Raw genomic sequence first — 72,089 nt, 5'->3', positions numbered from 1 at the left:
AAGCTGAATACAGCTTTAATTCACTTATATGTGCTTTCCCTGTTGTGGAAAACAACTTTTTTGAAAACACTAACTTTGTTGAAAGCAGTCACTTGGAACTTTGTGAAAACTGTATGTTGCACAGTTCTGAAAACTAAGATGTATACAGCTTTTATTCACTTCTATGTGTTTTCCCTGGGCTGGAAAATATCTTTTTTGAAAGCACTAACTTGGAACTCTGTGAAAGCAGTATGTTACACAGTTCTGAAAACTATGTTGAATGCAGCTTACATTCGCTTCCATGTGTTTTCTCTGGGCTGAAAAACAACTTTTTTGAAAGCGCTAACTTGGAAATCTGCTAAAGTGTTATGTTACACCGTTCTGAAAAGTAAGATGAATACAGCTTTCTTTCACTTCGATGTGTTATCCTGGGCTGAAAAACTACTTTTTTGAAAGCACTAACTTGGAAATCTGCATAAGCAGTGTGATTTGCAGTTATGAAAATTAAGTTGAATACAGCTTTCATTCACTTCTATGTGTTTTCCGTGTGCTGAAAACAACTTTTTTGAAAGCACAAACTTTGAACTCTGCAAAGACAGTGATTTTCACAATTATGAAAATTAAGTTGAATACAGGTTTCATTCACTTCTATGTGATTTTCCTGGGCTGAAAATCAACTTTATTGAAAGCAGTCACTTGAAAATCTTTAAAAGTAGTATGTTACACAGTTCTGACAACTAAGTTTAATACAGATTTCTTTCACTGCTATGTGTTTTCCCAGGGCTGAAAAAAATCTTTTTGAAAGCAGTCCCTTTTAATTCTGTGAAAGCAGTATGTTACACAGTTCTGAACCCTAAGTTGAATACAGCATTCATTCACTTCTATGTGCTTTCCCTGGGTTGAAAAACAACTTTCTTGAAAGCACTAACTTGGAACTCTTCGAAAGCAGTGTGTTGCACAGTTCGGAAATCTAAGTTGAATACAGCTATCAATCACTTCTATGTGTTTTCCCTGGGCAGGAAAAAAGCTTTTTTGAAAGCTCTAACTTAGAAATCTGTGAAAGTAGTATGTTACACAGTTCTGAAATCTAAGTTGAATACAGCTTTAATTCACTTCTATGTGCTTTCCCTGGGCTGAAAAACAACTTTTTTGAAAGCACTCTCTTGGAATTCTGCGAGCACACGGTGTTTCACGGTTATGAAAATGAAGTTGAATACAGCTTTCATTCATTTCTAGGTGTTTTCCCTGGGCTGAAAAACAAGTTTGTTGAAAGCAGTCACTTGGAACACAGTGAAAGCGGCATGTTTCACAGTTCTGAAAGCTTATTTGAATACCACTTTCATTCTTTTCTATGTGTTTTCCAAGGGCTTAATAACAACTTTTTTAAGCTGTCACTTGGAGCTCTGTGAAAGTAGTATGTTACACAGTTCTGAAAACTAAGTTGAATACAGCTTTCATTTACTTTTCTGTGTTTTCCCTGGGATGAAAAACAATTTTTTGAAAGATGTCACTTTGAACTCTGTGAAACAGTATGTTGCAGAGTTCTGGAAACTAAGCTGAATACAGCTTTAATTCACTTCTATGTGCTTTACCTGGGGTGGAAAACAACTTTTTTGAAAGCACAAGCTTTGTTGAAAGCAGTCACTTGGAACTCTGTGAAAACTGTATGTTACAGAGTTCTGAAAACTAAGATGTATACAGCTTTCGTTCACTTCTATATGTTTTCTCTTGGCTGAAAAATATCTTTTTTTGAAAGCACTAACTTGGAACTCTGTGAAAGCAGTATGTTACACAATTCTGAAAACTATGTTGAATGCAGCTTACATTCGCTTCTATGTTTTCTCTGGGCTGAAAAACAACTTTTTTGAAAGCGCTAACTTGGAAATCTGTGAAAGCAGTATGTTACACCATTCTGAAAACTAAGTAGAATACAGCTTTCTTTCAGTTTGGTATGTTTTCCTGGGCTGCAAAACTACTTTTTTGAAAGCAAGAACTTGGAATTCTGTGTAAGCAGTGTGTTTCACAGTTCTGAAAATTAATTTGAATACAGCTTTCATTCAGTTCTGTGTGTTTTCCCTATGCTGAAAAGTACTTTTTTGAAAGCAATAACGTTGAACTCTGCGAAGTCTGTGGGTTTCACAATTATGAAAATTAATTTGAATACAGGTTTCATTCACTTCTATGTGTTTTTCCTGGGCTGAAAATCAACTTTATTGAATGCAGTCACTTGGAACTCTTCAAAAGCGGTATGTTACACAGTTCTGAAAACTAAGTTGAATGAAGCATTTATTCACTTCTATGTGTTTTTTCCTGGGCTGAAAATCACCTTTTTTGAAAGAAGTCACTTGGAAAACTGTGAAATTATTATGTTACACAGTTCTGAAAACTAAGTTGAATACACCTTGCATTCACTTCTATGTGTTTTCCCTGGGCTGAAAAACACCTTTTTTGAACAAGGAACTCTTCAAAAGCAGTATATTACACAGCTTTGAAAACTAAGCTGAATATGGGTTTCTTTCACTTCTATTCTTTTCCCTGGCTGGAAAACAACTTTTCTGAGAGCAGTCACTTGGAACTCGGCGAAAGCAGTATGTTGCAGAGTTCTGTAAGCTAAGTTGAATACTGCTCTCATTCATTTCTCTGCATTTTCCCCAGGTTGAAAAAAAATTTTTCTTAGCACTCTATTGGAACCCTGCGAAAAAGGCATGTTACAAAGTTCTGCAAACTAACTTGAATACACTTTTCATCCACTTCTATGTGTTTTCCCTGGCCTGAATAACAACTTTTTTGAAAGATGTCAGTCAGAACTCTGTGAAAACAGTATGTTACACAGTCCTGAAAACTAATTAGAATACAGCTTATTTCACCTCTATGTGTTTACCCTGGGCTGAAAAACAACTTTTTTGAAAGCAGTCACTTGGAACTCGGTGAAAGCAGTATGCCACACAGTTCTGAAAACTATGTTGATTTCATCTTTCATTCACATCTATGTGTTTTCCCTGGGATGAAAAACAACTTTTTTGAAAGCACTTACTCAGAACTCTGTGAAAGCAGTATGTTACACTGTTCTGAAAACTAAGTTGAATACAGCTTTCATTCTCTTCTATGTGTTTTCCCTGGGCTGAAAAACAACTTTTCTTTAAGAACTAACTTGGAACTCTGCAAAAGCAGTATGTAACACAGTTCTGAAAACTAAGTTGAATACAGCTTGTATTCACTTCTATGTCTTTTCCCTGGGCTGGAAAACATCATTTTTGAAAGCACTAACTTGGAACTCTGCAAAATCATTATGTTACACAGTTCTGAAAACTAAGTTGAAGATGCTTTCCTTCACTTCTATGTGTTTTCCATTGGCTGAAAAACAACTTTTTTAAAGCACCAACTTCGGACTCTGGAAAAGCAGCCTGTTACACACTTCTGAATACTAAGTTGAAAACAGCTTTCATTCACTTCTGTGTGTTTTCCCTGGGCTGAAAAACAACTTTTTTGAAAGCACTAACTTGCCAATCTGCGAAAGCCACATGTTACACAGTTCTGAAAACTAAGTTGAATACAGCTTTCATTCACGGTTTTCTGTTTTACCTGGGCTGAAGTCCACTTTTTTAAATGCTGTCACTTGGAACTCTGCAAAAGTTGTATGTAACACAGTTCTGAAAACCAAGTTGAATTCAGCTTTCATTCACTTTTAAGGGTTTTCCCTGGGGTGAAAAACAACCCTTTTACAGCACTAACTTTGAATTCTGTGAAAGCAGTATGTAACACAGTTCTGAAATCTAAGTTGAATACAGCTTTCATTCACTTCTATATGTTTTCCCTGGGCTGAAAAACAACTTTTTTGAAAGCACTAACTTGGAGCTCTGCGAAAGCAGCATGTTACACAGTTCTGAAAACTAAGTTGAATACAGCTTTCATTCACTTCTATGTGTTTTCCCTGGGCTGAAAAACATCTTTTTTGAAAGCAATTTCTTGGAACTCTGTGAAAGCAGTATGTTACCCAGTTCTGAAAACTAAATTGAATACTGCTTTCATTCACTTCTCTGTGTGAATCTTGGGCTCAAAAACCACTTTTTTTAAAGCACTACCTTGGAACTCTGTGAAAGCAGTTTGTTACTCAGTTCTGAAAACTGTGTTGAATACAGCTTTCATTTACTTCTGTGTGTTTTCCCTGGGTTGTAAAACATCTTTTTGCAAAGCTGTTACTTGAAACTCTGGGAAAGCACTTTGTTACACAGTTCTGAATACTAAGTTGAATACAGCTTTCATTAACTTTGAAGTCTTTTCCCTGGTTGGAAAAACAACTTTTTTGAAGGCACTAACTTGGAACTCTGTGAAAGCAGTATGTTACACTGTTCTGAAAACTAAGTTGAATACAGATTTCATTCACTTGTATGTGTTTTCCCTGGGCTGAAAAACAACTTTTTTGAAAGCACTAACTTGGAACTCTGTGAAAGCAGTATGTTACACAGTTCTGAAAACTAAGTTGAATACAGCTTTCATTCTCATCTATGTGTTTTCCCTGGGCTGAAAAATATCTTTTTTAAGGCACTAACTTGGAACTCTGTGAAAGTAGCATGTCACACATTTCTGAAAACTAAGTTGATTACAGGTTTCATTCACTTCTATGTGTTTCCCCTGGGCTAAGGGACAACTTTTTGAAAGCAATAACTTGGAGCTCTGCAAAAGAAATATGTTTCACATTTCTGAAAACTAAGTTGAATAAAGTTTTCATTCACTTCTATGGGTTTTCACTGGGCTGAAAAACAACTTTATGAAAGCCCTAACTTGGAGCTCTGGGAAGGCAGTATGTTACAGTAATGAAAACTAAGTTGAATAGAGCTTTCATTCACTTCTTTGTATTTTCCCTGGGCTGAAAAACAACATTTTAGAAAGTTGTCACCTGGAACTCTGCGAAACCAGTATGTAACACAGTTCAGAAAACAAAGTTGTATTCAGCTTTCATTCACTTCTATGTGTTTTCGGTGGGCTGAAAAACAAGTTTTTTGAAAACACTATCTTGAATCTTTCAAACGCTGTATGTTACACAGTTCTGAAATCTAAGGTGAATACAGGTTTCATTCATTTCTATGTGTTGTCACTTGGATGAAAACAGCTTTTCTGAAAGCTTTGTCACTTGGAACTCTTTGAAAACATTATGGTACACAGTTCTGAAAACTAGATAAATGCAGGTTTCATTCAGGTCTTTGTGTTTCACTGGGGCTGAAATGCAAATTTTTTGAAAGCAGTAACTTGAAACTTTGTGAAGAGTATGTTGCATGGTTCTGAAAACTAAGTTGAATACATTTATTCACTTCTATATGTTTTCCCTGGGCTGAAAAACAACTTTTTTGAAAGCACTGTCTTGGAGCTCTGCAGAAGCACTATTTTACACAGCTCGGAAATCTAAGTTTAGTACAGCTTTCATTCACTACTATGTGTTTTCCCTGGGCTGAAAATCAAATTTTTTGAAAGCAGTCACTTGGAACTCTGTGAAAGTAGCATGTTACACAGTTCGGAAAACTTAGTTGAATACAGCTTTCATTGACTTCTATGTGTTTTCCCTTGGTTGAATAGCAGCGCTTTTGAAAACACTAACTTTGAACTCTGTGAAAGCAGTATGATACACAGTTCTGAAAACTAAGTTGAATACAGCTTTCTTTCACTTCTCTGTGTTTTCCCTTGGCTGAAAATCAACTTTTTTGAAAGCACTAACTTGGAACTCTACCATAGCTGTATGTTACCCAGTTCTGAAAACTATGTTCAGTACAGCTTTCACTCCATTCTATGTGTTTTCCCTGGGGTTAAAAACAATTTTTTTGAAAGCATTAAGCTGGAATTCTGTGAAACCAGTATGTTACACAGTTCTGAAAACTATGTTGAATACAGCTTTCATTCACTTCTGTGTGTTTTCCCTTGGCTGAAAAACAACTTTTTTGAAAGAACTAAGCTGGAATTTGCAAAAGCAGAATGTTACACAGTTCTGAAAACTAAGTTCTCTACAGCTTTCAATCTCTTCTTTCTTTTTACCTTTGGCTGAAAAACATCCTTTTTAAAGCACTAACCTGGAAGTCTGCAAAAGCATCATGATACACAGTTCTGAAAACTAAGTTGGATACAGCTTTCATTCACTTCTATGTGTTTCCCCCGAGCTGAAGAAAACCTTTTTTGAAAGCACTAACTTTGAGATCTGCGAAAGCATTATGTTACACAGCTCGGAAAACTAAGAAGAATTCAGCTTTCATTCACTTCTATGTGTTTTACCTAGGGTGAAAAACAACATTTTTGAAGGCACTCTATTTTAACTCTGCGAAAGCAGTATGTTATAGAGTTCTGAAAATTAAGTTGAATACAGTTTCATTGACTTATATGTGTTTTACCTGGGCTGAAAAACAATGTTTTGAAAGCAGTCACTTCGAACTATGCAAAAGCATTTTGTTGCACCTTTCTGAAAACTAAGAGGAATATAGCTTTCCTTCACTTCTATATGTTTTCCCTCAGCTGCAAAACAGCTTTTTTAAAGCACCAACTTGGGACTCTGCAAAAGCAGCATGTTACACAGTTCTGAAAACTAAGTTGAATACAGCTTTCATTCACTTCTCTGTGTTTTCCCTTGGCTGAAAATCAACTTTTTTGAAAGTACTAACTTTGAACACTGCCATATCAGTATTTTACCCAGTTCTGAAAACTAAGTTGAATACAGCTTTCATTCACTTCCATGTGTTTTGCCTGGGCTGAAAAACAACTTTTTTGAAAGCACTATGCTTCAATTCTGCGAAAGCAGTATGTTACACTGTTCTGAAAACTAAGTTGTCTACAGCTGTCATTCACTTCTATGTTTTTACCCTGGGCTGAAAATCATCCTTTCTAAAGCACTAACTTGGAAGCCTGCGAAAGGAGCATCTTACACAGTTCTGAAAACTAAGTTGAATACAGCTTTCATTCACTTCTATGTGTTTTCCCTGGGCTGAAGAAAATCTTTTTTCATATCACTAACTTGGAGATCTGTGAAAGTACTATGTTACACAGCTCGGAATACTAAGTAGAGTACAGCTTTCATTCACTTATATCTATTTTCTCTGGGCTGAGAAACAACTTATTTCAATGTACTAACTTGGAATTCGGCAAAAGCAATATGTTATACAGTTCTGAAAACTAAGTTGAATACAGATTTCATTTTCTTCTATATCTTTTCCCTGGGCTGAAAAATTAGTTTTCTCAAAGAATTCATTTGGAACTCTGTGAAAGCAGTATGTTACACAGTTCTGAAAACTAAGTTGAATACAGCTTTCCTTCACTTCTATGTGTTTTCACTCGGCTGGAAAACAACTTTTTTAAAGCACCAACTTGGGACTCTGCAAAAGCATCATGTTACACAGTTCTTAAAACTAAGTTGCATACAGATTTCATTCACATCTATGTGTTTTCACTGGTCTGAAAAGCAATGTTTTTTAAAGCTGTCACCTGGAACTCTGCAAAACTATGAAACTTAGTTCAGAAAATAAAGTTTTCTTTCATTCAGTTCTATGTGTTTTCCGTGTGCTGAAAAACAAATTTTTTCAAAACACAAACTTGGAACTCTGCAAAAGCAGTATGTTACACAGTTCTGAAAAGTAAGTTGAATACAGCTTTCATTCACTTCTATGTGTTTTCCGTGGGTGGAAAAAAAATGTCATCCTTTTTAAGACACTAACTTGGAACTCTGTGAAAGCAGTATGTTTTACAGTTCAGAAAACTAAGTTGAATACAGATTTCATTCACTTCTTTGTGTTTTCCCTTGGCTTAAAAACTACTTTTTTGAAAGCAGTCACTTGGAACTCTGCGAAAGCAGTATGTTACACCGTTCAGAAAACTAAGTTGAATGCAGCTTTCATTCACTTCTATGTGTATTCTCTCAGCTGTGATACAACTCTTTTAAAGCACCAACCTGTGACTCTGCAAAAGCAGCATTTTACACAGTTCTGAAAACTAAGTTGAATACAGTTTTCACTCACTTCTATCTGTTTTCCCTGGACTGAAAAACAACTTTTTTGAAATCACTTACTTGGAACTCTGTGAAAGCAGTGTGTTACAGAGTTCTGAACACTAAGTTGAATACAGCTTTCATTCACTTCTATGTGTTTTCCCTGAACTGAAAAACACCTTTTTGGAAAGCTGTTACTTGGAACTCTGTGAAAGCAGTATTTTACCCAGTTTTGAAAACTAAGTTGAATACAGCTTTCTTTCACTTTTATGTGTTTTCCCTGGGCTCAAAAAAGTTTTTTTTAAAATCAGTGGCTTGGAATTCTGCAAAAGCAGTGTGTTATGCTGTTCTGAATACAAAGTTTAATACAGCCTTCATTCACTTTTATGTGTTTTCCCTGGGATGAAAAACAACACTTTTAAAACACTAACTTGGAACTCTGCGAAAGGAGCATGTTACACAGTTCTGAAAACTAAGTTGAATAGAGCTTTCATTCACTTCTATGTGTTTTCCATGGGCTGAAGAACAACTTTTTTGAAAGCACTAACTTGAAGCTCTGCGAAAGGAGTATGTTACACAGTTCTGAAAACTAAGTTGAATACACCATTCATTTACTACTATGTGTTTTCCCTGGGCTGAAAGACAACTTTTTTGAAAGCACTAACATGGAAATCTGTGAAAGCCGTATGTTACACAGTTGTGAAAACTAAGTTGAATACAGCATTCATTCACTTCTATGGGTTTTCCCTGGGCTGAAAAACAACTTTTTTGAAGGCAGTAAATTGGAACACTGCAAAAGCAGTATTTTACACAGTTTTGAAGTCTAAGTTGAATACAGCTTTCATTCACTTCTGCATGTTTTCCATGGTCTGAAAAACATCTATTTTCAAAGCACAAACTTGGAACTCTTTGAAAGCTGTATGTTACACAGTTCCGTAAAGTAAATTGAATACAGGTTTCATTCACCTCTGTTTGTTATTCTTGGGCTGAAAATCCACTTTCTTGGAAGCACTAGCTTGGAACTCTGTGAAAGCAGTATGTTACTATGTTCTGAAAACTAAGTTGAATACAGCATTCATTCACTTCTATGTGTTTTCCCTGGGCTGAAGAAAAACTTTTTAGAAAGCTGTTACTTGGAATTCTATGAAAGCAGTATGTTACACAGTTCTGAAAACTAAGTTGAATACACCTTTCATTCACTTCTATGTGTTTTTCCTGGGCTGAAAAGCAACTTTTTTGAAAGCAGTACATTGGAACTATGTGAATGCAGTTTGTCACCCAATTCTGAAATGTAAGTTGAATACAGCTTTCATTCAATTCTATATGTATTCCCTTGGCAGAAAAACAACTTGTTGGAAAGCTATTGCTCAGAACTCTGAGAAAGTTGTATGTTACACAGTTCTGAAAACGAAGTTGAATACAACTTTCATTCACTTCTATGTGTTTTCCCAGGGATGAAAAACACCTTCTTTGGAACCACTATATTGGAACTCTGCGAAAGCAGTATGTTACACAATTGTGAGAACTAATTTCAATACAGCTTTCATTCACTTCTATGTGATTTCCCTGGGATGAAAAACATGTTTTTTGAAAGAACTAACTTGGAACTCTGCAAAACAGTCTGTTACACAGTTCTGAAAACTAAGTTGAAAACTGCTTTTATTCACCTCAATGTGTTTTCCTTGGGCTGAAAAACATCTTTTTTGAAAGCACTAACTTGGAACTCTGTGGAAGCTATATGTTACACACTTCTGAAAACTATGTTGAATACAGCTTTCTTTCATTTCTGTGTGTTTTTCCTGGGCTGAAAAAGAACTTTTTGGAAAGCTGTTACTTGGTACTCTGAGAAAGCAATACATTACACAGTTTTGAAAACCAAGTTGAACACGGATAAGATTCACCTCTATGTGTTTTCCCTGGGCTGTAAAACAACTTTTTGTAACCACTAACATGGAACTCTGTGAAGGCCGTATGTTTCACTGTTATGAAAACTAAGTTGAATACAGCTTTCATTCACTCCTATGTATTTTCCCTGGTCTGAAAAACAGCTTTTTTGAAAGCACTACCTTGGACTTCTGCGAAAGCAGTATGTAACACAGTTGAGAAAACTAAGTTGAATACAGCTTTCATTAACTGCTATATGTTTTCCCTGGCCTAAAAAAAATTTTTTTTGAAAGCACTAACTTGGAATTCTGTGAAAGGAGAACATTTCACAGTTCTGAAAACAAAGATGTATACACTTTTCAATCACTTCTATGTGTTTTCCCTTGGCTGAAAAACAACTTTTTGGAAAGCTATTACTCAGAATTCTTGGAAAGCTGTATGTTACACAGCTCTGAAAAAGAATTTGAATACAGGTTTCATTCACTTCTATGTGTTTTCCCTGGCCTGAAATACAAGTTTTTTGTAAAGCACTGACTTGGAACTCAGTGAAAGCAGTATGTTGCACACTTCTGAAACTAAGTTGAATACAGCTTTCATTCACCTCTACGTGTTTACACTGAGCTGAAAAGCAACTCTTTTGAAAGCACTAACTTGGAACTCTATAAAGCAGTATGTTACACAGTTCTGAAAACTAAGTTGCATAGAGATTTCATTCACTTCTAAGTGTTTTTCCTGGGCTGAAAATCCGTTTTTTTGAAAGCACTAACTTGGAACTCTGCGAAAGCAATATACTACTCAGTTTGAATTTGATTACAGCTTTCATTCACTTCTACGTGTTTACCCTGAGCTGAAAAGCAACTTTTTTGATAGCACTAACTTGGAATCTATGAAAGCAATATGTTACACAGTGCTGAAAACTAAGTTGACTACAGCTTTCATTCACTTCTATGTGTTTTCCCTGGGCTAAAAAACAACTTTTTTGAAAGCAGTATCTTGTAAAGCTGCAAAAACTTTATGTGACACAGTTCTGAAAACGAAGTTGAATACAGCTTTTGTTCACCACATTGTGTTTTCCCAGGGTTGAAAAACAACTTTTTTGAAAGCACTAACTTGGAACTCTGTGAAAGAAGTATGTTACACAGTTCTGAGCACTAAGTTGAATGCAGCTTTCTTTCACTTCTAGGTGTTTTCCCTGGTCTAAAAAATGACTTTTTTGAAAGCAGTAGCTTGGAGTTCTGTGAAAGCAGTATGTTACTCAGTTCTGAAAATTAAGTTGTACACACCTCACATTCACTTCTATGTGTTTTCCCTGGACTGAAAAACAACTTTTTGGAAAGCTATTACTCGGAGCTCTGTGGAAGGAATATGTCACACAGTTCTGAAAATGAAGTTGAATACAGCTTTCAATCACTTCGAAGTGTTTTTCCCTGGGTAGAAAACTAAGTATTTTGAAGCCAGTAACTTGGAAATTGGTGAAAGAATTATGTTACACAGTTCTGCAAACTAAGATGAATGCAGCTTTCATTCACTTCTATGTGTCTCCTGGGGGATGAAATACAACTTTTTTGAATGCTCTATTTTGGAATACTGCGGAAACAGCATTTTACACAGTTCTGAAAACGAAGATGTGTACAGCTTTCATTCACGTCTATGTGTTTTCCCTGGGGTGGGAAACAACTTTTTGGTAAGCTATTACTTGGAACTCTGTGATGGCAGTATGTTACACAGTTCTGAAAATGAATTTGAATACAGCTTTCATTCACTACTATGTGTTTTCCCGGGGCTGAAAAACAACTATTTTCAAAGCAGTATCTTGAATTCTGCGACAGCATTATGTTACACAGTTCAGAAAACAAAGTTGAATATAGCTTTCATTCACCTAATTGTGTTTACTCTGGGTTGAAACACAACCTTTTTGAAAGCATTAACATGGAACTCTGTGAAAGCATTATGTTACACAGTGCTGAATACTAAGTTGAATACAGCTTTCATTCACTTCTATGTGCTTTCCCTGGGCTGAAAAAGAGCTTTCTGGAAAGGTATAACACGGAATTCTGCAAAAGCAGTATGTTACACAGTTCTGAAAACTTAGATGAATACAGCTTTCATTCCCTTCTATGTGTTTTCCCTGGGCGGAAAACACCTTTTTTTGAAAGCCGTAACTCTGTACTCTGCGAAAGCAGTATGTTACACAGTTCTGAAAAATAAGTTGAGTACAGTTTTCATTCACTTCTATCTGTTTTCCCTGCACTGAAAAACAACTTTATTGAAAGCGCTAACTTGGAACTGTGTGAAAGCACTATGTTACACAGCTCTGAAAACTAAGTTGAATGCAGCTTCCATTCACTTCTAGGTGTTTTCTCTGGGCTGAAAAACAACATTTTTGAAAGCATTACCTTGGAATTCTGTGAAAGCCGTATGTTACTCAGTTCTGAAAAATAAGTTGTATACACATTTCATTCACTTCTATGTGTTTTCCCTGGGCTGAACAACAACTTTTTGGAAAGCTATTGCTCAGAGCTCTGTGAAAGCAGTACTTTACACTGTTCTGAAAACAAAGTTGAATACAGCTTTCAATCACTTCTAAGTGTTTTCCCTGGGTTGAAATACAACTTATATGAAACCACTAACTTGGAACTCTGCCAAAGAAGTATGTTACAGAGTTCTGAAAACTAAGATGAATACAGCTTTCATTCACTTCTATGTGTTTTCCCTGGGCTGAAAAACAAATTTTTTGAAAGCACTAACTTGAAACTCTGTGGAAACATTGTTTCACACAGTTCTGAAAACTAAGCTGAATACAGCTTGCATTCACTTCTATGTGTTTTTGCTCAGCTGAAAAACAACTTTTTGGAAAGCTATTATGTGGAACTCTGCAAAAGCAGTATGTTACACAGTTCTGAAAAGTAAGTTGAATACAGCTTTCATTCACTTCTAGGTGTTTTTCCTGGGCTAAAAAATAACTTTTTTGAAAGCAGTAACTTGGAGTCCTGTGAAAGCAGTATGTTACTCAATTCTGAAAATTAAGTTGTATACACCTTTCATTCACTTCTATGTGTTTTCCCTGGGCTGAAAAACAACTTTTTGGAAAGCTATTACTCGGAGCTCTGTGGAAGGAGTATGTCACACAGTTCTGAAAATGAAGTTGAATACAGCTTTCAATCACTTCAAAGTGTTTTCCCTGGGTAGAAAAATAACTATTTTTAAGCCAGTAACTTGGAATTTTGTGAAAGAAGTATGTTATACAGTTCTGAAAACTAAGTTGTATTCAGCTTTTATTCACTTCTATGTATCTCCCCTGGGGTGAAAAACAACTTTTTTGAATGCACTAACTTGGAACTCTGTGGAAACAGCGTTTTACACAGTTCTGAAAACGAAGTTGTGTACAGCTTTCATTCACGTCTATGTGTTTTCCCTGGGGTGGAAAAAACTTTTTGTTAAGCTATTACTTGGAACTCTGTGAAGGCATTATGTTACACAATTCTGAAAATGAATTTCAATACAGCTTTCATTAACTACTATGTGTTTTCCCGAGGCTGAAAAACAACTTCTTAGAAAGCACTGTCTTGGAACTCTGCGACAGCATTATGTTACACAGTTCTGAATACTATGTTGAATACAGCTTTCATTCACCTCATTGTGTTTACGCTGGGCTGAAAAACAACGTTTTTGAAAGCACTAACTCAGAACTCTGAGAAAGCATTTTGTTACACAGTGCTGAAAACTAAGTTGAATACAGCTTTCATTCTCTTCTATGTGTTTTCCCTGAGTCTGAAAAAGAACTTTTTGCAATGCTGTTACTCGGAACTCTGGGAAAGCAGTATGTTACAGATTTCTGAAAACTAAGTTGAATACAGCTTTCAGTCACTTCTATCTGTTTTCCCTGGGCTGAAAAACAACTTTATTGAAAGTACTGACTTGGAAATCAGAGAAAGCAGTATGTAACACATTTCTGCAAACTAAGTTGAATACAGCTTAGATTCACTTCTATGTGTGTTCCTTGGTCTGAAAAACCACTTTTTTTAAAGCACTAAGTTCGAACCCTGTGAAAGCAGTACATTTCAAAGTTCTGAAAATGACGATGAATACAGCTTTCATTCTCTTCTATGCGTTTTCCCTGGACTGAAAAACAACTTTTTTGAAAGCACTACATTGGAAATCTGTGAAGGAAGTATTATACACAGCTATGAAAACTAAGTTGAATACAGCTTTCATTCACTTCTATGTGTGTTCCCTGGGCTGAAAAACAACATTTTTGAAAGCAGTAACATTGACATCTGCGAAAGGATCATGTTACACAGTTCTGAAAACTAAGTTGAATACAGCTTTCATTCACCTCAAAGTGTTTTCCTTGGGATGAAAAGCAACTTTTTTGAAAGCACTAACTTGAAACTCTGTGAATGCAGTATGTTATGCAGTTCAGAAATCTAATTTGAATATAGCTTTCTTTCAGTTCTATGTTTTTTCCCTGGGATGAAAAACAACTTTTTAGAAAGCTGTTACTTGGAACTCTGTGAAAGCAGTAAGTTATGCAGTTCTGAAAACTAAGTGGAAAACAGGTTTCATTCACTTCTATCTGTTTTCCCTGTGCTGAAAAACAATTCTATTGAAAGCACTAACTTGGAGCTCTGTGGAAGCACTACATTACACAGTTCTGAAAACTAAGTTGAATACAGCTTTCTTTCACTTCTATGTGTTTTCCCTGAGGTGCAAAACAACTTTTTTTTGAAAACACTGAGTTGGAACTCTCTGGAAACAGTATTTTACACAGCTCTGAAAACTGGGTTGAATACAGCTTTCATTAATTTCTATGTGTTTCCCTGGGCTGAAAAACACCTTTTTTGACAGCACTAACTTGGAACTCTGCAAAATCCGTATGTTACACACTTATGAAAACTAAGATGAATACAGCTTTCATTCATTACTATGTGTATTTCATGGGCTGAAAAACTGCTTTTTTGAAAGAACTACCTTGGAAAGCTGTGAAAGCAGTATGCTACTCACTTCTGAAAACTAAGTTGAATACAGCTTTCATATACTTCTACGTATTTTCCCTGGGCTGTAAAGCAACCTTTCTGAAAGCACTAACTTTGAACTCTGCGAAAGCAGTATGTTACGCAGTTCTGAAAACTAAGTTGAATACACCTTTCATTCACGTCTAAGTGTTTTTCCTGGGCTGAAAAGCAACTTTTATGAAAGCACTACATTGGAAATATGTGAATGCAGCTTGTTACCCAATTCTGAAATGTAAGTTGAACACAGCTTTCATTCAATTCTATATGTTTTCCTTGGGTGGAAAAACAACTTGTTGGAAAGCTATTGCTCAGAACTCTGAGAAATTTGTATGTTACACAGTTCTGAAAACGAAGTTCAATACAGCTTGCATTCACTTCTATGTGATTTCCCTGGGATGAAAAACATGTTTTTTGAAAGTACTAACTTGGAACTCTGCAAAACACTCTGTTACACAGTTCTGAAAACTAAGTTGAAAAATGCTTTTATTCACGTCAATGTGTTTTCCTTGGGCTGAAAAACATCTGTTTTGAAAGCACTAACATGGAACTCTGTGGAAGCTGTATGTTACACACTTTTGAAAACTATGTTGAATACAGCTTTCTTTCACTTCTGTGTGATTTCCCTGTGCTGAAAAAGAACTTTTTGGAAAGCTGTTACTTGGAACTCTGAGAAAGCAATACATTACACAGTTTTCAAAACTAACTTGAATACGGCTAAGATTCACCTCTATGTGTTTTCTCTGGGCTGGAAAACAACTTTTTTGAAAGCACTATGTTGGAACTCTGTGAAGGCTGTATGTTTCACTGTTATGAAAACTAAGTTAAATACAGCTTTCATTCACTTCTATGTATTTTCCCTCGTCTGAAAAACAACTTTTTGGAAAGCACTAACTTAACTTGGAAGTCTGTGAAAGCAGTATGTAACACAGTTAAGAAAACTAAGTTGAATACAGCTTTCATTAACTGCTATATGTTTTACCTGGCCTGAAAAAAAACTTTTTTGAAAGCACTAACTTGGAATTCTGTGAAAGGAGAACATTACACAGTTCTGAAAACAAAGATGTATACATCTTTCAATCACTTCTGTGAGTTTTCCCTTGGCTGAAAAACAACTTTTTGGAGAGATATTACTCAGAACTCTTGGAAAGCTGTATGTTACACAGTTCTGAAAACGAATTTGAATACAGCTTTCCTTTACTTCTATGTGTTTTCCCTGGTCTGAAATACAAGTTTTTTGTAAAGCACTGACTTGGAACTCAGCAAAAGCAGTATGTTGCACACTTCTGAAAACTAAGTTGAATACAGCTTTCATTCACCTCTACGTGTTTACCCTGAGCTGAAAAGCAACTCTTTTGAAAGCACTAACTTGGAACTCTGCAAAAGCAGTATGTTACCCAGTTCTGACAACTAAGTTGCACACAGATTTCATTCACTTCTATGTGTTTTTCCTGGGCTGAAAAACCTTTTTACTGAAAGCACTAACTTGGAACTCTGTGAAAGCAGTATGCTACTCAGTTCGAATTTGATTACAGCTTACATTCACTTCTATGTGCTTTCCCTGGGCTGAAATATAACTTTTTTGTAAAGCACTGTTTTGGAACTCAGTGAAAGCAGTATGTTACACACTTCTGAAAACTAAGTTGAATTCAGCTTTCATTAACCTGTACGTGTTTACCCTGGGCTGAAAAGCAACTCTTTTGAAAGCACTAACTTGGAACACTGCAAAAGCCGTATGTTACTCAGTTCTGAAAAATAAGTTGTATATACCTTTCAATCACTTCTATGTGTTTTCCCTAGGCAGAACAACAACTTTTTGAAGAGCTATTACTCGGAGCTCTGTGAAAGCAGTATGTTACACTGTTCTGAAAACTAAGTTGAATACAGCTTTCATTCACTTCTATGTGTTTTCCCTGGGCTGAAAAACAACTTTATGAAAACAGTAACTTGGAAATCTGCGAAAGCATTATGTTACACAGTTCTGAAAACTAATTTGAATACTGCTTACATTCATCTCAATGTGTTTTCCCTGGGGTGCAAAACAACTTTGTTGAAAGCACTAACTTGAAAGTCTGCAAAAGCATTATGTTACACACTTCTGAAAACTAAGTTGAATGCAGCTACATTCACTTCTATGTGCTTTCCCTGGGTTGAAAAAGAACTTTTTGGAAAGCGGTAACACAGAACTCTGCGAAAGCAGTATTTTACACAGTTCTGAAAAGTAAGTTGAATACCGCTTTCATTCCCTTCTATGTGTTTTCCCTGGGTTGAAAAACAACTTTTTTGAAAGCAGTAACTCTACACTCTGCGAAAGCAGTATGTTACACATTTCTGAAAACTAAGATGAGTACAGCTTTCATTCACTTATATCTGTTTTCCCTGGGCTGAAAAGCAACTTTATTGAAAGCACTAACTTGGAAATCTGTGAAAGCAGTATGTTACACAGTTCTGCAAACTAAGTTGAATACAGCTTAGATTCACTTCTATGTACTTTCCCTGGGCTGAAAAATAACTTTTTCAAAAGAGTTAACTTGGAAATCCTTGAGAGCACTATTTTACACAGTTCTGAAAATTAAGTTCAATACAGCTTTCATTCAATTCTAAGTGTTTTGCCTGGCCTGAAGAACCACTTTTTTGAAAGCACTACCTTTGAGCTGTGTGAAAGCATTATGTTACTGGGTTCTGAATAGTATGTGGTATACACCTCTCATTCACTTCTATGTGTTTTCCCTGGGCTGAAAAACAACTTTTTGGAAAGCTATTATCTGAGGTCTGTGAAAGCAGTATGTTACACTGTTCTGAAAACTAAGATTAGTACAACATTCATTCACTTCTAGGTGTTTTCCCTGGGCTGATGAAAAACTTTTTTGAAAGCACTATTTTGGAACTCTGTGAAAGCAGTATGTTACTCAGTTATGAAAATTAAGTTGCATACACCTTTCATTCGCTTCAATGTGTTTTCCCTGGGCTGAAAAACTACTTTTTGGAAAGGTATTACTCGGAGCTTTCCAAAAGCAATATGTTACACGGTTCTGAAAACGAAGTTGAATACAGGTTTTATTCACTTCTAAGTGTTTCCCTGGGTTGAAAAACAACTTTTTTGAAGCTATTGTCTTGGAAATCTGTGAAAGAAGTATGTTACACTGTTATGAAAACTAAGTTGAAAACAGCTTTCATGCACTTCTTTGTGTTTTCCCTGGACAGAAAACAACTTTTTTGAAAGCACTAACTTGGAACTCTACGAAAGCAATATATTACACAGTGCTTAAAATTAAGTTGAATACAGCTTTCATTCACTTCTTTGTGTTTTCCCTGGGCTGAAAAACAACTTTTCTGAAAGCAGCAACTTGTACCGCTGTGAAAGTTTTATGTGGCACAGTTCTGAAGACGAAGTTGAATACAGCTTTCATTCACCACAATGTGTTTTCCCTGGGCTGAAAAACAACTTTTTTGAAAGCAATAAATTGGTACTCTGCAAAAGCAGTATGTTACACAGTTCTGAGAACTAAGTTGAATACAGCTTTCTTTCCCTTCTAGATGTTTTCCCTGGTCTAAAAAATGACTTTTTTGAAAGCAGTAACTTGGAGTTCTGTGAAAGCAGTATGTTACTCAGTTCTGAAAATTAAGTTGTATACACCTTTCATTCACTTCTATGTGTTTTCCCTGGGCTGAAAAACAACTTTTTGGAAAGCTATTACTGGAGCTCTGCAGAAGGATTATGTCATACAGTGCTGAAAATGAAGTTGAATACAGCTTTCCATCACTTCTAAGTGTTTTCCCTGGGTAGAAAAATAAGTATTTTGAAGCCAGTGGTTTGGAAATCTGTGAAAGAAGTATGTTATACAGTTCTGAAAACTAAGTTGAATGCAGCTTTCATTCACTTCTATGTGTCTCGCCTGTGGTGAAAAACAACTTTTTTGAATGCACTATCTTGGAACTCGGCAGAAACAGCATTTTACACAGTTCTGAAAACGAAGATGTGTACAGCTTTCATTCACGTCTATGTGTTTTCCCTGGGGTGGGAAACAACTTTTTGGTAAGCTATTACTTGGAACTCTGCGATGGCAGTATGTTACACAGTTCTGAAAATGAATTTGAATACAGCGTTCATTCACTACTATGTGTTTTCCTGGGCTGAAAAACAAGTTTTTCCAAAGCACTATCTTGAATTCTGTGACAGCATTATATTACACAGTTCTGATAACTAAGTTGAATACACCTTTCAATCACTTCTATGTGCTTTCCCTGGCTTGAAAAAGAACTTTTTGGAAAGGTATAATGCGGAACTCTGCCAAAGCAGTATGTTACACAGTTCTGAAAACTAAGTTGAATACAGCTTTCATTCACATCTATGTGTTTTCCCTGGGGTGGAAAACAACTTTTTGGTAAGCTATTACTTGGAACTCTGTGAAGGCATTATGTTACACAATTCTGAAGATGAATTTCAATACAGCTTTCATTCACTACTATGTGTTTTCCCGGGGCTGAAAAACAACTTTTTTTCAAAGAACTATCTTGGAAATCTGCGACAGCTTTATGTTACACAGTTCCAAAAACTAAGTTGAATACAGCTTTCATTCACCTCATTGTGTTTACACTGGGCTGAAAAACAACCTTTTTGAAAGCACTAGGTTGGAACTCTGCAAAAGCATTTTGTTACACAGTGCTGAAAACTAACTTGAATGCAGCTTTCATTCTCTTCTATGTGTTTTCCCTGAGTCTGAAAAAGAACTTTTGGTAATGCTGTTACTCGGAACTCTGGGAAAGCAGTAAGTCACACATTTCTGAAAACTAAGTTGAATACTGCTTTCGTTCACTTCTGTCTGTTTTCCTTGGGCTGAAAAACAACTTTATTGAAGTACTGACTTGGAAATCTGAGAAAAAATGATGTAACACATTTCTGCAAACTAAGTTGAATGCAGCTTAGATTCACTTCTATGTGTGTTCCTTGGTCTGAAAAACCACTTTTTTTAAAGCACTAACTTCGAAATCTGTGAAAGCAGTACGTTACACAGTTCTGAAAATGACGATGAATACAGCTTTCATTCTCTTCTATGTGTTTTCCCTGGACTGAAAAAAAACTTTTTTGATACCAGTAATATGGACATCTGTGGAAGGATTATATTACACAGTTTTGAAAACTAAGTTGAATACAGCTTTCATTCACCTCAATTTGTTTTCCCTGGGCTGAAAACAACTTTTTTGAAAGCACTAACTTTAAACTCTGTGAAAGCAGTATGTTATGCAGTTCAGAAATATAAGTTGAATACAGCTTACTTTCAGATGTATGTGTTTTCCCTGGGATGAAAAACAACTTTTTAGAAAGCTGTTACTCGGAACTCTGTGAAAGTAGTATGTTATGCAGTTCTGAAAACTAAGTGGAATACAGGTTTCATTCACTTCTATCTGTTTTCCCTGTGCTGAAAAACAACTTTATTGAAAGAAGTAACTTGGAACTCTGTGAAAACACTATGTTACACAGTTCTGAAAACTAAGTTGAATACAGCTTCCATTCACTTCTAGAAGTTTTCCCTGGGCTGAAAAACAACATTTTTGAAAGTACTACCTTGGAATTCTGTGAAAGCCGTATGTTACTCAGTTCTGAAAAGTAAGTTGTATATACCTTCCATTCACTTCTGTGTTTTCCCTGGGTGAACAAAAACTTTTTGGACAACTATTCCTCAGAGCTCTGTGAAAGCAGTATGTTATACTGTTCTGAGAACAAAGTTGAATACATCTTTCCATCACTTCTAAGTGTTTTCCCTGAGATGGAAAACAACTTTTCTGAAAGCACTAACTTGGAGCTTTGCGAAAACAGTGTTTTGCACACTTCTGAAAATTAAGTTGAATACAGCTTTCATTCACTTCCATGTGTTTTCGCTCAGCTGAAAAACAACTTTTCAGAATGCTATTATTTGGAACTCTGCAAAAGCACTATGTTACATGGTTCTGAAAACGAAGATGAATAGAGCTTTCATTCACTTCTATGTGTTTTCTGTGGGCTGAAAAACAACTTTTTTGAAAGCACTACCTTGAAACTCTGCGAAAGCAGTATGTTACACCATTCTGAAAACTAAGTTGAATACAGCTTTCATTCACTTCTAAGTGTTTTCCCTGAGCTGAAAAACAACTTAAAAAGCATTATCTTGGATATCTGCAAAATCATTATGTTACACAGCTTGGAAAACTAAGTTGAATACCGCTTTCATTCACCTCAATGTGTTTTCCCTAGGGTGGAAAAAAACTTTTTTGAAAACACAAACTTGTAAATCTGTGAAAGGTGTATGTTACACAGTTCTGAATACTAAGTTGAATACAGCTTTCATTCACTTCTATGTGCTTTCCCTACGCTGAAAAAGAACTTTTTCAAAAGGTATAACATGGAATTCTGCAAAAGCAGTATGTTACACAGTTCTGAAAACAAACATGAATACAGGCTTCATTCCCTTCTATGTGTTTTCCCTGGGCTGAAAACACCTTTTTTGAAAGCAGTAACTCTTTACTCTGTGAAATCAGTATGTTACACAGTTCTGAAAACTAAGTTGTGTACAGATTTCATTCACTTCTATCTGTTTTCCCTGGGCTGAAAAACAACTTTGGGAGCAGTCACTTGGAACTCCGTGAAAGCAGTATGTAACACAGTTCTGAAAACTAAGTTGAATACAGCTTTCATTCACTTCAATGTGTTTTCCCTGGGCTGAAAAACAACTTTTTTGAAAGCACTAACTTGGAACTCTGCGAAAGCAGTAGGTTACACCGTTCTGAAAGCTAAGATGAATACAGCTTTCATTTGCTTCAAAGTATTTTCCCTGCACTGAAAAACAACTTTTTTCAAACCACTAAAGTGGAAATCTGTGAAAACCGTTTGTTACACTGTTCTGTATACTAAGTTAAATACAGCTTTCATTCACTTCTATGTGATTTCCCTGTGCTGAAAAACAATTTTTTGAAAGCAGTCTCTTGGAATTCTGCGAAAGCAGTATGTCACACAGTTCTGAAAACTCAGTGGAATTCAGCTTTCATTCACTTCTCTGTGTTTTCCCTGTGCTGAAAAACAACTTTTTTGAAAGCAGTCACGTGGAAGTCTGTGAAAACAGTATGTTACACAGTCCTGAAAATTAAGTTGGATACAGCTTTCATTCACTTCAATGTGTTTTCCCTGGACTGAGAAACAACTTTCTGAAAGCACTAACATGGAATTCTGTGAAACAGTATGCTGCACAGTTCTGAAAGCTAAGCTTAATACAGCTTTCATTCACTTCTATGTGTTTCCCTCAGCTGAAAAACATGTTTTTAGAAAGCACTAACTTGGAACTCTGTGATAACAGTATTTCACACAGTTCTGAATACTAAGTTGAATAGAGCATTCACTCCCTTTATGTGGTTTCCCTGTGCTGAAAAAACAACTGTTTTGAAAGCACTAACTTGGAACTCTGTGAAAGCCATATGTTACAGCGTTCTGAAAACTAAGTTGAATACACCTTTCATTCACTTCAATGTGTTTTCCCTGGAATGGAAGTAAACTTTTTGAAAGCATTAACATGGAATTCTGCGAAAGCAGTATGTTGCGCATTTCTGAAAACAAAGCTGAATACAGCTTTCATTCCCTTCTCTGTGTTTCCCTGAGCTGAAAAAGTTTTTTGAAAACTGTCACTTGGAACTCTGCAAAAGCAGTATGTTACACAGTTCTGAAAAGTAAGTTGAATACAACATTCATTCACTTCTGTGTGTTCTCCCTGGGCTGGAAATCAACTTTTTGGCACACACTTTCTTGGAGATCTGTGAAAGCAGTATGTTACACAGTTTTGAAAACTATGTTGAATACGGTGTTCATTCACTTCAAAGTGTTTCCCTGGGCTGAAAAATATAATTTGAAAACACTAACTTGGAACTCTGCGATTGCAGTATGTCACACAATTCTGAAAACTAAGTGGAACACAGCATTCATTCCCCTTATGTGTTTTCCCTGTGCTGAGAAACAACTTTTTGAAAGCAGTCAATTGGAACTTTGCCAAAGCAGTATGCTACGTAGCTCTGAAAATCAGTTTCAATACAGCTTTCATTCACTTCAATGTGTTTTTCCTGGACTGAAAAACAGCTTTTTGAATAGCACTAACATGGAACTCTGTGAAAGCAGTATGTTGCACACTTCTGAAAACTAAGCTGAATACACCTTTCATTGACTTTTATCTGATTCCCTGCTCTGAAAAACAACATTTTAGAAAGCAGTCACTTGGAACTCTGCCAAAGCACTGTGTTGCACAGTTCTGAAAACTAAGTTGAATACAGCATTCATTAAATTTATGTGTTTTCCCTGTGCTGAAAAACAACTTTTTGAAGGCAGTGACTTGGAACTCTGTGAAAGCACTATGTTACACAATTCTGAAAACTAAGTTGAATACAGCTTTCATTGACTTCTGTTTTTCCTTGGCTGAAAATCAGCTTTTTTGAAGGCACAAATTTGCAACACTGTGAAAGCAGTATGTTACATGTTTCTGAAAACTAAGCTGAATGCAGCTCTCATTTAGTTCTTTGTGTTTCTACTGGGCTGAAAAACATCATTTTGAAAGCAGTCACTTGGAACCCTGCAAAAGCAGTACATTACAGAATTCTGAAAACTAAGTTGAATACAGCTTTCATTCACTTGTATGTGATTTCCCTGGGCTGAAAAACAACTTTTTGAAAGCAGACACTTGGACATCTGTGAAAGCAGTATGTTCCGCAGTTCTGAAAACTAAGTTGAATATAGCTTTCATTCAGGTCTTTGTGTTTTCCTGGTGCTGAAAAACAGCTTTTCTGAAAGCACTAACTTGGAACTCTGAGAAAGCAGTAAGTTACACAATTCTGAAAACTAAGATGAATACAGCTTTCATTCACTTCTGTGTTTTCCCCGGGCTGAAAAACAACTTTTTTGAATGCTGTCACTTGGAACTCTGCAAAAGCACTATGATGCTCAGTTTTGAAAACTAAGTTTAATACAGCTTTCATTAAATTCTATGTACCTTTCTGGGCTGAAAAACACCTTTTTTAAAGCAGTCACTTGTATCTCTGTGAAAGCAGTATGTTACACAGTTCTGAAAACTAAGTTGAATACAGCTTTCATTCACGTATATGAGTTTTCCCTGGGCTAAAAAACAACCTTTTTGAAAGCAGTCCCTTGGAAATCTTCAAAAGCTGTATGTTACACAGTTCTGAAAACTAAGTTGTCTACATCATTCATTCGATACTATGTGTTTTCCCTGGGCTGAAAAACAACTTTTTTGCAAGCAGTCATGTGGAACTCCATGAAAATTGTATCTTGCACTGTCCTGAAAACTAAATTGGATACAGCTTTCATTGACTTCAAAGTGTTTTCCCTGAGCTCAAAAACAACTTTTTTCAAAGCAGTCACTTGGTACTCTGCGAAAGCAGTATGTTACACAGTTCTGAAAACTAAGTAGAATACAGCTTTCATTCACTTCAATGTGTTTTCCCTGGGCTGAAAAACAACTTTTTTGAAAGCACTAACTTGGAAATCTGCAAAAGCCATTTGTTACACAGTTATGAAAACTAAGTTGAATACAGCTTTCATTGACTTTGATGTGTTTTCCCTGTACTGAAAAACAACTTTTTGAAAGCACTAACATGGAATTCTGTTAAAGCCTTATGTTGCACAGCTCTGAAAACTAAGCTGAATAAAGCTTCCATTCACTTCTATGTGTTAACCTGGGCTGAAAAATTTTTTTGAAAGCGTTCACTTGGAACTCTGCAAAGGCTGTTTGTTACACAGTTCTGAAAACTAGGTTGAATACATCTTTCATTCACTTCATTGTGTTTTCCGTAGGCTGAAAGACACCTTTTTTGAAAGTAGTCACTTGGAACTCTGCAAAAGCTGTATGTTTCACACTACTGAAATCTAAGTTGAATACAACATTCATTCACTTCTGTGTGTTCTCCCTGGGCTGGAAATCAACTTTTTGGCATGCACTTTCTTGGACATCTGCGAAAGCAGCATGTTACACAGTTTTGAAAACTAAGTTGAATACAGCTTTCATTGATTGCAATGTGTTTTCCCTGGACTGAAAAACAACTTTTTGAAAGCACTAATGTGGAATTCTGTTAAAGCATTATGTTGCACAGGTCTGAAAACTAAGCTGAATAAAGCTTCCATTCACTTCTATGTGTTAACCTCGGCTGAAAAATTTTTTTGAAAGCGTTCACTTGGAACTCTTCAAAGGCCGTATGTTACACAGTTCTGAAAACTAGGTTGAATACATCTTTCATTCACTTCATTGTGTTTTCCGTAGGCTGAAAGACACCTTTTTTGAAAGTAGTCACTTGGAACTCTGCAAAAGCTGTATGTTTCACACTACTGAAATCTAAGTTGAATACAACATTCATTCACTTCTGTGTGTTCTCCCTGGGCTGGAAATCAACTTTTTGGCACGCACTTTCTTGGAGATCTGCGAAAGCAGCATGTTACACAGTTTTGAAAACTAAGTTGAATATGGCGTTCATTCACTTCAAAACATTTCCCTGGGCTGAAAAATATAATTTGAAAACACTAACTTGGAACTCTGTGATTGCAGTATGTCACACAGTTCTGAAAACTAAGTGGAATACAGCATTCACTCCCCTTATGTGTTTTCCCTGTGCTGAAAAACAACTTTTTGAAAGCATTCAATTGGAACTTTGCCAAAGCAGTATGCTACGCAGCTCTGAAAATTAGTTTCAATACAGCTTTCATTCACTTCAATGTGTTTTCCCTGGACTGAAAAACAGCTTTTTTGAAAACACTAGCATGGAACTCTGTGAAAGCAGTATGTTGAACAGTTCTGACAACTAAGCTGAACACAGCTTTCATTGACTTGCATGTGTTTTCCCTGAGCTGAAAAACAACTGTTTAGAAAGCAGTCACTTGGAACTCTGCAAAAGCAGTGTGCTACACAGTTCTGAAAACTAAGTTAAATACAGCATTCATTCAATTTATTTGTTTTCCCTGTGCTGAAAAACAAATTTTTGAAGGCAGTGACTTGGAACTCTGTGAAAGCAGTATGTTACACACTTCTGAAAACTAATTTGAATACAGCTTTCATTCACTTTTATCTGTTTCCCTTGGCTAAATATCAGCTTTTTTGAAAGCATAAAGTTGGAACTCTGCAAAAGCAGTATGTTACACAATTCTGAAAACTAATTTGAATACAGCTTTCATTCACTTCTATGTATTTTCCCTGGGCTGAAAAACAACTTTGGGTGCAGTCACTTGGAACTCTGTGAAAGCAGTATGTTACAGAGTTCTGAAAACTAAGTTGAATACAACTTTCATTCTCTTCTATGTGTTTTCCCTGGGGTGAAAAACAACATTTTGAAAACAGTCACCTGGAACTCTGTAAATGCCATATGTTACACAGTTCTGAAACCTAAGTTGAATACAGCTTTCATTCACTTTAACGTGTTTTCTCTGGGCTGAAAAACAACTTTTTTGAAAGCACTCACTTGGAATTCTGCAAAAGCAATATGTTACACAGTTCTGAAAACTAAGTGTAACTCAGCTTTGATTCTCATCTGTGTTCTCCCAGCACTGAAAATCAACTTTTTTGAAAGCAGTAACTTGGAGCTCTGCAAAAGCAGTATGTTACACAGTTCTGAAAACTAAGTTGAATACAGATTTCCTACACTTCCATGTGTTTTCCCTGCCCTGAAAGTCAACTTTTTTGAAAGGACTAACTTGGAGCTCTGTGAAAGCAGTATGTTACACAGTCCTGAAAACTAAGTTGAATACAGCTTTGATTCATTTCTAAGTGTTTCCCTGGGCTGAAAATCAACTTTTTGAAAGCAGTCACTTGGAACCCTGCAAAACCAGTATGTTACACAGTTCTGAAAGCTAAGTTGAACACAGCTCTCATTCACTACTATGTGTTTTCCCTGGGTGGAAAAACATCATTTTTGATAGCAATCACTTGGAACTCTGCAAAAGCAGTGATACAAAGTTCTTAAAACTAAGTTGAATAGAGCTTTCATAAAATTCTATGTGTTTTTCCTGGGCAGAAATACAACTTTTTTGAAAGCAGTCTCTTGGAACTCTGCGAAAGTATAATATTAGACATTTCTGAAATCTAGGTTGAATACCACTTTCATTCACTTCTGTGTGTTTTCCCTAGGCTGAAAACAGCCTTTTTAAAGGACTAACTTGGAACTGTGTGAAAGCAGTATGTTACACAGTTCTGAAAACTAAGTTAAATACAGCTTTCATTCACTTCAATGTGTCCTCCCTGGGCTGAAAAAGAAATTTTTTGAAAGCACTTACATGGAAATCTGTGAAAGACGTGTGTTACACAGTTGTGCACACTAAGTTGAATACGGCATTCATTCACTTCTATGAGTTTTCCCTGGGTTGAAAAACAACGGTTTGAAAGGAGTCACTTGGAATTCTGTGAAAACAGTATGTTATAGAGTTCTGAAAACTAAGTGAAATTCAGCTTTCATTCACTTCTATGTGTTTTCCCTGGGCTGAAAAACAGCTTATTTGAAACTACTCACTTGGCACACTGCGAAAGCAGTATGTTATACAGTTCTGAAAACTAAGTTGAATATAGCTTTCCTACACTTCAATGGGTTTTCCCTGCACTGAAAGAAAACTTTTTTGAAAGCATTATCTTGGAGTGCTGCGAAAGCAGTATTTTACACATTTCTGAAAGCTAAATTGAATGCATCTTTCAATGGCTTCTACGTGTTTTCCCTGGGATGACAAACAGCTTTTTGAAAGCAGTCACCTGGAACTCTGTGAAAGCAGCATGTTTCAGTGTTCTGGAAACTAAGTTGAGTACAGCTTTCCTTCACTTCTAAGTGTTTTCCCTGGGCTGGAATACAATATTTTTAAAGCAGTCACTTGGAGTTCTGCAAAAACAGTATGTTACACAGTTCTAAAATAAGTTGAATTCAACTTTCATTCACTTCTCTGTGTTTTCCCTGGGTGAAAAACACCTTTTTTGAAAGCACTAACTTGTAACTCTGTGACAGCAGTGTGTGACAGAGTTCTGAATACTAAGGTGAATACAGCATTCATTCCCTTTATGTATTTTCCGTGTGCTGAAAAGCAACTACTTTGACAGCACTTTCTTGGAATTCTGTGAAAGCCATTTGTTACACCGTTCTGAAAACTAAGATGAATACTGCTTTCATTCACTTCAATGAGTTTTCCCTGGACTGAAAAACAACTTTTTTGAAAGAACTAACATGGAATACTGCGAAAGCAGTATGTTGCACAGTTCTGAAAACTAAGCTGAATGCAGATTTCATTCATTTCTATGTGTTTCCCTGGGCTGAAAAACTTTTTTGAAAACTGTCACTTGGAACTCTGCAAAAGCAGTGTTACACAGTTCTGAAAAGTAAGTTGAATACAGGCTTCTGTCACTTCTATGTGTTTTCCCTGGGCTGAAAAGCAACTTTTTTGAAATTAGTCACTTGAAAATCTGCAAAAGCAGTATCTTACACAGTTCTGAAAACTAAGTGGAATACAGCTTTTATTCACTTCAATGTGTTTTCCCTGGGCTGAAAAACACCTTTTTTGAAAACAGTCCCTTGGAAATCTGCAAAATCTGTATGTTACATAGTTCTGAAAACTAAGTTGAATACAGCATTCATTCAATACTGTGAGTTTTCCCTGGGCTGAGAAACAGCTATTTGAAAGCAGGCACGTGGAACTCTGTGAAAATAGTATCTTACAGTGTCCTGAAAACTAAATTGGATACAGTTTTCATTCACTTCAAAGTGTTTTCCCTGGGCTCAAAAACAATTTTTTTGAAAGCAGTCCCTTGGAGCTCTCTGAAAGCAGAATGTTACACAGTTCTAAATACTATGTTGAATACAGCTTTCATTCACTTCAATGTGTTTTCTCTGGGCTGAAAAACAACTTTTTTGAAAGCACTAACTTGGAAATCTGTTAAAGCCATTTATTACACAGTTATGAAAACTAAATTGAATACAGCTTTCTTTGACTTCAATGTGTTTTCCCCGTACTGAAAACCAACTTTTTGAAAGCACTAACATGGAATTCTGTGAAAGCAGTATGTTGCACAGTTCTGAAAACTAAGCCGAATAAAGCTTTCATTCACTTCTATGTGTTTTCCTGGGCTCAAAAACTTTTTTGAAAGCAGTCACTTGAAACTCTGCAAAGGCGGTATGTTAGAAGGTTCTGAAAAATAAGTTCAATACAGCTTTCACTCACTTCAATGCATTTTCCATGGGCTGTAACACACCTTTTTGGAAAGTAGTCACTTGGAACTCTGCAAAAGCTGTATGTTACACAGTTCTGAAAACTAAGCTGAATACAGCTTTCATTCACTTCTTTGTGTTTTCCCTGGGCTGAAAAACAACTTTTTTGAAAGCAGTTACTTTGGATTCTGTGAAAGCAGTATGTTACATAGTTCTGAAATCTAAATTGAATACACTATTCGTTCACTTCTATGTTTTTCCCTGGACTGATATACAACTTTTTCTAAAGAATTCACTTGGAACTCTGTGAAACAATCATGCTATACACTTCTGAAAACTAAGTCGCATGCAGATTTCATTTACTTCTATGTGTTTTCCCTGGGCTGAAAAACAACTTTGGGAGCAGTCACTTGGAACTCTGTGAAAGCAGTATGTAACACAGTTCTGAAAACTTAGTTGAATACAGCTTTCATTCACTTCAATGTGTTTTCCCTGGCTGAGAAGCAACTTTTTTGAAAACAGTAACTTGGAACTCTATGAAAGCAGTAGGTTACACCGTTCTGAAAGCTAAGATGAATACACCTTTCATTCACTCCAATGTATTTTCCCTGGTCAGAAAAAGAACTTTTTTCAAAGCACTAACATGGAAATCTGTGAAAACCGTTTGTTACACCGTTCTGTATACTAAGTTGAATACAGCTTTCATTCACTTCTATGTGTTTTCCCTTTGCTGGAAAACAACTTTCTGAAAGCAGTCTCTTGGAATTCTGTGAAAGCAGTATGTTACACAGTTCTGAAAACTCAGTGGAATTCAGATTTCATTCACTTCAATGTGTTTTCCCTGGGCTGAAAAACAACTTTTTTGAAAGCACTAACTTGGAACTCTGCGAAAGCCATTTGTTACAGCGTTCTGAAAATTAAGTTGGATACAGATTTCATTCACTTCTATGTGTTTTCCCTGGACTGAGAAACAACTTTTTTGAAAGCACTAACATGGAATTCTGTGAAACAGTATGCTGCACAGTTCTGAAAGGTAAGCTGAATACATCTTTCATTAACTTCTATGTGTTTCCCTGGGCTGAAAAACATCTTTTTAGAAAGCACTAACTTGGAAATCTGTGATAACAGTATGTCACACAGTTCTGAAAACTAAGCTGAATACAGATTTCATTCACTTCTATGGGTTCCCTGGGCTGAAAATCAACTTTATAGAAAGCACTCTATTGGAACTCTGCAAAATCTGTATGTAACACAGTTCTGAAAAATACGTTGAATACAGATTTCATTCATTTCTATGTGGTTCCCTGGGATGAAAAACAACTTTTTTGAAAGCGGTCACTTGTTACTCTGCAAAGCAGTGTGTTTCACAGCTCTGAAAACTGAGTTGAATACAGCTTTCATTCACTTCTATGTGTTTTCCCTGGGCTGAAAATTAACTTTTTTGAAAGCACTATCTTGGAACTCTGTGAAAGCAGTATGTTACACAGTTCTGAAAACTAAGTTGAATACAGCTTTCATTCACTTCTATGTGATTTCCCTGGGCTGAAAAACAACTTTTTTGAAAGCACTAACTTGGAACTCTGCAAAAGCAGTATGCTACACAGTTTTGAAAACTCAGTTGATTACAGCTTTCATTCATTTCTAAATGTTTTCCCAGGGATGAAATATAACTTTATTGAAAGCAGTCACTTGGAACTCTGCAAAGGCAGTATGTTACACAGCTCTGAAAATTAAGTTGAATACAGGTTTCATTCACTTCTACGTGTTTTCCCTGTGCTGAAAAACATCTTTTATGAAAGCACACACTTGTAACTCTACGAAAGCAGTACGTTACACAGATCTGAAATCTAAGTGGAATACAGCTCTCATTCTCTTCTATATGTTTTCCCAGGGCTGAAAAACAACTTCTTTGAAAGCAGTCATTTGGAAATCTGTGAAAGCAGTATGTTACACAGTTCTGAAAACTGAGTTGGATACAGCTTTCATTCACCTCTACGTGTTTTTCCTAGGCTGAAAAACAACTTTTTTGAAAGCACTCACTTGGAACTCTGCGAAAGCAGTATGTTACAGAGTTCTGAAACCGAAGTTGAATATAGCTTTCATTCCCTTCTTTCTGGTTTCCCTGGGCTGAAACACAATTTTTATGAATGCAGCCACCTGGAAATCTGTGAAAGCGGTATGTTACACAGTTTTGAAAACTAAGATGAATACAGCTTTCATATACTTCTATGGGTATGCCCTGGGATGAAAAACAACTTTACTGAAAGCAGCCACTTGGAACTCTGCAAACACAGTATGTCACACACCTCTCAATCCTAAGATGAATACAGCTTGCATTCACTTATATGTGTTTTCCCTGGGCTGAAAATCAACTTTTTTGAAAGCAGTCACTTGGAAATCTGCAAAAGCAGTATGTTACACAGTTCTGAAAACTAAGTTGAACACAGCTTTCATTCAATTCTATGTGTTTTCCCTGGCCTGAAAATCAACTTTCAAGAAAGCACTAATTGGAACTCTGCTAGAGCACTATGTTACACAGTTCTGAAAACCAAGTTGAATATAGCATTGATTCACTTCTATGTGTTTTCCCTGGGCTGAAAAACAACTTTTTTGAAAGCAGTCACTTGGAACTCTGTGAAAGCAGTATGTTACACAGTTCTGAATACTAAGTTGAATACAGCTTTCATTCTCTTGTATGTTTTTTCCCTCGGATGAAAAACAACTTTTTTGAAACCAGTCACTTCAAACTCTGCAAAAGCAGTGTGTTACACACTTCTGAAAACAAAGTTGAATATAACTTTCATTCACTTCTATGTGTTTTCCCTGGGCTGAAAAACATTTTTCTGAAAGCTATAACTTGGAACTCTGTGAAAGCCGTCTGTTACACAGTTTTTAAAAGTGAGTTGAATACAGCTTACATTCACCTCTATTTGTTTACCCTAGGCTGAGAAACAGCTTTTTTGAAAGCAGTCACTTGGAACTCTGTGAAAGCAGTATATTACACAATTCTGAAACCGAAGTTGCATACTGCTTTCATTCCCTTCAATGTGGTTTCCGTGGGGTGAAACACAACTTTCTTGAAAGCAGTCACTTGGAAATCTGTGAAAGCAGTATGTTACACATTTCTGAAAACTAAGTTGAATACAGCTTTCCTATATTTGTATGTGTATTCCCTGGGCTGAAAAACACCCTTTTTGAAAGCAGTCAATTGGAACCCTTTGAAAGCAGTATGTTGCACAGTTCTGAACACTAAGTTGAATACAGCTTTTTTTTGGACTTCTATGGGTTTTCCCTGGGCTGAAAATCAACTGTTTTGAAAGCAGTCACTTGGAATACTGTGAAAGCAGTATGCTACACAGTTCTGGAAACTAAGTTGAATACAGCTTTCATTCACTTCATGTGCTTTCCCTGAGCTGAAAAACAAATTTTTTAAAGCAGTCAGTTGGAACTCTTCAAATGGAGTATGTTACACAGTCTGAAATCTAAGTTGAATACAGCTTTATTTCACTTCATGTGTTTTCTGTGGGATGAAAAACAACTTTTTTGAAAGCAGTCACTTGGAAATCTCCGAAAGCACTATGTTACACAGTTCTGAAAACTAAGTTGAATACCGCTTTCTTTCACTGCAAGGTGTTTTCCATAGGGTGAAAAACTTTTTTGAAAGCACTAACTTGGAACTCTGTGAAAGCTGTCTGTTGCACAATTCTGAAAACAAAGCTGAATAGAGCTTTCTTTCACTTCTAGGTGTTTTCCCTGGGCTGAAAAACAGCTTTTTTTGAACACAGTAACTAGGAACTCTGCGAAAACAGTATGTTACACAGTTCTGAACACTAAGTTGAATACAGCTTTCATTTACGTCTATGTGTTCTCTCTGGGCTGAAAATCAACTTTCATGAAAGCAGTCACTTGGAACTCTGCGAAAACAGTATGTTACACAGTTCTGAACACTAAGTTCAATACAGCTTTCTTTCACCACAATGTGTTTTCCCTGGACTGAAAATCAACTTTTTTGAAAGCAATAATTTGGAACTCTCTGAACCCCGTCTGTTGCACAGTTCTGAAAACAATGCTGAGTACAGCTTTCATTCACTTCTATGTATTTTCCCTGGGCTGAAAATCAACTTTATGGAAAGCACTAACTTGGAACTGTGTGAAAGCAGTATGTTACACAGTTCTGAAAACTAAGTGGAATACCGCTTTCTTTCACTACAAGGTGCTTTGAATGGGCTGAAAAACTTTTTTGAAAGTACTAACCTGGAACTCTGTGAAAGCCGTCTGTTGCACAGTTCTGAAAACAAAGCTGAATAGACCCTTCATTCACTTGTAGGTGTTTTCCCTGGGCTGAAAAACAACTTTTTTGAAAGTAGTCACTTGGAACTCTGTGAAAGCAGTATGTTGCACAGTTCTGAAAACAAAGTTGAATACCACTTTCATTCACTTCTTTGTGTTTTCCCTGGGCTGAAAAACAACGTTTATGGAAGCAGTCACTTGGAACTCTGTGAAAGCAGTATGTTACACAGATCTGAAAACTAAGTTGAACCCAGATTTCATTCACTTCTATGTGTTTTCCCTGGGATGAAAATCAACTTTTTTGAAAGCACTAACTTTGAAGTCTGTGAAAGCACTGTTTCACCGTTCCAAAAACTAAGTTGAATACAGCATTCATTCACTTCTATCTGATTTCCCGGGGCTGCATATCATGTTTTTTTGAAAGCACTATCTTGGAAATCTGCGAAAGCAGTATGTTGCACAGTTCTGAAAACTAAGTTGAATACAGCATTCATTCACTTCTATGGGTTTTCCTTGGGCTTAAAAACAACTTTTTTGAAAGCCGTCACTTGGATCTCTGTGAATGCAGTATGTTACAAAGTTCTGAATACTAAGAGGAATACAGCTTCCAATCACTTCTATTTGTTTTCCCTGGGATGAAAAACAACTTTATAGAAAGCTGTCACTTGGAACTCTGCAAAAGCAGTATGTTACACAACTCTGAAAACTAAGTTGAATATAGCTTTCTTTCTCTACAATGTGTTCTCCCAGGGCTGAAAGTCTTTTTCCAAAAGAATAACTTGAAACTCTGCGAAACCTGTCTGTTACACAGCTCTGAAAACAAAGTTCAATAGAGCTTTCATTGACTTCTAGGTGTTTTCCCTGGGATGAAACACAACTTTATTAAAGCAGACACTTGGAACTCTGCAAAAGCAGTGTGTTACACAGCTCTGAAAACTAAGTTGAATACACCTTTCATTCACTTCTATGTGTTTCCCTGTGCTGAAAAACATCTTTTTTGAAAGCGGTCTCTTGGAACTCTATGAAAGGATTATGTTGCACAGATCTGAAATCTAAGTGGAATACAGCTTTCATTCTCTTCTGTGTGTTTTCCCTGGGCTGAAAAACAACTTTTTGGAAGCAGTCATTTGGAACTCTGTGAAAGTAGTATGTTACACAGTTTTGAAAATTGAATTGAATACAGCTTACATTCACCTCTCTGTGTTTTCTCTAGGCTGAAAAACAGCTTTTTTGAAAGCCATCACTTGGAACTCTGCGAAAGCAGTATGTTACACAGTTCTGAAACCAAAGTTCCATACAGTTTTCATTCCCTTCAATGTGGTATATGTGGGGTGAAACACAACTTTCTTGAAAGCAGTCACTTGGAAATCTGCAAAAGCAGTATGTTACACAGTTCTGAAAACTAAGCTGAATACCGCTTTCTTTCACTGCAAGGTGTTTTCCATGTGGTGAAAAACTTCTTTGAAAACACTAACTTGGAATTCTGTGGAAGCTCTCTCTTCCACAGTTCTGAAAACAAAGGTGAATAGAGCTTTCTTTCACTTCTAGATGTTTTCTCTGGGCTGAAAAACAGCTTTTTTGAACGCAGTAACTAGGAACTCTGAGAAAACAGTATGTTACACAGTTACAAACACTAAGTTGAATACAGCTGTCTTTCACTTGTATGTGTTCTCCCTGGGCTGAAAATCAATTTTTATGAAAGCAGTCACTTGGAACTCTGCGAAAACAGTATGTTACACAGTTCTGAACACTAAGTTCAATACAGCTTTCTTTCACAACAATGTGTTTTCCCTGGACTGAAAATCAACTTTTTTGAAAGTAATAATTTGGAACTCTTTGAACCCCGTCTCTTACACAGTTCTGAAAACAATGTTGAGTACAGCTTACATTCACTTCTATGTGTTTTCCCAGGGCTGAAAATCAACTTTATGGAAAGCACTAACTTGGAACTGTGCGAAAACAGTATGTAACGCAGTTCTGAAATCTAAGTAGAATACAGCTTTCCTTCAGTTCTATGGGTTTTCTCTGGGCAGAAAATCAAGTTTTTTGAAAGCAGTCACTTGGAACTCTGTGAAAGCGTTATGTTACACAGTCTGAAAACTCTGTTGAATACTTCTTTCTTTCACTCCTATGCATTTTTCCTGGCCTGAAAACCAACCTTTTCGAAAGCAGTCACGTGGGACTCTGCGAAAACAGTATGTTACACAGTTCTGAAAACTAAGTTGAATACAGCTTTCATTGACTTCCATGTGTCTTCCGTGGGCTGAGAAACGACTTTTTTGAAAGCAGTCACGTGGGACTCTGCGAAAACAGTATGTTACACAGTTCTGAAAACTAAGTTGAATTCACCTTTCATTCTTTTCTTTCTGTTTTCCCTGGGCTGAAAAACAACTCCTTTGAAAGAGCTCACTTTGAATTCCGTGAAAACAGTATGTTACACAGTTCTAAAAACTCAGTTGAATACAGCTTTCCTTCACTACTATGTGTTTTCCCTGGAATGAAAAATAACCTTTTTGAAAGCAGTCACTTGGAATTCTGTGAAAGCAGTGGTTACTTTGTTCTGAAAACTTAGTTGAGTACAGCTTCCATTGACTTCCATGTGTTTACCCTGGGCCAAAATATAACCTTTTTGAAAGCAGTCACTTGGAACACTTCAAAACCAATATGTTACACTGTTCTGAAAACTAAGTTGAATACAGCCTTCTTTCACTTCTATGTGTTCTCCCTGGGCTGAAAAACAACCTCTTGGAAAGCAGACACTTGGAACTCTGCAAAAGTAGCATGTTACACATTTCTGAACACTAACTTGATTACAGTGTTCATTCACAATGATGTGTTTTCCCTGGGCTGAAAAACTTTTTTTGAAACCAATAACTTGGAACTCTGTGAAAGCCGTGTGTTACACAGTTCTGAAACAAAGATGAATACAGCCTTCATTCACATCTATGTGTTTTCCCTGGGCTGAAAATCAGCTTTTCTCAAAGCACTAACTTGGAACACTGCAAAAGTAGAATGTTACACAGTTCTGAAAGCTAAGTTGAGTACAGCTTTCATTCACTTCTATTGGTTTTCCCTGGTCTAAAAATCAACTTTATTGGAAGCACTATATAGGAACTTTGTGAAAACAGTATGTAACACAGTTCTGAAAACTAAGCTGAATACAGCTTTCATTCACTTCTACAGGTTTTCCATGGGATGAAAAATAACTTCTTTAAAAGCAGTCATTTGGAACTCTGTGAAAGCAGTATGTTACACAGTTTTGAAAAGTGAGTAGAATACAGCTTACATTCACCTCTATGTGCTTTCCCTAGGCTGAAAAAAAGCTTTTTAGAAAGCAATCACTTGGAACTCTGTGAAAGCAGTATGTTACACAGTTCTGAAACTGAAGTTTCATACAGTTTCATTCCCTTCAATGTGGTATCTGTGGGGTGAAACACAACTTTCTTGAAAGCAGTCACTTGGAACTCTTCGAAAGCAGTATGTTACACAGTTCTGAAAACTTAGTTGAATACAGCTTTCTTTCACTTCTATGTGCTCCCCCTGTGCTGAAAAACAACTTTTGTGAAAGCAGTCATTTGGAACACTGCGGAAGCAGTATGTTACACAGTTCTGAACACTAAGTTGAATACAGCTTTCTTTCACAACAATGTGTTTTCCTTGGGCTGAAAATCAACTGTGTTGAAAGCAATAACTTGGAACTCGCTGAAACCCGTGTGTTACGCAGTTCTGAAAACAAAGTTGAATAGAGTTTTCATTCACTTCTTGGTGTTTTCCCTGGGCTGAAAAACAGCTTTTTTGAAAGCAGTAACTAGGAACTTTGTGAAAGCAGTATGTTGCACAGTTCTGAAAACTAAATTGAACAGAGCTTTCATTCACTTCTATCTGTTTTCCCTGGGCTGAAAAACAACACCTATGAAAGCAGTCACTTGGAACTCTGCGAAAGCAGTATGTTACACAGATATGAAAACTAAGTTGAATACAGCTTTCGTTCATTTGTATGTATTTTCCCTGTGCTGAAAATCAACTTTTTTGAAAGCAGTAACTTGGAAATCTGTGAAAGCACAGTGTTACACCGTTCTGAAAACTAAGTTGAATACAGCATTCATTCACTTTTATGTGATTTCCTGGGGCTGAAAATCAACTTTTTTGAAAGCACTATCTTGGAACTCTAAGAAAGGAGTATGTTACACAGTTCTGAATACTAAGTTGAATACCGCTTTCCTTCACTTCTATGTGTTTCCGCAGGAATGAAAAACAACTTTATTGAAAGCTGTCACTTGGAACTCTGCAAAAGCTGTATATTACACAGCTCTGAAAACTAACTTGCATACAGCTTTCTTTCTCAACAATGTGTTTTCCCTGGGCTGAAAATTTTTTTGAAAGGACTAACTTGGAACTTTTTGAAAGTTGTCTGTTACACGGCTCTGAAAACAAAGTTGAATAGGCTTTCATTCACTTCTAGGCATTTTCCCTGGGCTGAAAAACAATTTTTTTGAAAGCAGTCTCTTGAAATTCTGCAAAAGCAGTATGTTGCACAGTTCTGAAAACTAAGTGCAATATAGCTTTCATTCATTACTGTGTGTTTTCCTTAGGCTGAAAAACAATTTTTTTAAAAGCAGTCACTTGGAACTCTGCAAAAGCAGTATGTTACACAGATCTGAAAACTAAGATGAATACAGCTTTCATTCACTTCTATGTGTTTTCCCTAGGCTGAAAAGCAACTTTCTGAAAGCAGTCGCTTGGAACTCTGTGAAATCTGTAAGTTACACAGTTCTGAAACCTAACTTGAATACAGCTTTCATTCCCTTAAAGGTGTTTTCCCTTGGCTGAAACACAACTTTTTTGACAGCCGTTATTTGGACATCTGCGAAAGCAGTATGTTACACAGTTCTGAAAACGAAGTTGAATACAGGTTTCTTATACTTCTATGTGACTTCCCTGGGCTGAAAAAAAACCTTTTTTGAAAGCAGTCACTTGGAACTCTGTGAAAGCACTATGTTACTCATTTCTGAAAACTTATTTGAATACAGCTTTCATTCACTACTATGTGTTTTCCGTGGAATGAATAACAACCTTTTTGAAAGCAGTCACTTGGAATTCTGTGAAAGCAGCATGTTACATTGTTCTGAATACTAAGTTGATTACAGCTTCCATTCACTTCTATGTGTTTACCCTGGACCGAAAAATAACCTTTTTGAAAGCAGTCAATTGGAACACTTCAAAAGCAGTACGTTACACTGTTCTGAAAAATAAGTTGAATACAGCCTTCTTTCACTTCTATGTGTTCTCCCTGGGCTGAAAAACAACCTCTTGGAAAGCAGACACTTGGAACTCTGCAAAAGCAGCATGTTACACACTTCTGAACACTAACTTGATTACAGCATTCTTTCACAACGATGTGTTTTCCCTGAGCTGAAAAACATTTTTTGAAACCAAAAACTTGGAAATCTGTGAAAGCCATGTGTTACACAGTTCTGAAAACAAAGATGAATACAGTCTTCATTCACTTCTATGTGTTTTCCCTGTGCTGAAAAACAACTTTTTTGAAAGCAGGCACTTGGAACTCTGTGAAAGTATTATGTTACACAGTTCTCAAAACTAGCTTGAATAAAGCTTTCTTTCACTTGTATGAGTTTTTCCTGGGATGAAAAACAACTTTATTGAAAGCAGTCACTTGGAACTCTGCAAAAGCAGTATGTCACACAGCTCTGAATACTAAGATGAATACAGCTTGCATTCACTTCTGTGTGTTTTTCCTGGGCTGAAAAACAACTTTTTTTGAAAGCAGTCACTTGGAAATCTGCGAAACAGTATGTTACACAGTTCTGAAAACTAAGTTGAATACAGCTTTCATTCAATTCTATGTGTTTTCCCTGGCCTGAAAATCAACTTTTTTGAAAGCACTAATTGGAACTCTGCTAGAGCACTACGTTACACAGCTCTGAAAACTAAGTTGAATACAGCATTGATTCACTTCTATGTGTTTTCCTTGGGCTTAAAAATACCTTTTTTGAAAGCAGTCACTTGGAACTCTGTGAAAGCAGCATGTTATACAGTTCTGAATACTAAGTTGAATACAGCTTTCATCCTCTTCTATGTGTCTTCCCTGGGCAGAAAAACAACTTTTTTGAAACCAGTCACTTTGAACTCTTCAAAAGCAGTATGTTACACATCTCTGAAAACAAAGTTGAATATAACTTTCATTCACTTCTAAGTGTTTTCACTGGGCTGAAAAACATTTTTTTTTGTAAGCAATCACTTGGAACTCTGCAAAAGCAGTATGTTACACAATTCTGAAAACTAAGATGAATACAGCTTTCATCCTCTTCTATGTGTCTTCCCTGGGCAGAAAAACAACTTTTTTGAAAGAGCACACTTGGAATTCTATGAAAGCAGTATGTTACACAGTTCTGAAAACTAAGTTGAACACAGCTTTCATTTGCTTCTATGTGCTTTCCCTGGGCTGGAAAACAAGTTTTTTGAAAACAATCCCTTGGAAACCTTGGAGAGCAGTATGTTACACATTTCTGAAACCTAAGTTGAATACAGCTTTCATTCACTTGTATGTGTTTTTCCTGGGCTGAAACACAACTATTTTGAAAGCAGTCACTTGGAAATTGGCAAAAGCAGTTTGTTACACAGTTCTGAAAACTAAGTTCAATAACAGCTTTCATATACTTCTATGTGTTTTCCATGTGCTGAAAAACATCTTTTTTGAAAGTAGTCACTAGGAACTGTGTGAAAGCACTATGTTACACAGTTCTGAAAAATAAGTTGAATACAGCTTTCATTCACTTCTCCGTGTTTTCCCTGGGACAGAAAACATCCTTTTTGAAAGCAGTCTCCTGGAAGTGTGGGAAAGGTCTAAGTTACACATTTCTCAAATCTAAGTTGAATACAGCTTTCAATCACGTGTATCTGTTTTCCCTGGGCTGAAAAACTACCTTTTGAAAGCAGTCACTTGGAACTCTGCAAAAGCAGTATTTTACAGAGTTCAGAAAACTAAGTTCAATGTAGCTTTCATTCACTTCTACGTGTTTTCCCTGGCCTGAAAAACAACTTTTTTGAAAGCACTATCTTGGATCTCTGCAAAACCGTATGTTACACAGTTCTGAAAACTTAGTTGAGTACAGCTTTCTTTCACTACAATGTGTTTTCCCTGAGCTGAAAACCTTTTCTGAAAGCAGAAACTTGGTTCTCTGTGAAAGCTGTCTGCTGCACAGTTCTGAAAACAAAGTTCTATAGAGCTTTCATTCACTTCTAGGTGTTTTCCCTGGGCTGAAAAACAATTTTTTTTTTTACAGTAGTTACTTGGAACTCTGCAAAAGCAGTATGTTTCACGGTTCTGAAAACTAAGTTGAATGCAGCTTTCATTCACTTTTATCTGTTTTCTCTGTGCTGAAAAACAATGTTTATGAAAGCAGTCAGTTGGAACTCTGCGAAAGAAGTATGTTACACAGATCTGAAAACTAAGTTGAATACACCTTTCATTCACTTGTATGTGTTTTCCCTGGGCTGAAAATCAACTTTTTTTGAAAGCAGTAACTTGGAAAACTGTGAAAGCACTATGTTACACAGTTCTGAATACTAAGTTGAATACTGCTTTCCTTCACTTCTATGTGTTTACCCGGGAATGAAAAACAAGTTTATTGAAAGCAGTCACTTGGAACTCTGCAAAAGCTGTATGTTACACAGCTCTGAAAGCTAAGTTGAATACAGCTTTCTTTCTCTACATTGTGTTTTCCCTAGGCTGAAAATTTTTTTGAAAGTACTAACTTGGAACTCTCTGAAAGCTGTTTGTTACACAGCTCTGAAAACGAAGTTGGATAGAGCTTTCATTCACTTCTAGGCATTTTCCCTGGGCTGGAAAACAATTTTGTTGAAAGCAGTCACTTGAAATTCTGCTAAAGCTGTATGTTGCACAGTTCTGACAACTAAGTGGAATACAGCTTTCATTCATTCCTATGTGTTTTCCCTGGGCTGAAAAACAACTTGTTTGAAAGCAGCCACTTGGAATTCTGCAAAAGAAGTATGTTACACAGATCTGAAAACTAAGTTGAATGCAGCTTTCATTCACTTCTATGTGTTTTCCCTGGGCTGAAAATCAACTTTTTTGAAAGCAGTAACTTGGAATTCTGCAAAAGCAGTATGTTACACAGTTCTGGAAACTAAGTTGAATACACCTTTCATTCACTTCCATGTGTTTTCCCTGAGCTGAAAAAGAACTTTGTTTAAAGCAGTCAGTTGGATCTCTTCGAATGGAGTATGTTACACAGTCTGAAATCTCAGTTGAATACAGCTTTCTTTCACTTCATGTGTTTTCTGTGGGATGAAAAACACCTTTTTGAAAGCAGTCACTTGGAAATCTCAGAAAGCACTATCTTACACAGTTCTGAAAACTTAGTTGGATACCGCTTTCTTTCACTGCAAGGTGTTTTCCATGGGGTGAAAAACGTTTTTGAAAGCACTAACTTGGAACCCTGTGACAGCTGTCTGTTGCACAGTTCTGAAAACAAAGCTGAATAGAGCTTTCTTTCACTTCTAGGTGTTTGCCCCGGGCTGAAAAACAGCTTTTTTCAAAGCAGTAACTAGGAACTCTGTGAAAGCAGTATGTTGCACAGTTCTGAACTCTAAGTTGAATACAGCATGCTTTCAATTCTATGTGTTCTCCCTGGACTGAAAAACAACTTTTTTGAAAGCAGTGTCTTGGAAATCTGCAAAAGCAGTATGTTACATACTTCTGAAAATGAAGTTTAATAAAGCTTTCATTCACATCTATGTGCTTTCCCTGGGCAGAAAAAACAACTTTTTTGAAAGCAGTCACTTGGAATTCTGCGAAAGCAGTATGTTACACAGTTCTGAACACTAAGCTGAATACAGCTTTCTTTCACAACAATGTGTTTTCCCTGGGCTGAAGACCTTTTTTGAAAGAAATAACTTGGAACTCTGTGAAAGCCGTCTGTTACATAGTTTTGAAAAGAGAGTTGAATACAGTTTACATTCACCTCTATTTGTTTTCCCTAGGCTGAGAAATAACTTTTTTGAAAGCAATCACTTGGAACTCTGTCAAAGCAGTATGTTACACAGTTCTGAAACCGAAGTTGCATAGAGCTTTCATTCCATTCAATGTTGTTTCCGTGGGGTGAAGCACAACTTTCTTGAAAGCAGTCACTGGGAAATCTGTGAAAGCAGTATCTTACACTGTTCTGAAAACAAAGTTGAATACAGCTTTCATATACTTGTATGTGTATTCCCTGGGCTGAAAAACACCTTTTTTGAAAGCACTAACTTCGAACTCTGTGAAAGCAGTATGTTACACAGTTCTGAAAACTAAGTTGAATACAGCTTTTATTCACTGCTATGTGTTTTCCCTGGGCTGAAAATCAACTTTTTTGAAAGCAGTCACTTGGAATACTGTGAAAGCAGTATGCTACACAGTTCTGGAAGCTAAGTTGAATACAGCTTTCATTCACTTCCATGTGTTTTCCCTGAGCTGAAAAACAACTTTTTTTAAAGCAGTCAGTTGGAACTCTTCGAATAGAGTATGTTACACAGTTCTGAAAACTAAGTTGAATACTGATTTCTTTCACTGTAAGGTGTATTCCATAGGGTGAAAAACTTTTTTTGAAAGCACTAACTTGGAACTCTGTGAAAGCTGTCTGTTGCACAGTTCTGAAAACAAAGCTGAATAGAGCTTTCTTTCACTTCTAGGTGCTTTCCCTGGGCTGAAAAACAGCTTTTTTGAAAGCAGTAACTAGGAACTCTGCGAAAACATTATGTTACACAGTTCTGAACATTAAGTTGAATACAGCTTTCTTTCACTTCTATGTGTTCTCCTTGGGCTGAAAATCATCTTTTATGAAAGCAGTCACTTGGAACTCCGTGAAAACAGTATGTTACACAGTTCTGAACCCTACTTTCAATACAGCTTTCTTTCACAACAATGTGTCTTCCCTGGACTGAAAATCAACTTTTTTGAAAGCAATAACTTGGAACTCTTTGAACCCTGTCTGTTACACAGTTCTGAAAATAATGCTGAATACAGCTTTCATTCACTTCTATCTCCTTTCCCTGGGCTGAAAATCAACTTTATTGAAAGCACTAACTTGGGACTGTGAGAAAGCAGTATGTTACACAGCTCTGAAAACTACGTTGAATACAGTTTTCATTCACTTCTATGTGTTTTCCCGTGGCTGAAAAACAACTTTTTTGAAAGCAGTCACTTGGAACTCTTCGAAAGCAGTATGTTACACAGCTCTGAAAACTAAGTTGAATACAGCTTTCATTCACTTCCATGTGTTTTCCCTGGTCTAAAAAAATCTGTTTTCAAAGCAGTCACTTGGAACTCTGCAAAAGCAGTATGTTACACAGTTCTGAAAAGAAAGTGAAATACCACTTTCTTTCACTAAAATGTGTTTTCCCGGGGCTGAAAAACTTTTTTGAAATCACTAACTTGGAACTCTGTGTAAGCTATCTGTTGCACAGTTCTGACAACAAAGTTGAACAGAGTTTTCATTCACTTCTAGGTGTTTTCCCTGGGCTGAAAGATAGCTTTTTTGAAAGCAGTAACTAGGAACTCTGCAAAAGCAGTATGTTGCACAGTTCTGAAAACTAAGTTGGATACAGCTTTTGTTCACTTCTATCTGTTTTCCCTGGGCTGAAAAACAACATCTATGAAAGCAGTCACTTGGAACTCTGTGAAAGCATTATGTTACACAGTTCTGAACCCTAAGTTCAATACTGCTTTCTTTCACAACAATGTGTTTTCCCTGGACTGAAAATCAACTTTTTCAAAGCAATAACTTGGAACTCTTTGAAGTCTGTCTGTTACACAGTTCTGAAAACAATGCTGAGTACAGCTTTCATTCACTTCTATGCGTTTTCCTTGGGTTGAAAATCAACTTTATTGAAAGCACTAACTTGGAACTGTGCGAAAGCAGTATGTTACACAGTTCTGAAAACTAAGTGGAATACCTTTTTCTTTCACTACAATGTGCTTTAAATGGGCTGAAAAACTTTCTTGAAAGCACTAACCTGGAACTCTGTGAAAGCTGTCTGTTGCACAGTTCTGAAAACAAAGCTGAATAGACCTTTCATTCACTTGTAGGTATTTTCCCTGGGCTGAAAAACAACTTTTTTGAAAGCACTAACTTCGAACTCTGTGAAAGCAGTATGTTACACGGTTCTGAAAACTAAGTTCAATACAGCTTTCTTTCACTTCTATGTGTTCCCCCTGGCCTGAAAAACAACTTTTGTGAAAGCAGTCACTTGGAACACTGCAGAAGCAGTATGTTACACAGTTCTGAACACTAAGTTGAATACAGCTTTCTTTCACTTCTATGTGTTTTCTCTGGGCTGAAAATCAACTTTATTGAAAGCAATAACTTGGAACTGTGTGAAAGCAGTATGTAACAGAGTTCTGAATACTAAGGAGAATGCAGCTTTCATTCACTTCTATGGGTTTTCCCTGGGCTGAAAGTCAACTTTATTGAAAGCAGTCACTTGGAACTCTGCAAAAGCAGTATGTTACACAGCTCTGAAAACTAAGTTGAATACAGTTTTCATTCATTTCTAGGTGTTCTCCCTGGGCTGGAAAACAGCTTTTTGAAAGCAGTAACTAGGAACTCTGTGAAAGCAGTATGTTGCACAGTTCTGAAAACTAAGTTGCATACAGCTTTCTTTCTCCAGAATGTGTTTTCCCTGGGCTGAAAATTTTTTCAAAGGGACTAACTTGGAACTCTGTGAAAGCTGTCTGTTACACAGCTCTGAAAACATATTTGAGTAGAGCTTTCATTCACTTCTAGGAATTTTCCCTGGGCTGAAAAACAATTTTTTTGAAAGCAGTCTCTTGAAATTCTGCGAAAGCAGTATGTTGCACAGTTCTGAAAACTAAGTGGAGTACAGCTTTCATTCATTTCTATGTGTTTTCCCTGGGCTGAAAAACAACTTTCTTGAAAGCAGTCATTTGGAAATCTGCAAAAGCAGTATGTTACACAGATCTGAAACCTAAGATGAATACAGCTTTCATTCACTTCTATGTGTTTTCCCTGGGCTGAAAATCAACTTTTCTGAAAGCACTAACTTTGAACTCTGCGAGAGCACTATGTTACAGAGTTCTGAAAACTAAGTTGAATACAGCATTGATTCACTTCTATTTGTTTTCACGTGGTTGAAAAACAACTTTTTTGCAAGCAGTCACTTGGAACTCTGCGAAAGCAGTATGATACACATTTCTGAAACCTAAGTTGAATACAGCTTTCATTCACTTGTATGTGTTTCCCGTGGGCTGAAACACAGCTTTTTTAAAAGCAGTCACTTGGAAATTGGCGAAAGCAGTATGTTACAATGTTCTGAAAACTAAGTTCAATACAGGTTTCTTATACTTCTATGTGGCTTCCCTGGGCTGGAAAACATCTTTTTTGTAAGCAGTCACTTGGAACTGTGTGAAAGAACTATGTTACACTGTCCTGAAAACTAAGTTGTATTCAGCTTTCATTCACTTCCATGTGTTTTCGCTGGGATGAAAAACATCTTTCTTGAAAGCAGTCTCTTGGAAGTTTGAGAAAGCTCTATGTTACACAGTTCTAACATCCAAGTTGAATACAGCTTTTCTTCACTTCTCTGTGTTTTCCCTGGGCTGAGAAACATTTTTTTGAAAGCAGTCACTTGGAACTCTGTGAAAGCAGTATGGTACACAGTTCTGGAAACTAAGTGGTATGCAGCTTTCATTCCCTTCTACGTGTTTTACCTGGGATGAAAAATAATTTTTTGGAAAGCTGTCTCTTGGAAATGTGCTAAAGCTCTAAGTTATACAGTTCTGAAATTTAAGTTGAAAACAGCTTTCATTCACTTCTATGTGTTTTCCATTGGCTGAAAAGCTACTTTTTGAAAGCAGTCACTTGAAACTCTGTGAAAGCAGTATGTTACACAGTTCTGAAAACTAAGTTCAGTACAGATTTCATTCCCTTCTATGTGTTTTCCATGGGCTGAAAAACATCTTTTTTGAAAGCAGTCACTTGGAAATCTATGAAAGCAGTATGTTACACATTTCTGAAAACTGAGTTGAATACAGCTTTCATTCATGTCTATGTGATTTTCCTAAGCTGAAAAACAACTTTTTTGATAGCAATCACTTGGAACTCTGTGAAATCAGTATCTTAGACAATTCTGAAACCTAAGTTGAATACAGCTTTCATTCCCTTCTATGTGTTTTCCCTGGGCTGAAAGACAGCATTTTTGAAAGCGGTCACTTGGAAATCAGCAAAAGCGTTATGTTACAATGTTCTGAAAACTAAGTTCAATACAGCTTTCTTATACTTCTATGTGTTTTCCCTGGGCTGGAAAACATCTTTTTTGTAAGCAGTCACTTGGAACTGTGTGAAAGATCTATGTTACACTGTCCTGAAAACTAAGTTGTATGCAGCTTTCATTCACTTTTATGTGTTTTCGCTGGGATGAAAAACATCTTTTTTGAAAGCAGTCTCTTAGAAGTGTGAGAAAGCTCTATGTTACACGGTTCTAAAATCCAAGTTGAATACAGCTTTTCTTCACTTCTCTGTGTTTTCCCTGGGCTGGAAAACTTCTTTTTGAAAGCAGTCACTTGGAACTCTGTAAAAGCAGTGTTACACAATTCTGAAAATTGAGATGAATACACCTTTCACTCACCTCTATGTGTTTTTCCTAGGCTGAAAAACAACTTTTTTGAAAGCAATCCCTTGGAACTCTGCGAAAACAGCATGTTACACAGTTCTGAAACCTAACTTGAATACAGCTTTCATTCCCTTCTACGTGTTTTCCCTGGGCTGAAACACAATTTTTTTGAAAGCAGTCACTTGGAATTCTGCGAAAGCAGTATGTTACACAGTTCTAAAAACTAAGTTGAATACAGCTTTCATATACTTCTATGTGTATTCCCTGGGCTGAAAAACATCTTTTTGGAAAGCAGCCACTTGGAACTCTGTGAAAGCATTATGTTACTCATTTCTGAAACCTAAGTTGAATACAGCTTGCATTCATTACTCTGTGCTTTCCCTGGGCTGAGAAACAACCTTTTTGAAAGCTGTCACTTGGAATTCTGCGAAAGCAGTATGTTACATAGTTCTGAAAACTAAGTTGGATACAGCTTCCATTCACTTCTATGTGATTTCCCAGGACCGAAAAATAACTTTTTTGAAAGCAGTCACTTGGAGCACTTCGAAAGCAGTATGTCACACAGTTCTGAAAACTAAGTTGAATACAGCCTTCTTTCACTTCTATGTGTTCTCCCTGGGCTGAAAAACAACCTCTTGGAAAGCAGAAACTTGGAACTCTGCAAAGGCAGTATGTTACACACTTCTGAACACTAAGTTGATTAGAGCATTCTTTCACAACAATGTGTTTTCCCTGAGCTGAAAAACTTTTTTGAAAGCAATAACTTGGAACTCTCTGAAAGCCATCTGTTACACAGTTCTGATAACAAAAATGAATACAGCCTTAATTCACTTCTATGTGTTTTCCCTGGGCTGTGTATCAACTTTTTGAAAGCACTAACTTGGAACTCTGTAAAACCAGAGTGTTACACATTTCTGAAAGCTAAGTTGACGACAGGTTTCATTCACTTCTATGGGTTTTCCCTGGGCTGAAAATCAACATTATTGGAAGCACTATGTAGGAACTCTGCAAAAGCAGTATGTAACACAGTTCTGAAAACTATGTTGAATTCAGCTTTCATTCACTTCTATGTGTTTTCCCTTGGTTGAAAAACAACTTTTGGAAAGAACTCACTTGGAAATCTGTGAAAGCCATATGTTCCACAGTTTTGAAAGCCAACTTGAATACAGCTTTCCTTCTACTTCTATGTGTTTTCCCTGGGCTGAAGAACATCTTTTTTGAAAGCAGCCACTTGGAAGACTGCGAAAGCAGTATGTTACACAGTTCTGAAAACTAAGTGGAATACAGCTTTCATTGTCTTCTATGTGTTTTCCGTGGGCTGAAAAACAGCTTTTTTGAAAGCAGTCATTTGGAACTCTACAAAAGCAGTATGTTACATAGCTCTGAAAACTAAGTTAAATACAGCTTTCATTCACTTCTATGTGTTTCCCTGGGATGAAAAACAACTTTTTGAAAGCAGTCGCTTGGAACTCTGCAAAAGCAGTATGTTAGACAGTTCTGAACACTAAGTTGAATACAGCTTCCTTTCACAACAATCTCTTTTCCCTGGGCTGAAAAACTTTTTAAAAGCAATAACTTGGAACTCTGTGGAAGCTGTCTGTTACACAGTTCTGAAAACAAAGTGGAATATAGCTTTCATTCACTTCTATGTGTTTTCCCTGGGCTGGAAAACAACTTTTTTGAAAGCACTAACTTGGAACTCTGCAAAAGCAGTATGTTACACAGTTCTGAGAATTAAGTTTAATACAGCTTTCATTCACTTCTATGTGTTTTCCCTGGGTTGAAAATCAACTTTATAGAAAGCACTATGTTGGAACTCTGTGAAAGCAGCATGTTACACAGTTTTGAGAAATAAGTTGAATACAGCTTTCATTCACTTCTATTGGTTTTTCCTGGGCTGAAAAACACCTTTTTTGAAAGCAGTCACTTGGAAGTCTTTGAAAGCATTATGTTACAATGTTCTGAAAACTAAGTTGAATACAGCTTTCATTCACTTCTAGGTGTTTTTCCTGGGATGAAAAACAACTTAATTGAAAGCAGTCACTTGGAAATCTGCAAAAGCAGTATGTTACACAGCTCTGAAAACTAAGTAGAATACAGCTTTCATTCACTTCTATGTGTATTCCCTGGGCTGAAACCAACTTTTGAAAGCCCTAATTTGGAACTAAGCGAAAGCAGTGTGTTACACAGTTCTGAAAACTAAGTTGAATACTGCTTTCAATCACTTGTATGTGTTTTCCGTGGTCTGGAAATCAACTTTTTTGAAAGCGCTATCTTGATTCTCTGTGAAAGCAGTATGTTACACAGTTTGGAAACCTAAGTTGAATACAGCTTTCATTCACTTCTTATGTGTTTTTGCTGGGATGAAAAACATCTTTTTGTAAGCAGTCTCTTGGAAGTGTGTGAAAGTTCTTTGTTACACAGTTCTGAAATCCAAGTTGAATACAGCTTTTCTTCACTTCTCTGTGTTTTCCCTGGGGTGAAAAACTTCTTTTTGAAAGCAGTCACTTGGAACTCTGTGAAAGCAGTATGTTACACAGTTCTGAAAACTGAGTTGAATACAGCTTTCATTCACCTCTATGTGTTTTTTCTAGGCTGAAAAACAACTTTTTTAAAAGAAATCCATTGGAAATCTGTGAAATCAGTATGTTTCACAGTTCAGAAACCTAAGTTGAATTCAGCTTTTATTCCCTGCTATGTGTATTCCCTGTGCTGAAACACAACTTTTTTGAAGGTAGTCACTTGGAATTCTGCGAAAGCAGTATGTTACACAGTTCTGAAAACTAAGTTGAATACAGCATTCATACACTTCTATGTGTATTCCCTGGGCTGAAAAATACCTTTTTTGAAAGCAGTCACTTGGAACTCTGTGAAAGCAGTATGTTGCTTATTTCTGAAACCTAAGTTGAATACAGCTTGTATTCACTACTGTGTGTTTTCCCTGGGCTGAATAACAACTCTTTTGAAAGCAGTCACTTGTAATTCTGTGAAAGCAGTATGTTACACCGTTCTGAAATCTAAGTTGAATACAGCTTCCATTCACTTCTATGTGTTTTTCCTGGACCGAAAAACAACCTTTTTGAAAGCAGTCAACTGGAACACTTCGAAAGCTGTATGTTACACAGTTCTGATAACTAAGTTGAATACAGCTTTCTTTCACTTCTATGTGTTCTCCCTGAGCTGAAAAACATCTTCTTGGAAAGCAGTCACTTGGAACTCTGCAAAAACAATATGTTACACACTTCTGAACACTAAGTTGATTACAGCGTTCTTTCACAACAATGTGTTTTCCCTCGGCTGAAAAACATTTTTGAAAGCAATAACTTGGAACACTGTGAAAGCCGTCTGTTACACAGTTCTGAAAACAAAGTTGAATACAGGTTGCATTCACTTCTATGTGTTTTCCATGGGATGAAAAACACCTTTTTGTAAAGCAGTCACTTGGAACTCTGTGAAAGTAGTGTGTTACACAGTTTTGAAAACTAAGTTGAATACTGCTTTCATTCACTTCTATGTGTTTTCCCAGGGCTGAAAAACTTTTTTGAACACACTCACTTGGAACTCTGTGAATGCAGTATGTTACACAGTTCTGAAAACTGTGTCATATAGAGCTTTCATTCACTTCTGTGTGATTTCCCTGGGCTGAAAAAAAACTTTTTTGAAAGCACTCAACTAGAACTCCATGAAAGCAGTATTTACACAGTTTTGAAAACTAAGTTGAATACCATGTTCATTCACCTTTATGTGTTTACCCTGGGCAGAAAACCAACTTTTGTCAAAGCACTCAGTTGGAACTCTGCAAAAGCAGTGTGTTACACAGTTTTGAAATCTAAGTTGAATAGAGCTTTCATTCACTCCTATGTGTTTTTCCTGTGCTGACAAACAGCTTTTTTGAAAGCCCTATGTTGGAACATTGTGAAGGCAGTATCTTGTGAAGTATTGAAAACTAAGTTGAATACAGCTTTCATTCACTCCTTTGTGTTTCCCATGGTCTGCCAAACAACTTTTTTGAAAACGCTCACTTGGAACTCTGCAAAAGCAGTATGATACAGTTTTGATAAAGAGTTGAATACCGCTTTCTTCCACATCTATGTGTTTTTCCTGTGCTCAAAATCATCTCTTTTAAAGCACTCACTTGGAATTCTATGAAAGCTGTATGTTACACAGTTTTCAAAACAGTTGAATACAGTTTTAACTCTCTTCTTTGTGTTTTCGCTGGGATGAAAAACAACTTTTTTCAAAGCCCTCACTTTGAAATCTGTGAAAGTAGTAGGTTACACACTTTGAAAACTAAGTTGAATACAGCTTTCATTCCCTTCTATTTGTTTTCCATGGGCTGAAAAACAACTTTTGAAAGCACTCACTTGGAACTCTACAAAAGCAGTGTGTTACACAGTTTTGAAAACTAAGTTGAATAAATGTTTCATTCAATTCTATGTGTTTTCCCTGGGCTGAAGAACAACTTTTTTGAAAGCACTCACTTCAAACTCTGTGAAAGCAATATGATACACAGTTTTGAAAACTAAGTTTTATACATCTTTCATTCACTTCTACGTGTTTTCCCTGGGCTGCAAATCAACTTTTTTGAAGGTACTCAATTGGAACTCTGCAAAAGCAGTATGTTACACAGTTTTGAAAACTAAGTTGAATACAGCTTTCATTCACTTCTATGTGCTTTCCCTGGGTTGAAAAATAACTTTTGGAAAGAACTCACTTGGAAATCTGTGAAAACAGTATGTTCCACAGTTTTGAAAGCCAAGTTGAATACAGCTTTCCTTCTACTTCTATGTGTTTTCCCTGTGCAGAAAAAGATCTTTTTTGAAAGCTCTCACTTGGAACTCTCCAAAAGCAGTATGCAACACAGTTTTGAAAACCATGTTGAATACATCTTTCATTCACTTCTATGTGTGCTTCCCTGGGCTGAAAATCAACTTTTTTGAAAGCATACAATTAGAGCTCTGTGAAAGAAGTATTTTACACACTTTTGAAAACTAAGTTTAATAGCGCTTTCATTCATGACTATGTGTTTACCCTGGGCTGAAAAATAACTTTTGTCAAAGCCCTCACTTGGAACTCTGTGAAAGCCGTGTGTTGCACACTTTTGGAAACTAAGTTGAATACAGCTTTCTTTCACTTCTATGTGGATTCCCTGGGATGAAAAACAACTTTATTCCAAGAACTCGCTTGGAACTCCACGAAAGCAGAAGTTTCCACCGTTTTGAAAACTAAGTTGAATACAGCATTCATTCACTTCTATTTGTTTTCCTTGGGCTGAAATCAAGTTTTGAAAGGACTCACTTGGAACTCTGTGGAAGCAGTTTGTTACACAGTTTTGAAAACTAAGTTGAATACAGCTTTCATTCACTTCTATGTGTTTTCCCAGGGCTGAAAAACATCTATTTTGAAAGCACTCACTTAGAATTCCTTGAATCAGCATGTTACACAGTTCTGAAAACTATGTCATATACACATTTAGTTCACTTCTGTGTGATTTCCCTGGTCTGAAAAACAACTTTATGAAAGTACTCAATTAGAACTCTGTGAAAGCAGTATCTTACACAGTTTTCAAAACTAAGATGAATACAGCTTTCATTCACTCCTGTGTGTTTCCCCTGGGCTGCCAAACAACTTTTTTGAAAGCACTCACTTGGAACTCAGTGAAAGCAGTATGACACTGTTTTGAAAAAGAGTTTAATACCCCTTTCTTTCACTTCTATATGTTTTTCCAGGCTGAAAAACATCTTTTTTAAAGCACTTACTTGGAATTCTACAAAAGCAGTATGTTACACAATATTGAAAACTAAGTTCAATACAGCTTTCATTCATTTCTATGTGTTTTCCCTGGGCTGAACAACAACTTTTTTGAAGGCACTCACTTCAAACTCTGCAAAAGCAATATGATGCACAGTTTTGATAACTAAGTTGTCTTACTTCTTTCATTCACTTCTACATGTTTTCCCTGGGCTGTAAATCAACTTTTTTGAAAACACTAACTTGGAACTTTGTGAAAACAGTATGTTACACACTTCTGAAAACTAAGTTGAATACAGCTTTTTTTTCACATCTATTTGTTTTCCCTGGGCTGAAAAACAAATTTAGAAAGCACTCACATGAAACTCTGCAAAAGCACTATGTTATACAGTTTTGAAAACTAAGTGGAATACAGCTTTCATTCACTTCCTTGTGTTTTCACTGGGCTGAAAAACACCTTTTTTGAAAGCCCTCAGTTTTAACTCTAGGAAAGCTGTATGTTATGCAGTTTGAAAACTAAGTTGAATGCAGCTTTCATTCACATTGAGGTGTTTTCAAAGGACTGAAAAACAACATTTTTAAAAACACTCAATTAGAACTCTCTGAAAGCAGTAAGTTACACACTTTTGAAAACTAAGTTGTATACAGGTTTCATTCACTTCTATGTGTTTCCCTGGGCTGAAAAACAACTTTTATCGAAGCACTCACTAGAATGGCTGCAAAAGCAGTATGTTACACCATTTTGGAAACTAAGTTGCATACAGCATTCATTCACTTCTATGTGTTTTCTCTGGACTGAAAAACAACTTTTTGAAAGCACTCAATTGGAACTCTGTGAAAGCAGTGTTACACAGCTTTCAAAACTAAGTTGAATACAGCTTTCATTCACTTCTATGTGTTTTCTCCTGGCTGAAAAACAGCTTTTTGGAAGCACTCACTTGGAGCCCTACAAAATCTTTCTGTTACACAGTTTGGAAACAAAGTTGAAAACAGCTTTCATTCACTTCCATGAGTTTTGCCTGGGCTGAAAAACAAGTTTTGTCAAAGCACTCACATGGATATCTGTGAAACAGTATGTTACACAGTTTTGAAATCTAAGTTGTATATAGTTTTCATTCACTTCTATGTGTTTTCCCTGGGCTGAGAAACAACTTTTTTGAAATCGTTCACTTGGAGCTCCGTGAAGGGAGTATGTTACACAGTATTTAAAACTGAGTAGAAAGCAGGTATCATTCACTTCTATGGGTTTTCCCTGGGCTGAAAAACAACATTTTGAAAGCTCTCACTTGGAACTCTGCAAAAGCAGTTTGTTTCACAGTTTTGAAATCTATGTTGAATACATTTTCATTCACTTCAATGTGTTTCTCTTGGGCTGAAAAACAACTTCTGTCAAAGCACTCACTTGGGACTCTGCAAATGCTCTATGTTACACAGTTTTGAAAAATAAGCTGAATGCAAGTTTCATCCCTTCTATATGTTTTCCCTGGTCTGAAAAACAACTTTTGTCAAAGCACTCACTTGGAACTTGTGAAAGCAGTAATTTTTACAGATTTGAAAAGTAAGTTAAAAGCAGCATTTATTCACTTCTATGTGATTTCCTTAGGATGAAATCAACTTTTTTGAAAGCACTCACTTGGAACTCTGTGAAAGGTGTATGTTACTGAGTTTTGTAAGCTAAGTTGAATACAGCTATCATTCACTACTATGTGTTTTCCCTGAGCTGAAAAACAAATTTTGTCAAAGCACTCACTTAGAACTCTGTGAAAGTGGTATGTTACACAGTTTTGTAAACTAAGTTGAATACAGCTTTCATTCACCTCTATGTGTTTTCCCTGTGCTGAAAAACAAATGTTATGAAAGCTCTCACATGGAACTCTGTGAAAGCAGTATGTTACACAGTTTTGAAAACTAAGTTGAATACAGCTTCATTCACTTCTACGTGTTTTCCCTGGGCTGAAAAACAACTTTTTTGAAAGCACTCCCTTGGAGCTCTGTGAAAGCAGTATATTACACAGTTTTGAAAACCAAGTTAAATACACGTTTTCTTCACTTCTATGTGTTTTCCATGGGCAGAAGAAGACCTTTTCTGAAAGCACTCACTTGGAACTCTCTGAAAGCAGTATGTTACACAGTTTTCAAAACTATGTTGAATACACCTTTCATTCACTTCTCTGTACTTTCCCTGGGCTGAAAAACATCTTTTTGGTAAACACTCACTTGGAACTCTGTGAAAACAGTATGTTACACAGTATTGAAAACTAAGTTGAGTACAGCTTTCATTCACTTCCATGTGTTTTTCCTGGGCTGTAAAATAAATTTTGAAAGCTCTCTCTTGGAACTCTGTAAAAGCAGTATGATACACAGTTTTGAAAACAAAGTTGAATACAACTTTCATTCACTTGTATTTGTTTACCTTTGGCTGAAAACAAATTTTTTGAAAGAACTCAACTGGAAGTCTGTGAAAGCAGTATTATACACAGTTTTGAAATCTAAGTTGAATAGTTTTCATTCACTTCTATTTGCTTTCCCTGACCTGAAAAACAACTTTTGCTAAGGCACTTACTTTGAACTGTGTGAAACATTATGTTACACAGTTGTGAAAACTAAGTTGAATACAGCTTCCATTCACGTCTATGTATTTTCCTTGGGCTGAAAAACAAATTTTGAAAGCACTCACATGAAACTCTGCAAAAGCAGTATGTTGCACAGTTTTGAAAACTAAGTGGAATAAACTTTCATTCACTTCTTTGTGTTTTCACTGGGCTGAAAAACATCCTTTTTGAAGGACCTCACTTTGAAATCTGCGAAAGCTGTATGTTACACAGTTTTGAAAACTAAGTTGTATACAGCTTTCATTCACTTGTATGTTTTTTCCTGAGGCTGAAAAACAACTTTTGTCAATTCACTCACTTGCAGCTCTGCAAAAGGGTTATGTTGCACTGTTTTGAAAACTAAGTTGAATACAGCTTTGTTTCACTTCTATGTGTTTTCCCTGCTTTGAAGAACAACTTTTCTGAAAGCACTCACATGGAACTCTCTGAAAGCAGTATGTTACAAGGTTTTGTAAGCTAAGTTGAATACAGCTTCCATTAACTTCTATGTGTTTTCCCTGGGCTGTAAAGCAACTTTTTTGAAAGCACTCAGTTGCAACTCTGTGAAAGCAGTATGTTACACAGTTTTGAAAACTAAGTTGAATGCAACTCTCATTGACTTCTACATATATTCCCTGGGCTGAAAACCAACATTTTTGAAAACACTAACTTGGAACTCTGCAAAAGCAGTATGTTACACAGTTTTGAAAACTGATTTGAAAACAGCTTTCTTTCACTTCTATGTGTTTTCTGTGGGCTGAAAAAACTTTCAAAAGCCCTCACTTGGAACTCTGCAAAAGCAGTATGTTACAGAGTTTTGAAAACTACTTTGACTATGTCTTAAATTCCCATCCATGTGTTTTCACTGGGCAGAAAAACATCTTTTCTGAAAGCACTCACTTGGAACTATCTGAAAGCAGTATGTTACACAGTTTTGTAAGCTCATTTGAATACAGCTTTCATTAACTCTATGTATTTTCCCTGGGCTGAAAAACAACTTTTTTGAAAGCTCTCACTTGGAAATCTGCGAAAGCAGTATGTTACACAGTTTTGTAAGCTCATTTGAATATAGCTTTCATTCACTTCTTTGTGTTTTCCCTGGGCTGCAAAACAACTTTTTTGAAAGCACTGAATTGTAACTCTGTGAAAGCAGTATGTTACACAATTTTGAAAACTAAGTTGAATACAGCTTTCATTCACTTCTTTGAGTATTCTCTGGGCTGAGAAACAACTTTTTTGAAAGCACTTATTTGAAACTCAGTGAAAGCACTATGTTACACGTTTTGAAAACTAAGTGGAATACAACTTTCATTCACTTCTATGTGTTTTCCCTGTGTTGAAAAACGTCTTTTTTTCAAAGCACTCACTTGGAACCCTGTGAAAACAGTATGTTACACAGTTTTGAAAACTAAGTTGAATACAGTTCTCATTCACTTCCATGTGCTTTCCCTGGGCTGAAAAACAACTTTTTTGAAAGCACTCACTTGGAACTCTGTGAAAGCAAGAGGTTACAGAGTTTTGAAAACTGAGTTCAATGCAGCTTTCCTTCACTTCTATGTGTTTTACCCATGCGGAATAACAAGTTTTTGAAAGAACTCCCTTAGAATTCTGCAAAAGCAGTATGATACACAGTTTTGAAAACACAGTTGAATACAGATTTCATTCACTTCTAAGTATTTTCCCTAGGCTGAAAAACAACTTTTTTGAAACCACTCACTTGGAATGCTGCAAAAACAGTATGTTACACAGTTTTGAAAACTAAGTTGAACAAAGCTTTCATTGACTTCCATGTGTTTTCCCTTGGCTGAAAAACAACTTTCTTGAAAGCTCTCACTTGGAACTATGCAAAAGCAGTATGTTACATTGTTTTGAAAACAAAGTAGAATAGAGCTTTCTTTCATTTCTATATGTTTTCCCTCAGGTCAAAAACAAATTTTTGATAACACTCACTTGGAACTCTGCAAAAGCTGTATGTTACACATTTTTGTAACTAAGTTGAATACAGTTTTCTTTCACTTCTATGAGATTTCCTGTTTTGAAAAACAACTTTTTTTGGAAGTACCCACATGGAACTCTGTGAAAACAGGATGTTACACAGCTTGGAAACCTAAGTGGAATACAGCTTTCTTTCACTTCTAAGTGTTTTCCCCGGGCTGAAAAACAAATGTACAAAGCACTCACTCGGGACTCAAGGAAAGCAGTATGTTACACATTTTGAAAACTAAGTGGAATACAGCTTTCATTCTCTTCTTTGTGTTTTCCCCATGTTGAAAAGCAAGTTTTCTCAAAGCACTCACTTGGAACTTTGCAAAAGGAGTATGTTACACAGTTTTGAAAACTAAGTTGAATACAGCACTCATTCACTTCTATGTGTTTGCCATGGGGTGAAAACAACTTTTTTGAGTCACTCACATGGACTTCTGTGACAGCACTATATTAGACAGTTTTGAAAACTAAGGTGAATACAGCTTTCATTCACTTCTGTGTGTTTTCACTGGGCTGAAAAACAGCTTTTTTGAAAGCACTCACGTGGAACTCTGCGAAAGCAGTATGTTACACAGTTTTGAAAACTAAGTTGAATACAGCTTTCATTCACATCTCTGTGCTTTCCACGGGGTGAAAAACAACTTTTTTGAGTCACTCACTTGGAACACTGTGAAATCAGTATGTTACACCATTTGAAAACTTAGTTGAATACGGCTTTCATTCACTTCTATGGGTTTTCCCAGGATTGGAAAACAACTTTAGTCAAATCACTCACTTGGAACTCTGTGAAAGCAGTATGTTATACAGTTTTGTAAGTGGAGTTGAATGCAGCTTTCATTCACTTCTATGTGTTTTCCGTGGGCTGAAAAACATCTTTTTTGAGAACACTCACTTGGATCTCAGCGAAATCAGGATGAGACACAGGTTTGAAATCTAAGTTGAATACCGCTTTCGTTCACTTCTATGTGTTTTCTCTGGGCTGAAAAACGACTTTTTGAAAGCACCCACATGGAACTCTGCGAAAGCAGTATGTTACACAGTTTTGAAAACAAAGTTGAATACAGCTTTCATTCACTTCAATTTGTTTTCCCTGAGCTGTAAAACACCTTTTTTGAAAGTACAACCTTGGAACCCAGCGAAAGCACTCTTTTACACAGTTCTGCAAACTGAGTTGAATACAGCTTTCTTTCACATCTATGTGTTTTCCCTGGACTGGAAAACAACTTTTTTGAAAGCACTCACTTGGAATTCGGCAAAAGCACTGTGTTGCACAATTCAGAAAATAAAGTTGAATACAGCTTACCTTCACTTCTACGTGTTTTCCCTGGGCTGAAAAACAACTTTTTTAAAGCATTGCCTTGGAACTCTGTGAAAGCAGTACGTTACACAGTTTTGAAAACTAAGTTGAATGTGGCTCTCTTTCTCTTCTATGTGTTTTTCTTGGTTTGAAAAAGAAATTTTTTGAAAGCACTCGCATGGAACTCTGTGAAAGCAGTATATTACACAGTTTGGAAAACTAAGTTGAATACAGCTTTCATTCAATTCTATGTGTTTTCCCTGGGCTGAAAAACATCTTTTTTGAAAGCACTCACTTGGAAGTCTGTGAAAACAGTATGTTACACACTTTTGAAAACTAATTTGACTACAGATTTTATTCACTTCTATCTGTTCTCCCTGAGTTGAAAAACAACTTTTTTGAAAGCACTCACTTGGAACTCTGTGAAAACAGTAGTTCACAGAGTTTTGAAAACTAAGTTGAATACAGCTTTCATTGACATCTATGTGTTTTCCCTGGGCTGAAAACAAACTTTTTTGAAAGCACTCATTTGGAACTCTGCAAAAGCAGTATGTTATGCAGTTTTGAAAATTAAGTTGAATACAGCTTTCATTCACTTGTATGTGTTTCCCTGTGCTGAAAAACATGTTTTTTGAAATAACTCCCTTAAAATTCTGCGAAAGCACTATGTTACACAGTTTTGAAAACTAAGTTGAATACATCTTTCTTTCACTTCTATGTGTTTTCCTTGGGCTGAAAAACAACTTTTTTGAAAGCAGTCACTTGGAACTCTGCAAAAGCAGTATGTTACACAGTTCTGAAAACTAAGTTGAATACAGCTTTCATTCACTTCTATGTGTTTTCCCTGGGCTGAAAAACTACTGTTTTGAAAACATTCACATGGAACTCTGTGAAAGCAGTCTGTTACATAGTTTGGTAAACTAGGTTGAATACAGCTTTCATTCTCTTCTAGAATTTTTCCGTGCGCTGAAAAACAACTTTTGTCAAGTCACTCGCTTGGAAATGTGCAAAAGCAATATGTTACACTCTTTTGTAAACTAAGTTGAATACTGCTTACATTCACTTCTATGTGTTTTACCTGGGCTGAAAAAGAACTTTTTTGAACGCACTGTCATAGTACCCTGTGAAAGCAATATGTTACACAGTTTTGAAAAGTAATTTGAATGCAACTTTCACTGACTTCTATGTATTTTGCCTGTTCTGAAAAGCAACTTTATTGAAAACAGTAACTTGGAACTCTGCAAAAACAGTATGTTAGGCAGTTTTGAAAACTAAGTACAATGCAGCTTTCATTCACTTCTATGTGTTTTCCCTGGGCTGAGAAACAGCATTTTTAAAGCATTCACTTGGAACTCTGCAAAAGCAGTATGTTACACAGTTTTGAAAACTATGTTGATTACAACTTTCATTCACATTTATGTGTTTTCAGTGTACTGAAAAGCAACTGTTATGAAAGCACTCACTTGGGACTCTGCTAAAGCACTATGTTACACAGTTTGGAAACTAAGTTGAATACAGCTTTCATTCACATCTATGTGTTTTCCCTGGGCTGAAAAACAACTATTTTGAAAGCACTCCCTTGGAACTCTGTGAAAGCAGTATGTTACACAGTTTTGAATACTAAGTTGAATACAGCTTTCATTCAGTTCTACATGTTTTCCATGGGGTGAAAAACAACTTTTTCGTGTCACTCACTTGGTACTCTGCAAAATAAGTATGTTATAAAATTTGAAAACAAAGTTGAACACAGTTTTCATTCACTTCCATGTGTTTCCCCTGGGGTGAAAAACAATTTTTTTCAAAGCACTCACTTGGAACTCTATGAAAGCAGTAAGTTACACAGGTTTGAAATCTAAGTTGAATACAGCTTTCATTCACTTCTAAGTGATTTCCACGGAATGAAAAACAACTTTTTTGAGTCACTCACTTGGAACTCTGCGAAATCAGTATGTTACACCGCTTCAAAAACAAATTTGAATACGACTTTCATTCACTTCTACGTGTTTTCCCTGAGCTGAAAAACAACTTTTGTCAAATCACTCTCTTGGTACTCTGTGAAAGCAGTGTTACACAGTTTTGTAAGCTGAGTTGAATACAGCTTTCATTCACTTCTATGTGTTTTTGCTGGGCTGAAAAACAACTTTTTGGAAGCACTTCCTTGGACCACTGTAAAAGCAGTATGTTACACAGTTTTGAAAACTAAGTTGAATACAGCTATCATTCACTTCTGTGTGCCTTCCCTGGGCTGAAAATCAACTTTTTTGAAAGCACACACTTGGAACTCTGTGAAAGCATATGTTACACAATTTGAAAACTAAGTTGAATACAGCTTTCATTCACTTCTATGTGTTTTCCCTGGGCTGAAAAACTACTGTTTTGAAAACACTCACATGGAACTCTGTGAAAGCAGGTTGTTACACAGTTTGGTAAACTAGGTTGAATACAACTTTCATTCTCTTCTAGAATTTTTCCCTGTGCTGAAAAACAACTTTTGTCAACTCACTCACTTGGATATGTGTGAAAGCAATATGTTACACTCTTTTGTAAACTAAGTTGAATACAGCTTACATTCACTTCTATGTGTTTTACCTTGGCTGAAAAAGAACTTTTTTGAATGCACTCACTTGAACCCTTGTGAAATCTGTGTGTTGCACCATTTTGAAAACTAAGTTGAATACGGCATTCATTCACTTCTACATGTGTTCCATGGTCTGAAAATAACTCTTTAAATCACTCACTTGGAACTCTGTGAAAGCAGCATGTTACACAGTTTAGAAAAGTATGTGGAATACAGATTTCTTTCACTTCTATGAGTTTTCCGTGTACTGAAAAACAGCCATTTGATAGTACTCTCTTTGAACTCTGCAAAAGCAGTATCTCACAGTTTTGAAAAATAAGTTGAATACAGCTTTCATTCACTTCCATGTGTTTTCCCTGGGCTGTAAAATAGATTTTGAAAGCTTTCACTTGGAACTCTGTGAAAGCAGTATGTTATACAGTTTTGAAAACAAAGTTGAAGACAACTTTCATTCACTTCTATTTGTTTTCCCTTGGCTGAAAAAAATCTTTTTTGAAAGAAGTCAACTGGAACTCTGTGAAAGCAGTATGATATACAGTTTTGAAATCTAGGTTGAATAGTTTTCACTCATTTCTATTTGCTTTCCCTGACCTGAAAAACAACTTTTGTCAAAGCACTGACTTTCAACTGTGTGAAACATTATGTTACACATTTTTGAAAACTAAGTTGAATACAGCTTTCATTCACATCTATGTGTTTTCTGTAGGCTGAAAAGCAAATTTTGAAAGCACTGACATGAAACTCTGCAAAAACAGTATGTTACACAGTTTTGAAAACTAAGAGGAATACAACTTTCATTCACTTCTTTGTGTTTTCACTGGGCTGAAAAACATCTGTTTTGAAAGCCCTCACTTTGAACTCTGCGAAAGCTGTGTGTTACGCAGTTTTGAAAACTAAGTTGAATGCAGGTTTCATTCTCATCTAAGTGTTTTCACATGGCTGAATAACAACTTTTTTGAAAGGACTCGCTTGGAATTCTGTGAAAGCAGCATGTTACACAGTTTTGAAAACTCAGTTGAATACAGCTTTCATTCACATCTTTGTTTTTTCCCAAGGCTGAAAAACAACTTTTGTCAATTCACTCACTTGGAGCTCTGCAAAAAGTGTATGTCACACAGATTTGAAACCTAAGTTGGATACAGCTTTCAGTCACTTCTGCGTGTTTTCCTTGGGCTGGAAAACAACTTTTTTGAAAGCACTCACTTGGAGCTCTGGAAAAGGAGTATGTTACACAGTTTTGAAAAATAAGTTGTATACAGCTTTCATTCACGTCTACGTTTTTTCCCGAGACTGAAAAAAACTTTTGTCAATTCACTCACCTGGAGCTCTGCAAAAGGGGTATGTCACACAGATTTGAAAACTAAGTTCAATACAGCTTTCTTTCACTTCTTTGTGTTTTTCCTGGTTTGAAAAACAACTTTTCTGAAAGCACTCACAGGGAAGTCTCTGAAAGCAGTATGTTACAAAGTTTTGTAAGCTAAGATGAACACAGCTTCCATTAACTTCTATGTGTTTTCCGTAGGCTGAAAAGCAACTTTTTTGAAAGCATTCAGTTGGAACTCTGCAAAAGCAGTATCTTACACAGTTTTGAAAACTATGTTGACTACATCATTCATTCCCATCTATGTGTTTTCACTGGGCTGAAAAACGTCTTTTCTGAAAGCACTCACTTGGAACTCTGTGAATGCAGGATGATACAAAGTTTTGAAAGCTATGCTGAATATAGCTTTCATTAACTCTATGTATTTTCCCTGGGCTTGAAAATAACTTTTTTGAAAGCTCTCACTTGGAACTCTGTGAAAACAGTATGTTACACAGTTTTGTAAGCTCATTTGAATACAACTTTCATTCAGTTCTTTGTGTTTTCCCTGGGCTGCAAAACAATTTTTTGAAATCACTGAATTGTAACTCTGTGAAAGCAGTATGTTACACAATTTTAAAAACTAAGTTGAATATAGTTTTCATTCACTTCTTTGAGTATTCCCTGGGGTGAAAACAACTTTTTTAAAAGCACGCATTTGAAACTTGGTGAAAGCAGTATGTTACACGTTTTGAAAACTAAGTGGATTACAGCTTTCACCACTTCTATGTGTTTTCCCTGGGCTGAAAAACGTCTTTTTTGAAAGGACTCACTTGGAACTTTAGGAAAAGAGTATGTTACACAGTTCTGAAAACTAAGTTGAATACAGTTTTCATTCACTTCCATGTGTTTTCCCTGGGCTGAAAAATGACTTTTTTGAAAGCACTCACTTGGAACTCTGTGAAAGCAAGAGGTTACAGAGTATTGAAAACTACATTCAGTGCAGCTTTCCTTCAGTTCTATGTGTTTTCCCCATGCTGAATAACAGGTTTTTAAAAGAACTCCCTTAGAATTCTGCTAAAGCAGTATGTTGCACAGTTTTGAAAACACAGTTAAATACAGCTTTCATTCTCTTCTAAGTGTTTTCCCTAGGCCAAAAAACAACTTTTTTTGAAACCACTCACTTGGAACTCTGCAAAAGCAGTACGTTACACCATTTTGAAAACTAAGTTGAACAAAGCTTTCTTTGACTTTGATGTGTTTTCCCTTCTCTGAAAAACAACTTTCTTGAAAGCTCTCACTTGGAACTCTGTGAAAGCAGTACGTTACATTGTGTTGAAAACAAAGTAGAATAGAGCATTCTTTCATTTCTCTGTGTTTTCCCGCAGCTGAAAAACAACTTTTTTAATAGCACACACTTGGAACTCTGCGAAAGCTGTATGTTACACATTTTTGATAACTAAGTTGAATACAGCTTTCTTTCACTGCTATGAGATTTCCCTGTTTTGAAAAACTGCTTTTTTGGAATTACTCACATGGAACTCTGCGAAAGCAGTATGTTACACTGTTTGGAAATCTAAGTGGAATACAGCTTTCTTTAACTTCTGTGTGTTCTCCCTTGGCTGACAAACAACTTTTTTAAAAGCACTCACTTGGAACTCAGCAAAAGCATCATCTTCCACAGTTTTGAAAACTAAGATGAATAAGCCTTTCACTGACTTTGATGTGTTGTCCCTGGGCTGAAAAACAACTTTTTTGAAAGCTCTCACTTGGAAATCTGCAAAAGCATTATGTTGCACTGTTTTGAAATCTATGTTGAATACAGCTTTCATTCACTTTTGTTTGTTTTCCCTGGGCTGAAAAATGGCTTTAATGAAAGCACACACTTTAAACTCTGCGAAAACAGTATGTTACACAGTTCTGAAAACTAAGTTGCATACAGCTTTCATTCACTTCTATGTATTTTCCCTGGGCTGAAAAACAACTTTTTGAAAACTCTCACTTGGAACTCTGCGAAAGCATTATGTTACACAGTTATGAAACCTAAGTTGAATGCCGCTTTCATTCACTTCTATGTGTTTATACTGGGCTGAAAAACAACTTTTTTGAAACCACTCACTTGGAACTCTGTGAAAGCAGTATGTTACATTGTTTTGAAAACTAAGTTGAATACAGTTTTTGTTCACTTCTATGTGCTTTCCCTGGGCTGAAAATCATCTTTTTGAAAGCACTCACACGGAACTCTGCAAAAGCATTATGTTACATAATTTTGAAAACTAAGTTGAATAAAGCTTTCCTTGAGTTCTGCATGTTTTCCCTGGGCTGAAAAACAACTTTCTTGAAAGCTCTCACTTGGAATTCTGTGAAAGCAGTATGTTGCAATGTTTTGAAAACTAAGTTGAATACAGTTTTTGTTCACTTCTATGTGCTTTCCCTGGGCTGAAAGTCATCTTTTTGAAAGCACTCACATGGAGTGATATTGAGTGGTGTCACTCCCATTCCCACCCATTGATTCCTGGAACTGAATCCTAGCTATGGAAAAAACAGCACCATATAATGGATGCTGATTCAGAGCATACACAAGATTCTGAGAATATTGCCCCAGCCCTGCGAGGTATTGCCACCTAGGCCATTCCAACCTTCTATCAACCCAGCTGCTTCTGGAAAATGGGGAACATGAAAAGACCAGAGTATTGAATGAGCAGTTGCCTATTCACTCACTTCATTTGCTGTGAAGTGGGTTCCTTGATCAGAAGAAATGCTGTGTGAAATACCATGATGATGGGTAAGACATTCCATAAGTCCATGGATGGTAGTTTTGGCAGAAGCATTTCATTCAGGGAAGGCAAATCCATAATTGGAGTATGTGTCTATAGTTTTAGAACATATATCTGAACCTTCCATGATAGAAGTGTTCCAATGTAACCAACCTGCCACCAGGTAGCAAACTGATCACCTTGGGGAATGGTGCCATATTGAGGACTGAGTGGGTCTCTGTTACTGGCAGGTTGGGCACTCAACATTGCCTGTGGCCAGGTTGGACTTGGTGATTGGAAGTCCATGTTGCGAAGCCCATGCATAATCTCCATGTCTATCTCCATGACCACTTCATTAATGAGCCCTTTGGGCAATTACAAGGGTGACTGGGGAAGGAGGCTGACTGATGTCTTCAGAATGGGTCATCTTACCCACATGATTGTTAAAATCTTCCACTGCTGAAGTAACCCTCTGGTGAGCATTCACATGGGGCACAAATATCTTCATGTTTTTTGTGCACATATCTCTTCCCAAGACTTCATTGTCACCAATTTTCCAATCACGTTCCTTCCATGTGTCTTGACATCCAGTCAAACTATTAGCAGCAGCCCATGAATCAGTATACAAATGCACCTCTGGCAAGTTCTCCTTCCAAGAAAAATGAGCAACCAGGTCACTGCTCAAACTTCCATCACAGGGTGGATTTCCCCTCACCACTGTCCTTCAGGACCATCCCATAAATGGGCTGCAGCAGGACAGCTGCCACTTTTGGGTTGTACCTGCATATCATGCAGAACCATCTTTAAACCAGGCCAGCATTTTCTCCTCATTCAACTGATTTTATGAAACTCCCCAAGAGGCCATAGCTCTGGGCTGGGAAAGAGAAGGTAATGTGACAGGATTGTGGGCCATGAGAATTTGGGCCACTTCCTCATTAACCTTACTTGTATCTTCAAGACCTACTTGAGCTTGTATATACTATTTCCAATTTATGATGGAATGCTGCTGTGCACACCAAACTTTATGGCTTGGTGGGTCTAACAACACACAGCTCATGAAAGGCAGCTCAAGTCTCATGGTAACTTGGTGGCCCATAGTTAAGCATTCTTTCTCTACTAAGCCCCAATAGCAGGCCAAAAGTTTTTCTCAAAAGGATAATAGTTATCTGCAGAGGATGGTAAAGCTTTACTCTAAAATCCTAAGGGCCTGCATTGTGATTCTCTTATAGGAGCCTGCCAAAAGCTCTAAACAGCTTATCTATTTGCCACTTGCATTTCCAGATCCATTTGGTCAGCTGGATCATAGGGTACAAGTGACAGTGCAGGTTGCACAGCAGCCTGGACTTGTCACACAGCCTCATCTTTTTCCTGTCCCAACTCAAAACTAGAAGCTTCTCTGGTTACTCAGTTAATGGGCTACAGTAGCACACCCAAATGTGGACTATGTTGTCTCCAAAATCCAAAGAGGCCAACTAGGCATTTTGCCTCTTTTTTTGGTCCCAGGATGGGCCAGATTCAATGGTGTATCCTTCACCTTAGAAGGGATATCTCAACATGCTCCACCACACTGGACACCTAGAAATTTTACTAATTTGGAAGGCCCCTGTATGTTTGTTGGATTTATCTCTCAGCTACTGACACACAAATGCCTTACCAATAAGTCTGGAGAAGTTGCCACTTCTTGCTCACTAGGTCCAATCAACCTGCTGTCATCAATATAATGGACTAGTGTGATGTTTTGACAGAGAGAGAAATGACCAAGGTCCTTGCAGACAATATTATGACATAGAGATGGAGAGTTATATACCCCAGAGTTAGGACAGTGAAGGCATACTGTTCACCTTGAAAGCTGAATGCAAACTCTTTCATATGGTCATTACTAACAGCTATTAGTTATTACCAAAAGCATTTGCATGATCAATAGCTGCATATGAGGTACCAGGTTTGTGTTGATTTTCTCAAGCAATCCACTGTCATCCTCTAAGACCCAACTGTTTTCTGCACAGGCCAAATATGGGGGTTGAAAGGGGATGTGGTGGGAATCACAACCCTGCATCCCTCAAGTCCTTAAAAGTGACATTAATTTATGCAATCCCTCCAGGATTCTGTTATTTCTTCTCATTTACAATTTTGCTAAGCAGGGGCAGTTTTAATGACTTTCACTTGGCCTTTCCCACTGTAATAACCCTCATTCCATGAGTCAGGGAACCAATGTGGGGTTCTGCCAGTTGCTGAATATGTCGATTCCAATTATGCATTCTGGAACTGGGGAAATAACCAGAGTGGGTCTGGGGACACACTGGACATTGTGAGATGGACCTGAGCTAAAACTCTATCAATCACCTTCCTCCATAAGCCCCTACACTGTCTGGTGAACCAGAGTGATATTTTGGGTCTCCTGGAATTAATGTCACTTCTGTATCTAATAATCCCCAAAATATCTGAACATTTCCTCTTCCCCAATGCACAGTTACCCTGGTAAGAGACCTAGGTCCCCTTGCAGAAGGCAAGGAGAAAGATTAACAGCATAAGGTTTTGGCAGTGTAACAGGGTCCTTCCCTAAGGGTACCTGGCCTTCCCCTCTTTCAAGGTGCTCTGGGTCTGTAAACTGTCTTAAGTCTGGGAATTAAGAGGTGTGACTATCTATTTTTGTCATTCATGGTAGACTTTTGTTCACTTGACCTAGAATTCTTCTGTTTATACAGATCAAACAAGAATTTAGTAGACTACCCATTTATTTTACTGCTAGGTAATCCATGAACTAGCCAACACCATAAGTTTCCATGAGTCAGATTATTTTGACTGCTGCTTTGAGCCTACTTTCCATTATGGTATCCATGCCCACCTTTTCTTTGGGAATTAACTGCTGCTACAAGGCTTCTGCCAACTCAGGATCCAGTTGTCTCCATTGTATTAAAGCATTCCAACCCAGTAACAGCAGTTCCCACAGTAATATGTGACCTACAGAAAAGGGTGACTACAGTGCACTTCAGGGATGATGGAGGTCAGCTAGGAAAATTATCCCTCACAGTCCTGGTAAAAGGTGTGTCCTGTGGACATTCCTGGGGTGTGTGAGCAGGACTTCCATGATAAATCCTTTCTAACATTCCAATCTCCTTAAGCCTTTGTATCCCCTCCTCTACATTACACCATGGCAGTTCCGGCATTTTGACCTCAGGTAATGTCAACCACCTTTTGATCCATGTTATAGGCAACCATCCAGTTATTACCCTTTCTAACCCCCCCAAGCTACAACACTGAATGCAGAATCTCTGCTTAGTGGGCCATATCAGTAAGTTCAGTGTGATCCAACTTTATATTCCTTCCACCATTATCCCACACCCTTAATATCCATTCCCACACATATTCCCTTGATTTCTGTCTATATAAAATGGAAAACACATGCCGTTCTTCTGGAGTATAGCATACTTCCTCATGGGTAACAATTTTTACCTCACCTTTTGGGAACTGTTGGGACTTTAGTTATAGGTCTCAAAGAAAAGAGTGGGTTTGGGGTGGGTCAGGGAAAGAATTAGAAGTATACTTCAAGCCGATTACTTCAGGACATTCCACTGCATTTTCATCTTGTGAAACATGATTAATCTCTCCAGACAGAAGAGTGAGGGATGCTTCCTTGAGGAAGGTGATTACAGGCTTAGGAAACACTGAAGGGTTAAAATCTTTAGGTGGAAGTTGGATAGTAGGCTCCTCTTTGCAGACTGGGGTTCTGGAAGCTGTTTACTCAAGGCAGGCTAGAGGTTGGGTAGCTGTCTCCTCAAGGCAGACTGGAGGTGGGGGATCTGTTTCCTCAGGGCAGACCATTACAAATATATCTAGGAAAGACAACAAAATCCATGGTTCCAATCTCCCCATTGCCATTATTATCAATCCATATGTCCCCATCTCCATTTTCAGGATCATATTTTTAAACAATCAGTGCCCTTACTTTAACAGCAGACACCATGCAAGGTTGATATTTCAGCTTATATTGTAAATATGCTACTTGCACAAGGACACTCTAGGTCTTCTTTTCAGAGATCTCAAGTCTGTGGCCACAGGGAATAAGATTTTCTTTCAGGGCACACATAGAAATGTTTACATCTGTCTTATGATGTTTAAGTTTCAAACTTGAAGACCAGCTCATTCCTTTCTCTTATACTTTAACCAGTGTATCTAAGAACAACCAGCCTTTTAATCCGACAAAACTCTGTAAAGGTGTCATTAACACTGTCACCCATGACTCCCAGGGAGGTGAGTCTCCCTTGTGACATGGGACATGATTCCCAAGAATGAGCAAGGACCTGGCATTAAGGGTTTGAGAATGCCTTTTTGACAAAAGGGGGAAAAGAAAGGTAACAAAATAAGGTTTCAGTGACTAAGAGATTTCAAATAGTGGAGAGGTTATCCTGAAGGTTACTCTTGTGCAAGCTCCAGCTAGCTAATCCAAATGGCCACAATATGCTAATCCCCAATCAACAGCAGTTCCAAAATATGTCGGTCCCTATCTGAGACTATGACAGTTTCACTTACTAAGTTTATTTTTTCAGAAACTTAAATCCTCCAGAGTGTTTCTACACCAGATAAGTCACACAACCCAGAGACAACAGTCTCTTCAAGAATATCAACTAGATTCAGCCCCCTTTCCCATAATGTCAACATCCATTTTGAAAATTAACAGGTTAAGGTGGTCACTGGCTAGACATCCCTGAAGATTGAGGAAGGTGTAACAACAGACAGGAAAGAATTCAACAAAGAATTATGAATACTTAATCTTTACATAAATATTTTTAGATGCTAGAGTATTAGAATAGTTAGAAGGAAATAACTGAAATGGTTGAACTGTAACCCATAACATTCTTTTAAATTTCCTCTATAGATACTCATTAAATAGTAATTTGAAAGTTACCACCTTTCTGTATATATATTTCACAATAAGGAAATAACCAAAATGGTGGAACTGTAACCCATAAAATTCTTTGAAATGTGCTCTCTAACTACTTGTTAAATCACTCTTTGAAAGTTATCGCTTTTTTGTGTATATCTTATATGTCAAAATTTCAAAATGTAAGAAGAAAAAAAACACTGTTGCCCAGAGTCTTGCCTTTTAAAAGAGTATGAGTGGGAGAATCAAATGGTGATATTTTTTTTATCTCCATTGCCAACTCATGCCATGAACTATCAGTGGCATCTTGATTATTGGAATAAGTCATTAGTGCCTTTGAATCTAATCAGATTAGAAAACTAAAATAAAAGCCCATTTTAAGATTCTGTTTCTCAAGAACCACTCCCAGTATCAAGCTGTATAACTTGAGGTTCTCTAGGGAAACAGAACCAACAGGAAATGTCTGTAAATATGAGATTTTGTAAAAGTGCCTCACACAACTGTGGGGATGCATGAGTCCAAATTCTGTAGGGCAGGGTGCATGAATCCAAAGTTTGCAAGGCAGGATGCACAAGTCCATATTCCATATGGCAGGCAGTCAGCTGGCAACTCCGATGAATGTCTTTGATGAACTTCCCAGGAGAGGCTGGCTGGCTGAAGAAGAAATGAAGTTTCTCTCTCTTCTCCCTTAAATGTGTTCAACTGATTGGATTAAATCCAGCTGATTGAATCCTCTCATTGCAGAAGACACACCCTTCATTGATGTAATCAGCCACAGATACAATCAATTGATGATTTAATAAACCAGCCTTCTGGTTATTGACCAGCCACAAATGCCCTTGCAATAATGGTTAGGCTAGTGCTTAGTTGATAAGAAAACTGGGCACCATCACCTGCGCATGTTGACACATGAACCTAACCATCACAGAAGATCCTCAGAATGTTCAAACTATAAGTGTCCAATACTCTTATAGAGCTTATTTGAATACAATACCCAATACTTACCAAATCAGATTTCCATTTTTTTCTGATTATTTGGTTTGCTAAAGCAAGTTAATTGAGGATGGTTTCTGTACCCACACACACATAAATGCCATTAAAACTCTCTCTTAGTCCATATGGAACACTTAGGTCTGAGGCACAAACTTGCTATTTGGTCCAATGCTGCCCTTATTTTCAATTGTTTCTGTTATTTTATTAGCTCTATGAGAATAAGGTCTACTCTTTCTCCTTTTCTGTCACCAATTTCTAGACAGTTCTGGATGCTTGAGTACTGAATAAGTGTGTGTTAATTTAACTAAGGAGATAGCATTTTGAGGTATATAGTAGAAAGTGGCTCCCTTTTTACCAATAAGAAAATCCCAATGTGTGATAAAGAACATCCATACATCTCAGTTTTCCCAGAAGTGTCCTTATGTGTTAGTCTCGGTTTCCCCAAAGGCAGACTCTGAGAGAAAGACTTAGATACAGACAGTTTAAAGTGGTGATACCAGAAAGCACAAATGAGGAAGTGGGAAAGTGAGACTAGAAAAGTTGAAAATCCAAAAAAAGTTATATTAATGATCTTATTATCACTGTAGACTCAATCTTCCAGGGACCTTAGGAAGGATCCTGTAGAACACAACTCAGAATTATTGCATTGGAGCTCAGGGAGGCATTTATTTCACCCACTTGCCTCTCCCATCTGCTTGAAGGTTGCCCTGATAGACTAACTCCTATACACTACTAGGTTATGTCTGAGGGCTGTTGAACAATTTGTACAGTGCTTCAGTCTTTAAAGAAATCAAAACAAATTAACACCTTCATTTGTTTCTTTTTCTTTTTGGTGAAAATTTGTACTTTTTGTTTTATTTTAACTTGTTACTGTGATCACATGTATAAAACTCAAAATTGTCTCCTTTTAACAGGGAACTATCTACTATGGCTCTGATGAAATCAGGGGATGTGGTACATCTAGAAGTATCCTGCACCAGCCTGGCAATC

The sequence above is a fragment of the Choloepus didactylus genome, chromosome 27 (genome assembly GCF_015220235.1).
Source record: "Choloepus didactylus isolate mChoDid1 chromosome 27, mChoDid1.pri, whole genome shotgun sequence".
Classification (NCBI taxonomy): domain Eukaryota; kingdom Metazoa; phylum Chordata; class Mammalia; order Pilosa; family Megalonychidae; genus Choloepus; species Choloepus didactylus.
This window is presented reverse-complemented; position numbering follows the sequence as displayed.